Source organism: Eumetopias jubatus, unplaced genomic scaffold (assembly GCF_037043125.1).
Source record: "Eumetopias jubatus isolate StellerSeaLion01/CBP00866 unplaced genomic scaffold, mEumJub1_p1.0 scaffold_10, whole genome shotgun sequence".
NCBI classification, from domain to species: domain Eukaryota; kingdom Metazoa; phylum Chordata; class Mammalia; order Carnivora; family Otariidae; genus Eumetopias; species Eumetopias jubatus.
This window is the reverse complement of record NW_028274816.1, coordinates 63,787,526-63,846,955: the sequence shown is the minus strand read 5'-3', so window position 1 is coordinate 63,846,955 and position 59,430 is coordinate 63,787,526. Positions and strand designations below refer to the sequence as shown.

The following is a 59,430-nucleotide window of genomic DNA, read 5'->3' as shown; positions in this document are numbered from 1 at the left end:
ATCCCTGTCCTCGGAAGGAGTGCACTTTAGATCCTTCAGCCGAGGACCCCCGGCGGGCGAGTCTGGGGCCAGCAGCCGCGGGGACGGCGGCTCCGGTGACGGGCGCTGTCGAGGAGGACCAGCTCCGTAGTTGGAGCGCTGGGGTCGGTTGGCCGGAGGCAGCAGCTGCTGTCCCCACCCCGTGCCTCTGGGCGTCCCCCAGCTTAGTGTCCTTGCTGGGCCCTGAGGGGTCGTTACGTAGGAACTCGTTCCAGGCCGGCCCTGGATCCCACAGCCGGGTACCCGTGGCTGCGGGACCGTGGTTTTCTGTGGGTGGTTTCCTGGACCTGAGGCGCTGGTTGACCAGGGGTGGCGGGGGCTTTCGTCTCCTGCCGCCAGAGGCGTGGGCTTCTTGGACGTGCTCGAGGACGGGCTGGAGCCTAGAGCGTTTGCCTTAGGTTTCGGGAGGACGGAAGTTGGCGGTTGGAAGAGGAAGAGCCGTCATAGCTGTGTCCTAAATGATGCCCTGCGACAAGGCGGTGGGGGCCTCCCATGACCCACTGAGGCGGCTGCTGGGAAAAGGAAGTCTGCGCTTGGGGCGTGCATGGCTGTGAAGCTGGAACCGAGCCGGATCCGCCTCAGGAGTGGAGCCGTGAACCTCCGGGTCATTAGTGGCGGCGGCGGCGGCGGCGAGCCAGCGCTGGGTGGCGCCCAAGGCCTCCCCCGGGCGGTGCGGGCCCGCGGGTCCTCGAGGCTCGCCGCAGGGGTGCGTCATCGCCCTCCGCGCCTCCCTGCAGCCATCTCCCACGGGGCGTGTCGAGGGTCCCACGTTCGTCTTCTGTGCTCCTGCCACCAGGTTGTCCCCACCCCAGGCGCGTCGTGGCGCCTCGGCTGGCGGGGGCTCCCTTCGCCCCCGTGGTCGTCAGTCTTCGGCTACCTGCCCGGTTCCCGCCCCCGGAGGCTCTCCCCGTTCTCCACGCCTTGGGGCCCTGGCCGGCTCTTCCCAACCCTGAGCCTGCCTGCTTGCGGCCCCCTTCCCACCCTGGTCCCAGGCTCCTCCGTGTGGACCTCCACCCTCTTAGCGGCAGACGTTCTTCCGAGAGAGCGGGGCGGGGGGCGCCACTTGGCCCTCGTCTCCGTTAAGTTGCAGACACTGGAGCCCCCGCCCGCTCCACAAGCTCACTTGCTTTGGAAAGTAAACGATTTCCGTCTGTTTGTCGGCAGGAGTCTAGAGACGGGAAGGCGCTGGGAAGCCAACCAACCGAATAGTCTAGGCAAATACGGAAGCTGAAAGCCAGAACCGAGAAAGTTGCTTAGGGGGCGCCTGGGTGGCTCGGTTGGCTTTATCCCACTCTTGGTTTTGCCTCCGGTCATGATCTCGGTGTCCTGAGGTCGAGCCCCAAGTCCGGCTCTTCACTCAGCTCCTCCCCCCCCCTCCTCCCCGGCGGGGTTTAATTTTAGGCATCTTGGGTCCAAGTTGTAACGTGCCTGTTTCAGACCTAGGAAAAATTCTATTCCTTTGGATGAAGGTGACTCATCCTGAGAACACGCCTGTATGTTAATAGGCTTCTGCAGGTGCTTAGGCTGTGTTCTTAAATGAGCTTGCTTTTCTGCCATGATGATCCTCTAGTGTATATTGTGCTCTAGTGCTGTATTTGTAATTAAAGTGGTTTTCTGTTTTGAGTTTCTGATAGTGTGGGGACACCCCCCCACACACACAATGGTCTTAGCACTCTAAACACTTACTCAATGGAGTTGCTGCAAGAAGCAGAATTTAGAGTGTGGAAATTAAGAGGTTCAACGACCCTAGTTAACTTCAAATGAGAAGAAAGAATAGCAAAGCCCTTTTTGATAGGTGATGTGGAACCTCTTTTTTCTGCATCCTGATTTTTTTGGAATGAGTCAGTTTTTAAAAGCTTGTTTAGAACAACTGAGGAAAGCTAAAAACCCAATGGTGTGGCAGTTTCGTTGCCCCTGAAGATGTGTATCCTCATTCCTTGACCACCTTATGAGTATTGGTTGACCTTAAGGAGCAAGCCTTTGCAAAGGTGGCTCGCGGCCTTTAGCGCCATCTTCTTGGAAACACCTCTGTGCTATGAGAACCGAGCAGGGAAAGAAATGTTGCAGGATTTTAGCCATAAAAGAAAGAGGAGGCAGAGCCAAGGTAAACTGCTCGCTGGTGCTGCCCGTGGAGCCACAAGACCATGAGACAAGGAAAGCCAGAAGCCTGGGATGCTGATACCAATTGTTGGACTGCAGGCCTACTTTTTAGAGCCTGGATTCAATGGAATCTACAACATCCATGGGCATCGCGTTGCAATGAGACCTGTCTTCTTGCTCTGGATGCCAAGACCTTTTGGTCCTTTGCCCTGGGCCCCTCAGACTTTTGGGACTAATTCTGTTTTCATTTGTGGTTGAATTGGCGATCCATGTACAACAAATCCTCTCCTGTCCTTTGGTGAAGGAAAAAAGACAAAGACTTAGCAAATGTGAGTTTGAGGAGAGACCGATCTTGATTTTTAGCTGTTTTGCCCCAGGTGCTGTAGTCACAGGCGTCCTTATAAATCGCAGGAAGACAGAGACTGCTACTCTACAAAGAAGTTTAACGTTGGTGACTGGAAACTTAAGGTGCTCAGCTTTGACGAACATGAGGGGAAAGTGATCTTGAGCCAAGGAACGAACATAAGGATGGAAACGGTGGGAGAGGTGTGTCAGACAGACCTTCCTTCCCCTTTCCAGCATGTACCCTAGGAAAAGCCACCTCTGAAGGGAGAATTTGGGTTTATGGGTTGCAAGGATTTTTAAGGCATGAGAAAATTTTGGTTTCAGAAGTGTAAGTGCCTGTGCCAAAACTTTACCTGCATTTCAGGGGTAGTTGCTGTTTAATTTTAGTGGAACGCTTTTAAGAAAGTAATTATGTTCGAATCCCCCAAGACCACTCCTCAGTTTAGTGATTCACTAGAAAGGACTGCCAAGAACCCAAGGGAGCGTTTTTTGGTTCATTTTTTAGTTAAATTATTTGCATAAGGACAACTTAGCACAGGGAAAGAAGGGTGCAGAGGCCGGGAGACACTGGCCTGGTCTTTCTCACATGGTCATTAGGGAACTGTGTCTACAGTACCTGCTAAGTTCGGCTTGCATGTAACTCGGGGCGGTTTTTGTGTGAGCTCTGTCTTGTGGGCAAGGGGAGCTCTTTTGGCCTGGCCTTTAGGCTCCCCCAGCTAGCTGCTCCAGAGGTCAAGTTGACAGAGGGGTCTAAGCTACACACCACCCAGAAATCACAGGATGAGCACAAGTGTGTGCTCATGGATATGGATGACCCAAGGCCCCAAGTAGTGTTATGCAAGGGCATTTGTTTATCATGGCAGAATGCTCCCAAGGGCTCAGAGGTTAGGTCCCAGGATTTAATGGCAAGTAAATGCTTAAACCTTTCTTTGGAATGTGGAGAGAGATCAAGAGAACTTAATTTGAAGTTTAAATTGATTTAATCCTTTATTTGCATAGTAATATCTTTAAAACTCATCCCTTTGATACATGAGTGCATTTTACTATTTGCTATGTTTGTGTAGCAGTAGTTGCTGAAAACAGACCATTTACTGCCCTTTTTTTTTTTCTGGAAACAACAAACTTTATAGGAAACTGAAAAGGACCAGTGGGAGTTATGAAAAATAAAAAGAACATATACAATTGTATCTTCAAGAAGTTCCATGGAACATTATGACCCATCAAATTAAGGTATCCACATTCTCTAACAAAAATGAACTGATTTGAGTAAGGACAGCATGAAAATATTCTAATGCACTGCTGCCCAACAGAACTTTCTGTGATGATGGAAATGTTCCATTATCTCTGTTATTGAATACAGAAGCTACTAGCCACATGAATACTCACAATGTGGCTAATGCAACTGACAAACTGAGTTTTTTATTTATACAGTCACCTTTGGCTAGTGATTACCAACTGAACAGCACAGTTCTAATGCGTCATGGGTCAAAATCAGTGGTTTCTTCAGGGGATTTCTCTAATCACTGCTGAGGGGTGTAGACAGTTGGGGGGGTGGAAAGAGAGGAAAGCTCTTAGCAGCTCTATTTAACTACTTAAACAAGTTCTGAAACTCTCCACAGCTTTCAGAGGCAAGGGCTGAGGAAAGGACTCTGGGGCAGACCTGAGTATGCCCTTGAACTCCTGGGTAATGCCAACGTACTGCCCGTTTCTTCTAAAGGCACATTTTGGTGGGCAACTTTCATGCTCACAGCTGGAAATTGGGAAAGATTTAAAAACATTTTTATACGCAGAACTAACCTTAAAGTGTATGTGGCCATCACACTGTCAACAGCACAAACAACTGAAAGTTAATTGGTTTCCTTTTTAATTTTTATTGCACTAGCACAGTTCCAACACTTTTTTTTGTCTTCATCAGCACTCAGAGCAACTGGAATTGGCAAATATTTACGCAAGGGAGAGGTACAGGTGGCAAACTGTGAATTTGTTAGGGGAAATGCGTAATTCAACCATGGTGACATACCACTACACACCTTTTAAACACACCTTTTAAAACCATTAATGACAAAAAGACTGGAACAAAGGTGACCACGTTTCAATTGGTGAGGACAGAAAAACCAGAGTAACCACGAGCACTTTAGAGACTCAGGCATTGCACTGCTAGCTGTATCAAAACCCATTTTGAGAGGATTTGTATGTTCACAGTAAGCTTACCTGTGACAGCCCCAGGACACAAACCAGAAAACCCATTTGTTAGGTGAATGGATGAACAAATAACAGTGTATTATGTACCCTTAAGAAGCCAACTTTAAGAGTAGTACCCACATTGGGCGCCTGGGTGGCTCAGTTGGTTAAGCAACTGCCTTCGGCTCAGGTCATGATCCTGGAGTCCCGGGATCGAGTCCCACATAGAGCTCCCTGCTCAGCAGGAAGTCTGCTTCTCCCTCTGACCCTCTTCCCTCTCGTGCTCTCTCTCATTCTCTGTCAAATAAAATCTTAAAAAAAAAAAGATTGGTACCCACATTAAGATTCCAATGATGTCAAATTCTAGAGAACACAAAATAGTATTTGCCTGGGAGGCCAGACAGAAAAAGGTTTAAAAGATGAAAATACTTATGGTTAAAATTTTACTAGTGTACCAGGTGTTGCATTTTTGTTTTGTGCACACCCATTATTAAGTGACCTTACAAAGTACATTTTAATAAGTATATTGCATGCCAAGCAGAAATGGTTTCACATAAAAATCCGAACCTCTCTTCGGGAAAAGTAGGAATTTGGCAACCCTAGGTTCGATAGCTGCACCTCTAGCATGAGGGGGAGCTCTGCTGTGTACTAGCGGGCAAGCAATTCCACTGGAGCTCACCTGGATAGGTCCAAAGAAACAGGGAGCCCAAGTCTCCGTTAGTCATAAAAATCACATACCTACTGCCTTTGGGGGTCTGGGCTTCTAGTTCTGTTTTCAACTCTCCCTTCCCCCCACCTTTCTTTAACTTGGAGAGCAAGAGGAGCAGTTAGCTTTTAAGGGCCTCAGAATTTCTGCAAGAACCTTACTGTAAACCAGCCATGATCCCTGGAACGTGTAAACATCACAGTCCCTCCAGTTTGCTGGTTTTTTTCCTCACTGCCTACTGCCCCCAGTGTTTTTGTACTGAATGCGGTTCCTACCTGATGCCTGGAGTCAGGGAGACCAGCCTTCCAAACATGGCTCTCTCTTGGGACCCGAGAGACCTGGGGACATCATGTGACCTCCAAGGTGAAAAAGAGAAGCTGAATCAAAAAACACATGATTCTTACAACTGTCCTCTCAGGGAGACCTCTAGACCCACAGAAAACCCCAACATCTGGATTACAAGATTAGTCACACAAAAAGCACTGCCCTGTAGTCTATCCTAGGCGGCTTTGGGGTTGCAATGTAAATCAGGCCAAAACCAGAGTGACCGCTAGCCCGTGCCATGATACAATCTATCCCCACTGAAGCATACAAAGTTGGGACACCCACCAAAGAAACTTGCAGTGACAAATGTGGCAAGGGTCCTGGACAGGTTAGAAAGAACAACATGGCTCCCTATGACCGGCGTGTTCAGACATGTGGTGGTGGTAGGCTTCTGTGGTATGTTCCTGTGTTAAACACCGGGCTCATTCCCTGCTATCTCCACCTCCACTGAAAGGCCTTTCTCCGGTGTGCACTTTCTGGTGTCGAATAAGGTTAGACCTCCGGCTGAAGGCTTTCCCACATTCGGTGCACTTGTAAGGTCTAGCTGGGCTGTGAAGTTTCTGGTGGTCAATCAGAGCAGACCTTTGGCTGAAGACTTTGCCACAGTTGCTGCACTCATGAGGGCTTTCTGGGGTGTGAACTTTTCGGTGTTGAGTAAGTTGCGTGCTCTGGCTAAAGAATTCTCCACATTCACTGCACTCATAGGGTTTTTCTCCAGTATGAACTCTCTGGTGTTGAGTGAGGCCAAAGCTTTGGCTAAAAAGTTTCCCACATTCGTTGCACTTATAAGGCCTTACTCCAGTGTGAACTCTCTGGTGCTTGATGAGGGTGGAGCTTTGGCTAAAGAGTTTCCCACATTCACTACATTCATAAGGCTTTTCACCAGTGTGAATTCTCTGGTGTTTAATGAGGCTGGGACTTTGGTTAAAGAATTTCCCACATTCACTGCATTCATAAGGCCTTGTTCCTGTGTGCACTCTCCGATGTTTAATCAGGTTGGAGTTGGAGGTGAAGAATTTTTCACACTCACTACATTTATAAGGCCGTGCCCCAGTGTGAATTCTCTGATGTTCACTAAGGCTGGAGCTTTGGCTAAAGAATTTCCCACAGTGGCTGCATTCATAAGGCCTTTCTCCAGTGTGAATTCGCTGGTGCCGAACAAGTGTGGGTTTGTTACTGAAGGCTTTACTACATTCGCTGCATTCATAAGGCCTCTCTCCAGTATGGACTCTCCGGTGCTGAACAAGTATGTGTTTGTAGCTGAAGGTTTTCCCACACTCATTGCACTCATAAGGCCTTTCTCCAGTGTGGACTCTCTGATGCTGAGCAAGTCTGTATCTGCGACAGAAGGCTTTCCCACATTCACTGCACTTATAGTGCTTTTGTCCGTTGCGAAAAAGCTCTGCACAGCTGGTGTCCTTAGGTGGTGGCCCTTGGCTGTGAATGAGCTGGTGCTGGAGAAGGCCTGAGCTCTCAGGGAAGGGCTTCCTTGGCATGTGCGTTACACAGCTCTTCGCGTTTCTTCCGAGGGGTTTCTCTCCACTGTGCTGCTTCTGATGCTGGTGAACTTTCCTCTGTGTCCCACACAGTTTCTGGCCAGGGTTTGTTCCCAGGCACTCAGAAGGTGATGGTGAATGCAAATCACTTTCTGAGTCCAGGCCATGTTCCTGGGTGCAGGCCTTCTGGGTAGAATTTATCTGTGACCCTCCTACAGAAACGTTCTGCTCAGAAGGTGTTGCCTCATCCTCTGTTCCACGCCCACAACCTGAAAGCAGAGAACAGTGACGAGCTTGGGTAGGGGGCTGCCAACCCTCCCCCTGCCTGACACCAGGGGATCAAGACAAAAGGAGCTGGGAGGAGGGGTAGTTTGAAGGTGAGGGCTGCATCACAGAACAGGGAGGACTCACCATGCAAAAGACACATGGATGGGGTGTACCATGGGAGGAGGGGCTGGGTCCACAACTCACATCTTCGGAAATGTGTTCTTGCCAGTGCCTTGGTTATACCAGTGTTCAAGTATTATTTTAAGGGTATGGGTACATACAGACTGTATAACACATTAAGTGTAGCCCAATGTTGGAGAGCACAGCAGAAGGAGCAATGATCAGTAGAGACCCCAATGAAGGGTAGAAGACAAGGGAGGGATATACTCCTAGGTCTCTTTTGAGAGGAAAAATGACAAGTGGGCAAAATGTCAAAACAGGGGAGGAGCCTCTGACCTTGGCACCAAACAGTGTGGAGCCCAGGACATGACATGTCCTGACAGGATTCCCAGCTATGTATCACATCCTCCCCCATTTGGAGTCATGTCTACTTTGTCATGTATGTGGTGTTCTCCCAGTTCCAGTTGGACAACATGGGATCTAGAAGATGCAAGCCTTTAAGGGAAAGACAGGACAGCTAAGCAGGCCGCACTGGTCCAGGGCAGCCAATCCCAAAGCCACCTCAGGAAACAAAAATATCATGGAAATTGTTACTGAAAGAGCTTCAGAACAGGGGGTGTTGAGCTCTTTGTGAAAGCAGGTGTAGCATATATGCCCCAGCCTCAGCACCCAGAAAGAAGAAGAAAGACAGATGAGCCCAGGACACCGGGGTTGGTGTGAGGGGCCTTACCCAGTGATGCAACAAGTGCAAAGACCTCCAGCATCACATCACGGTACAGGTGTCTCTGAGCCTCGTTAAGAAGCCTCCATTCCTCCTGGGAAAAGTACACAGCCACTTCTTCAAAGGTCACAGAGCCCTGGGATGAGGGGGGCACTTATGTCCATAAGCAGCCTCTCTCTGCAGGACCCCCAAACTACCCCAAACCCCAGCCCACATTCACTCCCATCCCTGCTCATTATCTCCCCTAGCTCTCCAGCTTAAGCAGTGGTACCCAGTTTCAACAAAGAGGCAAGTGGTCAGAGCGATGCCTTCTGAGCTCTGGGCCTCATATGCAGGACCCCCAACCTTTTCCTGCAAGACATATGCGAGTCCCCAGGATCATGCCTCCCAGACATAACCATGTTGGGCCTAACATTCTCTCAAATTCCTACTCACTGGACCATACCTCCATCATACATCTGATCCCCACCACTACTTAGCCCATAAAACTGACTTCTGTCTGTGTGTAGCATCTAGGAAGTGCTTGCCAAGTGTTGTAATAAATCCCAACCTCCAATGGTCTCAGCCCTGTGTAGAAGGGGCTTCTCCACCTGACCTTGTTCCTGGCTTAGACCACATGCAGATCTAAATACCCTTGGTCACATTCTGCCTCTACATCGCACATTTTGTGTCTTGCCACTTTACCAGGTGTAATCTAGGTCCCAGTAACACACTTTATGTAAGCTATCTTATGACCTCCTGACAGAACCACCACAAAAGCCTGGTTGGGTGAGTGCACAGAAGGGTGATGAAGCACCAGTATGACCATTATTGCTCTGGTCTCATGTTCGCGCCTCTGAAAATCTGGCTACCTGCTGGACTTTCCCCTCCCTACACCTCCCTCTGCATCCCCATTACTGCTACTCTGTCTTGTCCGTCTTTGTGCCATCTAATCCTCCACAGCTCTCCTGCCTTGTCCCCCAGTGGCAACGCCACTGTAACCTGAACATGCCTCCTCCTATATGAGATCCAGAGTTCTAGCTTGGGATACACAACAGATGCCGCAGTGTGGACATCTTGAGAAATGCATGACCAGCTGTCCATTTGTCACCTATACTTGGGAGTCTCTGAAACATTTGAGACTCAACATGGCCAAAACCTAATTCCTTGATATTCTCACCAAAAACCATGGAGCCATCTGTGACCTGGTCAGCCCTACTTTAAAAACAAATTCAGGGGCACCTGGGTGACTCAGCAGGTTAGGCATCTGCCTTGAGCTCAGGTCATGATCCAAGAATCCCAGGATCAAGCTCGGCATCAGGCTCCCTGCTCACTGGGGAGTCTGCTTCTCCCTTTGACCCTCCCCCCTCTTGTGCTCTCTCTCAAATAAATCCTTAAACCAACAAATCCAGGGCACCTGGGTGGCTTAGTTGGTTAAGTGTCAGCCTTCAGCTTGGGTCATGAGCTCAGGGTCCTGGCATTGGGCTCCCTGTTGAGCAGGGGAGTCTGCTTCTCCCCCTCCCTCTGCTTGTGTGTTCCCTTGCTCACTCTCTCAAATAAAGAAATCTTAAAAACAAAAAAACCCAAAGACAAATCCAGAAGCCAAACAGTTCTCCTACCTCCACATCTACCACTTTAGCCCAGCTACCAATCCTGATCTAGCCTCGTTAATGATCCCCAGCCTGTGGTGTACTCTATCACCAAGGGCAGCTTCTCAAGACCTGAGCCAGATTCAGTTTTCTCCTCTTCTCCAGAACTGTTTGACCGCTACCATCACTCTCAGAACAGAACCCTGACTCGGCTCCCGGCCCTCTGTTCTCAACAGACATAACAGAGACCTATGAGACCTAGAACACTCCCCTGAACGCTCTCATCTCAGTCTCACCTCCAAGCCCAAGGCTTTCTACATACTGATACCTAAGACACCTTTCACATCTCACCCCGTTGCTTGCCAAAAGTGGGCATCTCTCTCCATATAACCTCTGACCTGGGCTTAGGGGCTTATCTAGAGTCTTGAGACACCAAGGGCAGGAAGAGTGGCAGCAAAAGGGTTCCAGGACACCTGACACTCACCGGTGCAGGGTCCATAAGTGCTTCTGCTGAAAGCAGAACCTGCAGGAAGAGCAGGGCCATGTTAGTTTAATTCCCATGAGGGATACAGACAAAGTGAAACACTTCATGTTATTTCACGTAGATGAAAGCTGAAGGGGATAAAGAAAGCATTTATACAAGAAAGTAGAAAGTGTTACGGAGTCATGCCAAAAGCATGTGTGCATCTTCAGAAATGTCTGTCTTGGGTTGTGTTGTGTTTGAGGAACATCCCTTATGCAAATGAGCAACAAGAATAAGAGCGAAATTATGTCCAGGTTTATGTGTGGGTGTGCTTCTGAACCTTCCATTTTATTCCTTATTATTCTGATTCTTCCTGTGCCAAAAATACGTTCTTCTCTTCCTATACCTTGTAGTTGGCTCTAATAGCTGGTTAGGTATGTGACTCCTTATACTTCTTTTTCAAGTTTGTCAATAAATGTTCAGAAAGATATTGCAAATATATTTTCTCCTTTGGTACAGAACTAAACCAAACTCCTAGTTACTTGATTACGCCCTCGAAATAAATCTCTGCTAAAGAGGTTGTCGCTGGGGCTCCAGTAAAGGTGCTTAGGGCAACTGCATTTCTGACTGTTTCAACTTAAGAGAAAGGGAAGGAAACAAGCTAGGACTACCTAACCTCTGTTCCATCCTCATTATATAAAATTCTTTGCTTTGAGGTATTACTTTCTATCCTTACAATGATTGAATTTCTGTCTATCTTAGCAAACTACCTTAACTGAAATATCCCATCATCATGTTCTCTTGGAGTAATACCAAAGGCAGATGATGAAAGAGTATAACCACTTAAAAAGCAAAAATCTGTGAGTGTTGAGTATAAAAGTTTATGGTAATGTTAAGTGTGTGTTTAAAAAGATAACATTAGTAACGTAGCACAAAGATTGATCAGAAAGTGAAAGTTAGTTTAAGCACAATAATTTTAATAAATCTAAATCACAATTTAGGAAAACTGCATCATCAGACAAAAAGAATCTCAAAAACAACAAAAACCCAGCCAAACAAAGAACATATCCATAAAGGGTAAGATTAATGAGAAAGGAAGAACAAATCTTGACACTATTCCGAAGAGTAACCAAAACAATGTGGAGAAAAGTACACACACCTAGATTTCATAACAAACTGGAGCCACAAAACCCGAACCCAACACTACTAAAAGATTCAAAGCAACCAAAGCCAAAACCTTTACCTTATACATGTTATTAAAGGATGCCAAGGGGCACGTGGGTGGCTCAGGTCATGATCTCAGGGTTGTGAGATCAAGCCCCACATGAGGCTGCTTGGGATCCTTCCCCCCCTCCCGCTCTCTCCTTCCTCCCCTCCCCCTGCTTCATGCTCTCTTACTAAAATAAATGCATCTTTAAAAAAAAAAAAAAGGATGCCAGGATTGGAGGAAATATTCAAATAGGAAAAGCCATTAAGGTCCTGGAAAGTAAGAGGGAACAAAGCAGAAACAATGTGTGTTTCACCATAAAAATGCATGCTTGGTGTGACTGCAAATACAAAGAGTAATTGTTCCCAAAGAGGTGATAACATTATAAAGCTGTTCCGGTAAGAAAAGTATTGGCACAGAAATTAGGTTGAAAAAACTAGATCTCATAAAGTGGGGCACCCATGGGTCTTGATGCTTCAGTGGCAGTATGGAGCATTAAAATAGCTTATAAATTACTCTGTGTGGCAAAACAAATTTAGACCTCCACTTTAAATGATGCACACACAAAAAAGTAATTCCAGCTGGAGAGGCTTAGATGGGAAGACAAAAGTTACATCTGAGTTAATAAATGAACAGATTTCTCAAACCAAAGCATCGTAGTAAAGAATCCCACTACATTATAATAAAACGGCTCCTGATTGGGCACCTGGGTGGCTCAGTTGTTAAGTGTCTGCCTTCAGCTCAGGTCATGATCCCAGGGTCCTGGGATCGAGCCCCGCATTGGGCTCCCTGCTCCGTGGGAAGCCTGCTTCTCCCTCTCCCACTCCCCCTGCTTGTGTTCCCTCTCTCGCTGTGTCTCTCTCTAAATCTTAAAAAAAAAAAAAAGGGCTCCTGTTGTCATAAAAACTGAAATGACAAGCCACACAAGGTGAGCAAAAATTACACAAATTCTTGAACCCTCCATAATTGTTAAAAAAAAATCTAAAATTTTAGTATCTAATGAACTGAAATCTTGGGTATGTAAACAAGAATTCCAGCAAGCACTTTTTAAAAATACAAACGTAATGGTAATCATTAAAGCAAAGCTCAGTAAGGCTGACCTCGCAAGCCTGACACTGGCCCAGTGCTAGTAACACTATAGAAATTAGTAAATACTGTAAGCTGCTACGGGTATATAGATTGGTAACATTCTGAAAACCAATTTGGCATTATAAAGTAAATTTAAACCTTTGACTACTTGTAGAAATCTATCCTTAATACATAGATGCTAGACAACTGTGTGCTTTGCCCCAGAACATGTGGCTATAGTAGCAATGTTTATAAATGCAGAAAACCATGGGCAACACCTATAAAGACATTTTATTCATATATTCAAACCATAGAATACTGCACAGAAAATGGACGGATGTGAAAAGTTAGTCACAACATACTATTGTGATGCCCGTCCTTTCACAGAGGGTTTCAAAACACATGGAAACCAATAACCTATCAAGACAATAAAAGATGCTTACTGGAAACATCAGACAACAGCTTAACTCTGGAGACTGGGATAACTGTTGTGGAAAGACCTGCACAGCTGGCTCCTGGGGTCCCATCTACAGCCCACCTCTTCACGTGGGCAGCGTGAGCGTGAATTAGAATGCAGCGATCAGGCCGGCAGGGGGAGCTCTCAACCAACCCCACCACGCGCTTTCATCGGCAAACTCCACGGAAGACAGGGGGGCTCTACTAGGAGCTACTACTTCGCCAGCCCTGCAACAGCCCAGCCAATGAGAAGCCACCATACTTCCAACGCCCACTTTGCCCCCACGAGCGTTCAGAACAGCCCTTTCTAAGCTTGCCTGGACTGCAATGCGCCTGCTATTCCAGAACTGAACCCAAATAAACCCATTTGTGGTGGGGAAATAGCCGTTTCACTGTTTAAGGTTAACAGGAACAATTACAAGTACTAATTTTACAGCTGGTTACTTAACTGCACATGTCACTTCAGGCATGTCTTACTTCAAAATTTGGAAGACCACGGTGAGTGGGACCGCCCCAAGAACAAAAATACGAAATTTTAACGCAGAGTCGGGCGAGGGCCCAGATGCAGAGAAACACAGCACTGACCCGAACTGGAATCGCCACGGCAGCCGCGGGGAGGAGCGTGGCACCGCAGTCTTCAGCCCCGGCGACAGCTATGCTGAATCTCAGAGCAGCCGGCGCAGCCCGTCGCTCCTCCCGTTACCTCAGGGAGGCCCAGCATCCAAAGCTTCCGACCGCTGGAGAGAACCAACTTTACAAGATGTCGCTGAAGGCCAACGCCGGAAGGCCCGCCCAGATGCGGTGCTTAGGACGGAAGTGCCTCTCCTGAGCCCTCATTGGCCCAGTAAAGGGGACGCACGGCGCACTGCCTTCCGGGTAATGTAGTTCTGACGGAGCCAGAGGGTCCACGAGGGTCTCCATTCCTGACCTCAGGAACTGCCCAGCCACACCAAGAAAGGCGCTTGTTAGGGATGGCTGCAGGTTTTGAGGAAGGGGCGGGGCTCCAGCTTGTTGGGTCACACCCAGATTTCCATGGAACGTCGTCTGTGCTGACCACACAAATGTACTGAGACATACGTATGATTTCAGATGTTCCCCCAAACTACAAATGGTTACTCAGACACAAAGTGCATCCACCCACAGCTGAGATCTAAAACACTGTCTTACTGCTTTTCAGGTACACGTTAGACTGAAACTTCAGAATCAACTGGAGTTTTTCTATTAGAAACAAGGTAGAGGGGCTCAGTCTGTTAAGCATCTGACTTTGGCTCAGGTCATGATGACCTCAGGGTCCTGGGATCAGCTTGCCTCCAGCTCCCAGCTCCCAAGGAAGTCTGCTTGACCCTCTCTCCCTCCTCCCACTTGTGCTCACTCTCAAATAAATCTTAAAAAAAAAAAAAAGCTAATAATTATATCCAACCCTTACATTCTTTCTTGGATCCTAAGACCGATAAAAGAGTGGGGCACCTGGGTGGCTCAGTCGTTAAGCGTCCGCCTTCGGCCCGGGTCATGATCCCGGGGTCCTGGGATCGAGCCCCACATCAGGCTCTCTGCTCAGCAGGGAGTCTGCTTCTCCCTCTCCCTCTGCCTGCCACTCCCCCTGCTTGTGCTCTGTCAAAAATAAATAAAATTAAAAAAAAAAGTGACTTACCACATGGGGAAAGGGGGCTTATGAACACTGAGACACAGAAAAAGATGAGGAGAAACTGGACACCTCACACACAGCAGTAATGTAAAATGGTACCAGCATTATGGAAAACTTCCTCAAAAAAAATGACCATATTACCATATGGTCCAGCAATTCTACTTTTGGGGGATATATGCAAAAATAGTTGGAAAGCAAGATGCTGAAGAAATGAAAGTAAGGTCTGAAAGAAATATTTGTATAAGCGTGCCCATAGTAGTATTCATAATACCCAAAAGAGGTAGAAACAACTCATGGTCCATGGACAGATGAATGGATAAAGAAAACGTGCCACACACATACAATGAGATACTATTCAACCTTAAAGAGAAGGAAATTCAGACAGATTAACACACAACATACAGCATGGATGAACCTTGACGAGGATAGTATGCTATATGAAATAGAACAGTGGGTTTCAAGGGACTGAGGGAAGGGGAAAACGGCGAGTTGGGTAATGGATTTAAGTTTAACAAGATGAAAAGTTACAGATATCCATTGTAGGTGAATGTACTTAACATTCCTGAACCCGTACCCTTAAAAACAAGATGGCAAATTTCATGTGATGTGTATTTTACCACAACTTTTAAAACAAAACTATGTACTAGTTTTTTTTCCAATGCTAATTTAGAACACACTTTTGGCTGACATCTTTCCCCATCTGCTCTACTCACAGTTCATTCTTTCCCAGATGCTGAATGAGTTGGGAGTCTTGGCTAAAGAATTTCCCACATTCCCTGCACACACGCCTTGCTTAATGAGATTTGTTTGTACCTAAATACTTCCCCGCTTTAGCTGCACTTGTAAAAGTTTCCTCCAGCCTGCATTTTCTGGTGACTGACGAAGCAAGACTTTCTAACAAAGGCCTTGCTATATACTGAACTCATAAAACCTCGGCCTGGTGTGTTCTTCGGTGTTAAATCAAGATTTTTGTGTAAAGAATTCCCCGCATTTTCTGATGCTGAAGGAGGTGGGACTTTCTTTCTTTTTTTTTAAAGATTTTATTTATTCGACAGAGAGACACAGCGAGAGAGGGAACATAAGCAGGGGGAGTGGGAGAGGGAGAAGCAGGCTTCCTGTGCAGCAGGGAGCCCGATGCAGGGCTTGATCCCAGGACCCTGGGACCATGACCTGAGCCGAAGGCAGACGCTTAACGACTGAGCCACCCAGGCGCCCCAGGAGGTGGGACTTTCTGATGAAGGCCTTCCCACATTCACGGCACAAACAAGGCCTTTCTCCAATGTGACTGCTCTGCTGTTTAAGGAGACTGGAGTTGTGTGTGAAACACTTCCTGCATTCACTGCACTCTTTCTACACTATGAACTTCCTGGTGGCTAGTTAAGTGTGGAGTTGTACCTAAAGATTTTCCCACATTGGCTGCATTTAAAAACCCTTTCTTTACTGTGATTGCTGAAATGTTTACTGAGGTTAGAGTTGTACCTAAAAAAATGTCCCACTTTCGCTACACTCTAAGGCCCTTCTGCAGTGTGGACTTTCTGGGACTCTACAAGCATGTCCTGTGGCTGAACGCTTTCCCATACCTGCTGCACTTACAACCATTTTGTCCACTTTCAAAGGCCTCTCCACTCCGTGTCCCTGTGTGGCTTCAACCCACTGAGAGTGGCTGGGCGGGGTGGGGAGAAAGACTGTGAAGTCCTCTCCACCCTCCCTCCATACCAAGGTCTTCTCTGCCATATAAGCTACGTGGTCCAAATGAAGGGCTCCCCTTTCCTTTAGGGAAAGTTTATCTCTATTCTGCTGCTTCTGATGCTGCTGCAGGTTTGCCCCACAAATGTGCAGACCTCGCTCAGGGTGTGTTCCATCATGCTCAGCCAAGCGCAAAAGGTCTTTCCAGAGCAGCCGCACATCTCCCAGGGCTGGGACTTCTGGATGGATGCGCCTGGCTTTGGAGTCCTGACCTGTGACCCTCCTACAGAAACCTCTTGCTCTGAAGGGGCCTCCTCATCCTGGGCTCCATGCCAGCAACCTGTAAGCAGAGAAATGCCGGTAAAGTGCCCGCTGACTTTGTTGGGAGGAGGCGGCCCCATCGGGAATGTGTGCCAGACACACTCACGGAGGAGGCCACGAGACTGCTGACGGGCGAGGGGGACTCGAGACAGTGAGAGGAAGGCCCGCTGTGCAGAGCTCAGCCCGGCAAGCTCCCGTGACGGGAGAGCCCTGACTCCGGGGAAGGACCCGAGGAATGGGGAAGTGCAGGGAGGAGAGACAGTCTCCCAACTCCCTCCTCTGCAAATGACTTTCAACAAGGCCAGAGCTGCTGGTGACCGGTAGCGCCGACGCAAGACTGGGTCCAGAGGCAGAAATGTGTGATTACAACACAGTAGCGGGTGTTCAGAGACTATTTAAAGATATGTGCAGCCCTCCAAGGAAGCAGTGGAAGGGAAAAGATGAGAGCCCAATGTCAGAGTGGAAATATTAGTGGGAAAGAAAAGGTAAAAATGAGGTGTGGCCACTGTCCTAGGCATCACACGATGGTGGACATGGGACAGATGCTCCGTGTGAGGGCCACATTCTTTTGAGCCTCTCTTGATGTTGCAGAAGTAATGTCCAACCTGCCAGGTACACGGGGCCCTCCTATTGCTCAATGTGAGCAACCACCTGGGCCTGAAGAGGCCAGTCCTTGGGGAAAGACAGGGAAAGGGAGTAGCCAAGACCCACCCAGAGTGACCTACCTCACCTCGACATCCCACATTCTAAATTTACAATGCCTTCAGAGAAGGTCTTTAAAAAAAACAGACCAAACAGTCTCTACAAGTGGTGACCAGATCAGTGCCTGAAGTTACTGGGACAGGCAGTCCTAAAAGTATATTAGCAAGAGGGATGGGAAGGCCTGGGGCACAGAGGTTCCAAGCATGGAGAGAGAGGCACCCGACCATGGAACGGCAAGGCAACGGCACCGAAACCCCCAGACCCACACAGGAGGCATTTCTTTGGCCTTCTAACGTGCCAGTCTGCACACAGAGCCCAGGGGGTACACTGCAAATGCAACCAGCATCCTCATCTGCCCCAGTCCTGCATCAGAACACCAAAGTCCCCTGGCATGAGAGAATGGCTCTCATTTTCAGGTAGCCCCAACTCTGTTTCTTGCTTTAGCTCAGCCACAGAGACCTGTGTGAGGATCTAGCTCATAAGCAAGCTTGACCTTCTCTCACCACCCGACCCTTGTTCAAAGCCCTACACTAGCAATGCTTCTGGCTGATCCCATTTCCCTCAACTACTCTACCAGCCTGAATGAAACAATCCCAGCAAGAGTCACCAGGAAACCTTGCTGCATCCACTGAGGGGTGATAGGCCCCGTCCTGCCCCAGTACCTGGCCTTCATTGGAGAGGCACCTCAGCATCCGGCTTATGTCCACTCAGAAGGCTTTACGACTTCCACATGCATCACATTCACATCATATGCACACACCCCCAACACGACTGTCCAGGTGCCCCCCTGAGACACAGACTTAGCCCCCTCCTTCCCTTGCCTTGTCCCTAATGGTGCTACCACCATAATATAAAGATGCCTCCTATGAAATCAGACCCACAGCTTTACTGGGGTCCACATGCCAAGTACCATACTGTGGTTGTCTCCAATCTGAAGGCCTCCACCATTGAACTCCAGATCTGTGGGTCTAACAGCCAACTGGACACATCCACTCAAAAGTCTCTGGAACATTTCTGACGTAGCCAAGAATGGATTATTCACATTGCCTCTGAAAATCCCTTCTACCACTGACTTCCCACATCCTAATTGATGGAATATCCATTCTTCCAAATAAGGCCCAAAACAACGGGCCTGTTCCTCACTCCCCGTTTCCATGTCATCTCCCAGCTCCCTCTCTCTCCACATCAGAAAATGTTCTGCACTGCAGAACACATCCAGAAGGCAACTCCCTCCTGTCTGGCCACTACCAGCAGTCACTTGCTGGAGTGTCTATCTATAGACCCCCAGTCTATCCACCACTCTGTAGCCACGGGAATCTGTTAAAATCTGGATCAGATCACCTCTCTCCTCAGCTCCAAACCTTCCCTAGGTCCCACTGTCCTCAGATTTGAGGCCTAGAACTTAAGGCTGTCATTCTAGGCCTGATTTCTGTGTGCCCTGACCTCTCACCCCACCACCTCGCCACCATGCTCCCTATCCCATCAGGTATAATAGGAATGGGAAGCTTCCTAAACAACCCCTGCAGGCATCTGAACACTCTGGATCTGTGCCCAGGATGCATGTTACAGCTTACCCAGTCGGTTGTCAGCAATGCAACTGACCCACGGAACCCAGACTGAGTTCAGGACCCTGGGCTTTGAGGAAGCACAGGATTGTCAGTCCTGAAAGAGAGAGAAGAACAGATGAAGATTCTCAGAACATCACCATTCCCTATATTGGGTCGCCTTAACCACAGGGTGAAAATTAGGGTGGGTGAGAGCCTGGGACACCCTCTATTCATTGTTGCAGGGTCCAGAAGCATTTCTGCCACCACCATGGGACCCTGTGGAAGGAGGGAAGCCATGAGAAATGGGAACCATGGTAGGATCCTATAAAGTGAGCTGAACCACGGTCCAAACTGAGCTCCTCAGGCCTTAGTGCTGCTTCTTACTAGCTGTGTGACTCTGGAAAGACTGAACCTTCCTGAGCGTCAGTGCCCTTATTCCATAAAATGGGAAGAAGACGGTTTTCCACCTCAGAGGGCTGATCCTGATACTGCACCTACGAAGTAGACACTACGTCTCAGCTATCACTGTCCACATCATCAATGGTTTTGTCTATGTTTTCAGTGCAAGTGAAGTGGTAGGGCTTTAAAAATTTGATTGTGGGGTGTTATACGCAAACAATGAATCATAGAACACTACATCAAAACTAATGGTGTAATGTATGGTGATTAACGTAACAATAAAAAATTTAAAAAATTTTTGATTGTGTATTCCTCTGACTTTTCAAAGGTTTAAGAGGATGTAATACACAAAACTTTTATCATAACCCAATACTTAAAGGTAAGTTAACATTTAAACCATTCATTAAGTATTTGGATAGATTTAAGTAATTCAGTGCGTTCATTTCTAATTGCCTGCCTATGTGTCCGTATTTGGAGGGTGGTTGCTTCATTAGTGTTCAAAGGGAGGCACTGAGCCCTACTAGTCTTGTACTATAATCATCTGAAGACAGCATGCAGGGAGCCCTTGACTGGACAGTGGGTGGGAGGTGAGGCAGCGGTGCCCTGGTCGGGGACCCAGCTGCTCCACTAACCCAGCTGACCTTTGCCTTGTTCCATAGGGAATGGTCTTGAAAGTCTGCTTAGTCTACAAGGCAGAGAAGCTACACCAACTCACACCTCAGTTTCCATGCCAGGCCAGTGCCTTACCTTACCTGGACCTCCCTTTCTACATACACAGGCCAGAATTCATCCTACACCAGGACTGCTCCTTTCTGAAAAAGCATCAGGGATACATGCCCACCTGTGCCCTGCCCTCTGGTCTCAGCCCCCACCCCCCGAACCTCACTGCAGAGCCCATCTGAAAGAACAATCTTTTTCTTTTTTTTAAGATTTTATGTATTTATTTGACAGAGAGAGACACAGCGAGAGAGGGAACACAAGCAGGGGGAGCGGGAAAGGGAGAAGCAGGCTTCCTGCCGAGGAGGGAGCCTGATGCGGGGCTCGATCCCAGGACCCTGGGATCATGACCTGAGCCAAAGGCAGTCGTTTAACCAACTGAGCCACCCAGGTGCCCCCTGAAAGAACAATCTTAAGAGTCTCCTTCTTGGGATGCCTGGGTGGCTCAACAGGCAACCTGCTTCTCCCCTGCCTGCTGCTCCCCCTGCTTGTGCTTACTCTCTCTCTCTCTCTGGCAAATAAATAATATCTTAAAAACAAAAACAAAAAAAACCTTCAAATCTGGATATGCCCCTAAATTAGGTCCCTGGAACCAATTCCAAGAAGTGTGTGTGTGTGTGTGTGTGTAGACAGAGGGAGACAGAGAGAGTCTTAAACAGACTCTGTGCTGAGCTCACAGCCTGAGGTGGGACTCGATCTCATGACCCTGAGATGACAACCTGAGCTGAAACCGAGAGTCGGAGGCTTAACCGACTGTGCCACCCGGGTGCCCCAACACAAGGCAATTCTTAAAAACCAGCAAGATGTCCAAGCATTCAATTCAATTCTGACACTATCAGGAAGCAGCATCAGATTCACAGGTTAACGTCAGTCCTAAAAGAGTGCACTCCCACCTTCAACACCCTGCCATTTCAGATGCCATCTGCAAGCCAGGCTGTTACTTGTGCTTCTCACTGGTTAAAAATCAGAGGTTCTTAAGACCGTCTCCTCATGTTTAAGTGATCTGCTGGAATGGCTCACAAAACTCAGAAAAACATTTTTCTTGCTTAATTACCAGTTCATTATAAGAGGATATAACCTGGGAATAGCCAGACGGAAGAGATGCATATGGCCAGGTATGAAGACAGGGCGCAGAGTGTCCAAGCTCCCCCCAGGTGCACCACTCTCCTCAAATCTCCGTGTTCACCAACCTGAAAGCTCTCTGAACCCTGTCCTTTAGGGTATTTACGGAGACTGCACTATTACACAGCATGGTAGATTAAATCATTGGCTGCTGGCTATTGGTTCAACCTCCAGCCCATCTCCCTTACCCCAACGTGGGGGAAATGGGAAATGGGAGGGGAGGAACGAAAATTTCCAACGGTCTAATCACATGGTTGGTCCCCCCCGCCCCACAACCGCCGCCGGCAATCAGCTTAGGTGCTTCCAAAGTCACCTCATTCAGTTGCAAAAGACAACTTTTTTTTTAAGGTTTTCCTTTTTTTTTTTTTTAAAGATTTTATTTATTTATTTGAGACAGAGAATGAGAGAGAGAGAGCACATGAGAGGGGGGAGGGTCAGAGGGAGAAGCAGACCCCCCGCTGAGCGGGGAGCCCGATGCGGGACTCGATCCCGGGACTCCAGGATCATGACCTGAGCCGAAGGCAGTCGCTCAACCAACTGAGCCACCCAGGCGCCCGCAAAAGACAACTTTAACACTTAGGAAATTCCAAAGTTTTTGGAAGCTGTGAGTCAAGAACTACGGACTAAGACCCCATATATACGACAAATATATTTTGGTCATCTGAATAACTAATATGAGTTTCTATACGTCACCATCGCGGCCCTCCCATCCCCGCCCCCTGGCGACCTTCCGCGGACCCGGGGGCCCACGCCGCACTGCGGGCGACACCCCGCCCCGCCCTCCCTTCCCCGCACACACAAGGGTCCCGGTCCCCCCCACCCCTGCTCTCGACTCGGGAGCCCCTGCCGGGATCGCCCCCCGCCACGCCCCACCGCACGGACGGAGCCGGGACCCCACGCCGGGGCGCCCTCTGCTCCCGCCCCGCGGGCCCGGCTGTGGGGAGCTGAGCGGGGCGCCCCTCCATCGGGGCTGCAGCGCTCGGGGCGGGGAGAAGGCGGCTGAGGGCCCGGGGGTCGCAGCGCTCACCTGAGCCGGCTTCATGGGCGCGGCCTCCGCCTCCGAGCGGTGGGAAGAGCGGGGCGGGGAGCGGCCGGCCACCGGGCGGGGACGACGCCTCTTCTGAAACTTTCCATCCACTTTCAACCAACCCGCAGATCCCCAGACCCTACGCCAGCCAAGCAGACCGAGAACGCATAGACGCCCAACACCACGAGGACGCCGCCGGAAGTCCCGCCTCACAGGCGCAGCCGCAGGAAAAGGGCTCCATGCCGCGCTTTCATTGGCTCAGCGCCCCACCATGGCTTGCCGCAGAGCCTTCTGGGTAATGTGTATTTCCCTGGCTGCTACCCGCCCCTATCTGGGAGCCAGGTCCTTCCTGACTTCGGCGGTGGAGGCCGGGGGCAACATGGGGGTGCACCGGGAAATGGAGTTCCTGGGCTCCTATGCTGTAGCGTGGGGCCGCTGGCCATTAAAGCGGTATGCCCAGATGGCCTCTGAGTGCAATTTTGGTCAAGTGCCAGAAATAGAAATCTGTTACTACAGACTCTAAGGAGCACAGTTTCAAACCTTTCTTCTGTTCCTTTCTCTCTTTCATTTTCTTCTGGTATTGCCATTATTCATGTTACACTTTTTCAGTGGTTCCATAGTCCTTGGATATTCTATTATTATCATTTCTTAGTATATTTTCTGTATGTTTGCTTTTAAGTTTTGACTATTTTTTTGAAACACCCTTAAGCTCAAGATTCGTTTTTCAGCCATGTCTAGTCTACCAATAAGCCCATCAAAAGCATTTTTCATTTTTATTAGTGTTTTTGATCTGTTACTTTTTTTTCCCTCAGAATTTCAATCTCTTTGCTTACATTACCAATCTGTTCTTGCATGCTGTATGCTTTATCCATCAGAGCCCTTATCATCTTAATGACAGTTTTTTAAAAATCCTGGTCTGCCTCTTCCAACATCCCTGCCTTGTGTGAGTCTGGTTCTGATGCTTGCTCTGTTTCTTCAAATTTTGTTTTCAGCCTTTTAGTATGTGTTGTAATTTTTTCTTAATACTTGGACATGAGGCACTGGTAAAATAAACTACTATAAATAGACTTTTCACAATGTGGTGGTAAATTATGAGAGGAAGCATACTATAGGACTACAATTAGGTCTTTCAGTAAACCTTTGCTTCTGGGCTATGAATTTCATACATTTTTCCCAGTTCCAGCACCCCCACAGAAGTGGGGCAAGATGGCTAGAGTGGCCTGCATTGGGGTATTTCCCAGGTTCTGAAAAGTCCCCAGCTGATTCTTCTGAGAGCAGTCCTTGTTAAGAACAGAATGTTCTGATGTATTTCAAATTCCCAAAAGTATGATTTATGTTCTCCTACCATAGCACTGGGGTTTGTGGAGGAGGGTCAGCTCCTGGGTTTCCTTCATTCTCTGTTCCCCTGTTTGACTAATTTGGGGAACAGCGGTTTGTCCTGCCACCTCACTTGTCTTAAGAAGAGTTGATTTTCCATTATTTTCAGCTTACTTGTCAGGATGGAATGGCAACTTCCAGCTTCTTACATGCTAGAACAGAAAACAAAAGTCCCTGTCTTCTCATAGTTTGTTCATCTTTGACTTGTTTCTTACTAGGAATTTAGAATGTGCATGTCTATAATTATCTAAAACTAGGCTTATTTAGATATTTTAAGTATCTTCTCACTCAAATCTTAAAAATTTGATGAAAGTTTTATTTCAATTTATTTAAATTCTAGTTAACATATATGGTAAAATTGCTTTCAGGTGTAGAATTTAGTGATTCATGAAACAAAGTGTTAAATGTAAATATAAATTTAGATAATTTTTTCATTAAATATTTTGTGCATGTTGAGATTTGAAAAATGCAATCAGAGAGTGGAGTCGGTAATTGTTTCCCATGTCTCACTCTCAGACTGTTTTCTTTCCATTTCCTATTCTATAATGCTTGTTGCTTCCCTTTCTCAATTTCAAATTTCTCAATAAGCCACCTGGTTTGAAGATTACATGATGAAAAGATGACCTCAAGCAAGAAGAAATCCTACCAGCAGACTGCCATTGGGCCTGAACTACAACACTTCCTTGATTCCCCAGCCTGTTGGCCTACTCTGCAGATTTTCAACTTGCCCGCAATCACAAATTTAGCTAATTCTTTAAAACACATATCCCCCCCGCCCCACACACCCTGATGGTTGCTTCTCTGGAGAACCTAATATACCACGGAACCGAACATTTAAAAATAACAAGATGGTACACTTTGTGTGAATTTTACATAATAACACATATTTTTTTAAATGTCCTAAGAATTTTTATGACACAAAGACATAGCCTAAAAACACTACTAGGAAAAAAAAAGTCAAACAAGAATTTTCTAGAAAGGTGGTCCAGATAGTTCAAAAACTTTTATTGATAATGAATTCATATGAAACTGAACTTATATTTACTTTATTTAAACTTCACTTTCCCATTCTAAACAACTCTTTCGCTCATTGATTAGCACCTTTGTTGTTTATAGACAATGCAGCTCTAATACGTAACACAGAGCCTTGTTATTTGATGCCATGCTTTTGCACACACTACATGGATAATACTAAAAATACATTTATGCATTCAGTGAAAACAGCTATACAAGAGTAACTGTAGGATTCCCTTTATATGAAATTCTAGAAAATGCAAACTAGAGTGTCCACCTGGGGATGGCAAGTTAGGAAGGGCTGGGAGAGAGAGATGGAAACTACAGGGCCTATGGATTATTCATTATCAAGACTCTGGTGATGCTCCCATTGTGCACACATATATGAAAATATATTTTACACTTTTAATAAATGCAGTTTATGTCAATACCTCAATAAAGCTGTTAAGAAATAAAGATTCCATATAAAAATCTGGATCTCCTCTTCCTCTAGAAATAATATAACATCTGGCAAAGCTGAATTGACTCCATCACCACCGGCAAAGCTGAATTGACTCCATCAACACCCTTCCCTCTCTCTTAGGTATGTCAACTCTGATTCCTTCTCAAAACAGAAGGAAATGCTCGGAGAAGAAAATGCTGACAAATGGAGAAATCATGCTAAGCAAAACAATCCAGTCACAAAAAAGACAAATACTGTATGATTCCACTCATGTATAGACCCAGAGTAGTCAAATTCATAGAGATGGGGTATAAAACCATAGTTGCCAGGTGTGGTAGGGAAGGGGTAGGAGGAGCTGTTTCATGGGTATAGTTTCAGTTTTGCCAGATGAAAGGAATTCTGGGAATTAGTTCCATAAATATGTGAATTTTTTAAACTATTAAACTACAATTCAAAGACAGGGTAAACTGTGCTACATGTACTTTGCCACAACATAAATGTAAAATAAAGTAGTTCCCAGTGACAAATAAGAGCAGATATTTGGCTGAAGTCTTTCCCCCTCTACAATACTCTCTGGCGTGGTGTGAACTTTTTGGTACTGAACAAGGTTAGAGTTTTAGACGAACAAATGCCCGTATTTGTTGCACAAATAAGGTCTTTTACCATCGTGAATTCTCTGATGTGTAATGGGGCTGGAGTTGCACCTAAGACCTCACATGGACTGCACTCAGAAGGCCTTCCTCCGGTGACCTCTTCATGTCTAATGAATGGCGAGCCGTCCCAGAACAATTTTGCACATTTCCTGTTCTCATAAGGTGCTTCTCCAGTGTAATGAGCTTAGAGTGGTACCTGAAGGCTTCACCATATTCTCTGCACTCATAAGTTTCTTTGCCAGTGTAATTCTCTTGTCAATGGCTTGGAGTTGTATCTCAAGATTTCCCCACATTTATGGTGCTCATAGACCTGTTTTCATTGTGGATTTTCTGGTGATGAACGAGGTGGGACTTTCTAATGAAGGCCTTCTGACATTTGCTGCACTCATAGGGCCTTTCTCCAGTGTGGATTTTCTGATGTTCAACAAGTATATGTTTGTGGCTAAAGGCTTTCCCACATTCGCTGCACTCATAAGGCCTCTCTCCAGTGTGATTTCTCCAATGTTTAATAAGGTTGGAATTATACCGAAAGAACTTCCCACAGACACTGCACTCATAAGGCCTTTCTCCAGTGTGAACTCTCTTATGTCTAATGAGTCTGCAGTGGTACCTAAAGGATTTCCCACATTCGCTGCACTCATAAGGCCTCTCTCCAGTGTGATTCTGCCAATGTTTAATGAGCTTCGACTTGTACCTAAAGAATTCCCCACATAAGCTGCACTCATAAGGTCTTTCTCCAGTGTGAACTCTTTGATGTCTAATAAGTGTAGAGGTGTACCTAAAGAATTTCCCACATTCACTGCACTCATAAGGCCTTTCTCCGGTGTGAACTCTCTGATGTTTAATGAGTGTGGAATTGTACCTAAAAAATTTTCCACATTCATTGCACTCATAAGGCTTTTCTGCAGTGTGAACTCTCTGATGTCTAATGAATGTGGAGCTGTACCTGAAAAATTTCCCACATTCGCTGCATTCATAAGGCCTTTCTCCAGTATGAACTCTCTCGTGTCGTATCAGACGATAGTTGTACCTAAAGAATTTTCCACATTCTCTGCATTCATAAGGCCTTTCTCCATTGTGGATTCTCTGATGTTTCATGAAGTTGGCATTGTACTTAAAGAACTCCCCACATTTGCTACACTCATAAGGGCTTAATCCAGTGTGAACTCTCTGGTGACTAGTGAGTGTGGAATTGTACCTAAAGAATTTCCCACATTCATTGCACTTAAAAGGCCTTTCTCCAGTGTGAATTTTCTGGTGCTGAACAAGGTGAAACTTTTTAATGAAGGCCATCCTACATTTGCTGCATTCGTAAGGTCTTACTCCAGCGTGGATTTTCTGGTGCTCAACAAGTACCTGTTTTTGGCTGAAGGCTTTCCCACACTGAGTGCACTTGTAATCCTTTCGTCCAGTTTCAAAGGCCTCCCCACACTCAGTGTCCCTGTGTGACTTCAAAGCACCATGAGGGGCCAGGTGCTCGAGAAAGCCTGCACTGGCTGGGAAGTCCTTCCCACCTCTGCTGCATGTGAAGCTACTCTCTGCCATGTGAACACTGTCATTCACAGCAAAGGAAGGACTCCCCTCATCCCTTCTGGAAAAGCTGTCTCCAATCTGCTCCTTTTGGTGCTGGTGCAGGTTTGCCCCACAAATGGATAGCTCTTGATCAGGGTACATTCCATCATGCTCAGCCGAGCGCAAAATGTCTTTCCAGACTGGGACGCACATCTCCCAGGGCTGGGACTTCTGGATGGATGGGCCTGGTTTTGGAGTCCTGACCTGTGACCCTCCTACAGAAACATCTTGCTCTGAAGGGGCCTCCTCATCCTGGGCTCCATGCCAGCAACCTGTAAGCAGAGAAATGCTGGTAAAGTGCCTGCTGACTTCGCTGGGAGGCGGTGGCCCCATCGGGAATGTGTGCCAGACACACTCATGGACGAGGTCACGTAACTGCTGATGGGCGAGGGGGACTCGAGACAGTGAGAGGAAGGCCTGCTGTGCAGAGCTCAGCCTGGCAAGCTCCCGTGACGGGAGAGTCCTGACTCCGGGGAAGGACATAAGGGAGGGGTCCTATCTTAGTCCATCTGGGTTGCCACAACAAAATACCACAGACTGGGTGGCTTATAAATGACAGAAATTTATTTCTCGCGGTCGTGGGCTGGAATTCCGAGATCAGGGTGCCAGCATGGTCGGGTGAGGGCCCCTCCCAGGCTGCCAACTTCTCACTGTGTCCTCACACAGCGGAAGGGGCTAGGGGGCTCTGTGGCTCTCCTTTACAACAGCACTAATCCCATTCATGGGAGCTCTGCCCTCATGACCTAAGCACCCTGCAAAGGCGCCATCTCCTAATACCACCACACTGGGCATGAAGTTGGCAACAAAGAATTGGTGGTGGGGTGGTGGGGCACAAACACTTAAAACAAAGCAGGTGCTATGCAGGGAGAAGAGACAGGGTTTTCAAGTCACTCCTGTGCAAACGGCTATGGCTGCTGGTGACTCGTGAACATGGTGCAGAAAACCGTAAACAGACCTAGAAATACCTAACCACACGGAGATACTGCAGCTCAAGAACTGGGATACACGCAGACCTCACAATATCCTAACTATAGCTCAGATGCTGGCGAGCCTGGCAAAGGGAGCAATGAAACAGAATCACGGTGAAGGCCAACAGGCGTTGGATTCTGGTGGAAAGGGGATTCGATTTAGCGTAGACACGAAAATGGAGAAGAAAAGGTAGAAATGAGGTGTGGCCCCTGGCCCTGGCATCACACAATGGTGGACAAAGGACAGGTTCCCAGCTCCAACACACACCCTTCCCCTGCTCCTTCCCACCAGGGCTGTGTACTTTTGAGTGTCTCTTGCCACTGACACAGTAATGTCCACCTATTAGGTACCCGGGGTCCTCCCCACTGCTCGAGATGAGCACTGATGTGGCACCTGAGACAGGCCAGTCCTAGAAGAAAGAAAGAAAGAGGCATGGCCAGCGTGCACCCAGAGTAACCCAACACAGGATATCCAACATCTTAAAACTACAAGAACTTCATAGGAGAGACCGTAGAAACAACCCAGGGTTCCCCCAAATTAGTAATTAGGTTGGTGCCTGAAATTCCTGGCACAGGCAGGACCCAAGAAATGTCAGCAAGAGGAAGGGGGAAAGCCTGGGGCACCATGGTTCCACGCACCTAGACTAAGTGACCCAACCAGGGACAAGACAGGTCTGAGGGATCTCTCAGACAAACTTCAACATCTCTGACCTCTGAGCCCGATCTTGCAAGTGCTCGGAGTAGCAGGGATGGGACCGCGTGGGGAGAGTGGGTGCAGTGCGAACGGCCCAGTCCTGGCACCAGTAATGTATATGCCGGGAAACTTGGGAAGGAAGTAGTACCCACGGTCTTGTTGTGGAAAGGACAGAGCTGCCCCTGGACCAAAGAGGAAGAACAGAGCCCAGCCCAGGACATGGGGTGGGGGGTGTACGGGCCTTACCTAGGGAGGACAGAAGCGCAAAGTTCTCCAGCATCACAGCATGGTACAGAAATCGCTGAGCTTCATCAAGGAGGCCCCACTCTTCCTGGGAGAAATATATGGCCACGTCCTCAAAGACCACATGGCTCTGCCAAAGTTGGAACATTTGGTTCATGAGTAGCTTCTTGTGTTAACTGTGTCTCGTGGATTCTCTAATTATCTATTTGCCATCCATTAATTACAGGGCTAAACGAACAGCCAAATGTGTTTCTATATCTCCCTTGCAATCTGGGGCCCAAACTGAAATCACCTCCTTCACTAACTCACACACCAAGTCAACACTTCCCCTGCCCTATATCAACCAGGGCCAGGTACCAGACAACCAGGGACACCCCTTCTACCCCGAAAATTATAGAAAAGGTACAGAAAATTTATAGAAAATAGCCATCAGTAAGCTTTTCACCCTACCCTTCTGGCCTTTCTCCCAGAAAGTTCCAGAAAGGCTCTGACCTAAGGAGTCCCTTTGCTGGCGTTTATGCCTCCTGACCAAAACTGGTGCTTCCCGTGTGGCCCTGTGTTACACGGTGTGCTCCTGCCCCTCAAGAAACAGAATAAAAACCTTCTTTTAGTGTCATTGGTCTCTCCACGTCATCACTCACCCACCTCCATAAATTAGAATCCTGTGGGTGCCAGTACCTGATGCACTGCTCTCGCCAGGCCGTGGTCCTTCCCCGCACACGTCCGTCCCTGCTCGTCCTCCTCCCTAACTTCCCAGTGGGGAAGAGTCCCCAGCTGCTGGTGGCACTGGTGCCCGCTCTCGCCTCATTCCCACTGATCACTGTGTCCGGAACCCAGCTAAGACATGAGTAGTGAAGGACATCATCTAGGCTGTGGGCCTGGCAATGCAGGGATCCCCTCCCTCCAGCCAGCCAGTTTCCCCGGGGTCCCGCGGGTCTTGTCTGAGAGGTAAGACTCAGACCCTCAAGTCAAACTCAGACTTGTCCCTCGCCCTAAAGCACCCAGAGCCAACCATTCACACTCCACCTCACCTGCATATTGGTCGTCGGACTCACGCCCCTCACAACTCTGACTCCTCCACAGTGACAACTCCACAGACACCCCCGGCCCATACCACTGGCATTTCCTTCACGTCCAAACAGGCAAATACATCGAGGATCCAATTCAGCCCTGGCCCTGCCCCTGGACACCAGAAGTCCCAAAGGCCCCTAGCGCCAGGTCCAGCCCCAAGCCCTGCTTTGAAAGCCCGGCTTCTTGCTTCATCCTCAGCCACCTGCCTATGTGAGGACGTCACACACTCTCAGCCCTTTCTCCCTTCCATATTGCACCAACTGTCCCATCAGCAGTCAGAACCCTCCTTTCTCCTCATATGAAGCCCAGGTACACTTACCTCTCCACCCATATGCCCACTCCACATGAGGTCTAGCAATGCTTCAGGCTGACCAGTTTCCCCCTCAACATCTATCTCATGTGCACTCCAGTCTCAGAAGACTTCCTCACTCCTAAAGCCCCCGTCTCTCTTTCTCTCTCCCCGTGTTTCTCTCCCTCTCTCTCTCACACACACACGCACACAAACACAGAGACACTCAGCTTCCTCAGCTTTGTGAGGCCCCCCATCACCGCCCAGGTGCCCAATGAAGAAACCCAGTACTCAGGGCACCTGGGTGGCTTCAGTCAGTTAAGCATCTGACTCGTGGTTTCACCTCAGGTCATGATCTCATGGATCGTGGGATTGATCCCCACGTTGGGCTCTGCACTCAGCAGGGAGCCTGTTTGGGATTCTCTCTCTCCCTCTGCCCCTCCCCCGACTCACGTGCGCGCGCGCTCTCTCTCTCTCTCTCTAAAATAAATAAATCTTTTAAAAAACAAACAAATAAACAAACCCAATACTCAGGCCCTTCATTCCCATTCCTGCTCCTCTAATGGCATCGCCACCATAACCTAGAAATGCTCCCTCCCAGATCTGATCCTTGGCTTCATCCTAGCCACACCCCAGCCACCACGCTGTGGCTGTCTCCAGCTTCAATCTACCCCCGGAACTCCGGTGTTCAAGTGCCTACTGGAGGGGCACCTGGGTGGCTCAGTCGGTTAAGCATCTGCCTTCAGCTCAGGTCATGATCCCAGCGTCCTAGGATGGAGCCCCGCGTTGGGCTCCCTGCTCAGTGGGGAGTCTGCTTCCCCCTCTCCCTCTGCACCCCCCGCCCCCAGCTCGTGCTCGCTCTCTCTCAAATAAATAAAAAAAAAAGAAAAAAAAAGTGCCTACTTGACACCTCTCCTGGGAATCTCTGGGGCATTTGTGACATAGACAAAAACTGACTTCATATTCCACCTGCAAATTCCTCATACCACTGACTTCCTCCATTTTAGTTCAAGCATCCATCCTTCCTAACAAGGCCAAAACCTGGGGGCATCCCCAACTTTTCCCTCTATCCCACCTCCTCATCTCTCTGAGTCTCCACATCCTAAAATATGAGCAGCTCTAGTTGAAAACACATCCAGAAACCAATGCCTCCTCTACCTTCACGACCACCACTCCTGTGTAGCCACCGCTTCAACACTCCCCTGGACTGTGGCAAGCATTTCACTTACATCCCCATCTGTCTTCCACTCCGCAGCCAAAGGGAACCTGTTAAAATCTGTCATAGCACCTTCCTCTTCTGTTTCAAACCTTCCCTACCTCCCTACCAACCTCAGAGTAGAGGTCCAGAGCCCCGGGCTGTCACTCAAGGTCTGATACCTGTGCACCCCTACCCAACCCCAAGCTGGCCTCCCCATTCTCACCAGCTATAAAAGAGACCCGCGGTTTCCTGAACATCCAGCTAAGTCTCATCTCTAAGCATGTGAACATCCTGAATCCTGTGGCCAGGACTCCCTGCCACATCTTGCATCAGTAGTTAGAAATGGGAACTGCTCTACATATAATCTAAATGTAGGATCCTGGGCCTGGGGAAAGCCCATGGTCTTCAGACTTAAGAGAGTGAGGAGGATAAGAGAAGTTTCAGGACACTACCACTCCCTGAGGGTATATATATAGATACTGGGGTGCCAAAAAACACCCTGATGGCAACCAGCATGGTTGAAAAGTGGGACACCCTCCACTCACCTGCACCGGGGCCATAAGCAGTTCTGCCACCTCCGTGGGACCCTATGGTAAGAAGGAGACCATGAGAAATGGGTACCATGGAAGGACCTTATGAACTGAGCTGGACCACCACCCCTGCCTTGCCCTGGAGCAAAGTGATCTCAGCCTGGTGGTCTAAGTTCAGCTCCTCCAGAAAACAGTGCTACCTCTTATCAACTGGGTGACAACTGTTACTGTCCACAGGATCAACAGTTTTGTATATATTTTCAGTGCAAATGAAATAGTAGGGTTTTGAAATTTGAGGTCTTTATTTTTACCACTTTCTAAGATTTCATAAGATACTGTACATAAAACTTCACACTGTAAACAAACAGGTAAATTAATGTCATATCAATTATAAAATGTTTGCATAAATTTAACTTGTTGAATAGGTTCATTTCTAATTGTCTACCTCTGTGTACATATTTAAAAGGATACTGATTGAGTACTTAAGTCAGTAACTTTTTTATACATTCTTAAGTTAACGAGTTGTAGGAAAAGGTTGAACAGGCAGACAAGCTACTAGTCCATACAGCAACAAGATCTGCCTGTTACATAACCCCCAAAAGAGAGCTTGTTGGAGGCCCTCAACTGGACAGCAGCTCGCCCCTCTCGCCCTGAGGGGTGGGGGAGAGGAAGCAGTCCCCTGTCTGGGACCCTGAGGCTCCATCAGCCTGGCTGACCTTTCCCTTGTTCCACTGGGAGTGGCCCTGAGCTGAGCTGCAAGTGGAGAGTCCACACCAGCACATAACACCGGCTGCACCGAAGAGAAACTCATCCCACCAACACCTCCCTTCCTAAAGACACAGGCAAAAGATCTCTCCTACAGCAAATCTCTTTTTTGAAGGAAGCATCAGGGATGCCAACACTGCTTCCCATACCCTGCCCACCAGTGACTCTTCAGCCCTTGCCTCCCTGACCATCTAAGAGCATCTGAAGACTCCCTCCTTGATCTGGCCCCGAGGCCGTGCTCTGGAGCAGTCCACACCCTCCACACCTGTGACCGCCCAGCCCCTTCCCCGTCCTCCAGACCTTCACCTCCACATGCTCAGGTCACGTCTCCCCACTGAGGTATCTCAGCATCAACACGTCCAAAACCAAACTCATCATCTCCCCGATACCCGCTCCCTGGGCTCGCCTGCCCCACCGGCCTCCTTCCAGACGTCCAGGCAAGAAGCCTTAACACGGCCCTTCACTCCCTGCTTTTGCTCACACGCGGATGTGATGCAGCAGGCGGTCCTGTCGGCTGTCGTGGAACCCTACGCAGAACCCCCTCGCATCTCGCTCTGCCGCCACCGCCCTGGCCCAGCCTCCACCAGAACTCCCGCGCGGGGGCTGCCGTGTCTCCTCAGCAGGCTCCCCGCCTGCATTCCCCGTCCCGCTCTCCCCTACCTTCAACCTCGGACTCCGGGCGTGCCCCTCCCATCCCCGCCCCCTGGCGACCTTCCGCGGACCCGGGGGCCCACGCCGCACTGCGGGCGACACCCCGCCCCGCCCTCCCTTCCCCGCACACACAAGGGTCCCGGTCCCCCCCACCCCTGCTCTCGACTCGGGAGCCCCTGCCGGGATCGCCCCCCGCCACGCCCCACCGCACGGACGGAGCCGGGACCCCACGCCGGGGCGCCCTCTGCTCCCGCCCCGCGGGCCCGGCTGTGGGGAGCTGAGCGGGCGCCCCTCCATCGGGGCTGCAGCGCTCGGGGCGGGGAGAAGGCGGCTGAGGGCCCGGGGGTCGCACCACCGACCTGAGCCGGCTTCATGGGCGCGGCCTCCGCCTCCGAGCGGTGGGAAGAGCCGGGCGGGGAGCGGCCGGCCACCGGGCGGGGACGAAGGCGCCTCGCAGCCGCCTCTGCGGCGGAGACTACGCCTCTCCCCGCGTTCTCCCGCCCTGTCACCTCCGCACCCGCCAGACGCCTTGTAAGCCTTGAAAGCCCGAAGCCGAGAGCAAGCAAACCGACGAGAAGGAACGGCGGATGTCCCGCCCCCTCACGATGCGCACGCATGCAGGCGTCACTCTCTTAAGGCTTCATTGGCTCAGTTGCCGCCGCCGCCGCGCCCCGCAGACTTATGGGTATCGTAGTTGCCGCTTCCGCCACCACCTTCCGCCTCTCGGACGGAGGCCCTCCTCCTTCTGTGGTGGACGAAAGACTGGACGCCTCGTCGGGGGCTCTGGGAAATGGAGTTCCGCGGCTCCAAAGGTGGGGCGGGGTCCCGCCTGCTCTTAAAGGGGATCTCTCCAGATTTCTTGGAGCGCAGTCTGGGAAGTCACAGAATGGTGAGGGACCTGTAACTTCCTATGCGAAGGAGCTCGGAAGTTCCCAAAGGCTACACAGCCAAAGGGACGCAGCCTGTCACGACACCACGTCCACTCGTAGCTGTCTACGACCTTGTCGCCTTTCAGAATACGGACTGAATCTCGAGTCCGTTTTAACGAGCTGCGTATTTGGCTCAGGACAGGAAAGGGAAGGCTTCAGACAGAGCCGTGGAGGGGAAGATGGGGGAGCAAAGATGGGGCACCGAAGTAGGGAGAAAGGGTGAAGCTGTGCCTCTGATTCCCAGAAAAACATCTTTCCTGCCTGATCAGTGATTGTGTCTGAACCCAGTGAGTAGTCATACCTGAGGTGTTTGTCAATTCCTTTAAGAATCTGATATCGAGGGGCGCCTGGGGGGCTCAGACGGCTAAGCGTCTGCCTTCGGCTCAGGTCATGGTCCCAGGGTCCTGGGATCGAGCCCCGCATCGGGCTCCCTGCTCGGCGGGGAGCCTGCTTCTCCCTCTGCCTCTGCCTCTCTCTCTCCCTCTCCGACTCTCATGAATAAATAAATAAAACGTTAAAAAAAATCTGATATCTACCTGAAAAGAATAGTGGCTTAACACATCCATCTCCTGCCAGGATGGTGTGTGCTCCTTTCATAGTTGGGGCACCGGTAGAAAGGGAGCATCCTGTTCTTCAGACAAACGGGAGGAACCCACTATCTCGTCTCCTTGCTGGGAAGAGATTTATCAGTTCACTGAAATTCTAGCAACAGTGTCATCACAGGGAGTAGAAATTATCTGAGAAAAACACTTGTGAAATGGAAATTACTGAAGTGATCAGTTATTTATATTTTTGTATTTTAAAGATGTATTTATTTATTTATTTTAGCGAGAGAGAGAGAGAGAGAGAGAGCAGGGGGAGGAGCAGAGAGGGACAAGCCGACTCCGTGCTGAGTATGGAGCCTGATGTGGGGCTTGATTGCAGGACCCTGACATCAAGACCCGAGCCAAAATTAAGAGTCAGGTCCGTTATTTAGACAGATTAGCAGAAATACTTCTAGGGAAACATACCTGTAATACGTTAAACACACACACACAAACCACAAAACTAAACACACAGGGTGCCTGGGTGGCTCAGTCAGTTAGGCGTCTGCCTTCAGCTCAGGTCATGATCCTGGGATTGAGGCCCACATCAGGCTCCCTGCTCGGCCAGGAGTCCACTTCTCCCTCTGCCCCTCCCCCTGCTCATGTTCTCCTTCCAACGAATACGTAAAAACTTAAAAAAAAAAACATTAAGAAAAGTTAAGATCTCAGTGAAGTTTGAGAGACAGTGAAATCTGAAAAGCAAGAGGATAAAGCCAAGCCTATGGCTGTGCATGAATCTTGGCCATAATCAGGTTTTTTACTCCAAAATAAGATTCTTTTTTTATACTTGACAATGTGGCTATTAACTACTTGGAGGGATAGAGACGATATTTTTAAAGAGTTACCTCAAAGGTGAAAATGAACAACCATTTGTGCTGTGGTATTTACTGATCTAAGAAATGTACGGTGCATACCTACTGGATTTCAGGCACAACAGTGGGTGCACAGGACACACTGGGGATAGGGTTGCCGGCTGCTCTCAGTATACAGGAGTGTTCTGTGTTTTCTGTAGTTGTTTATTTAGCATTCGTTTATCTGAAGGCCAAACTAATGGTCAAAGATGTATACTTCTCTCTTGGCAAGTCAGCTTCACAGACTTGCAAAACTGCTATTATAAACACAAGAACGAACCCTAATCTGTGTTTTTACTTCCTGCCCAATAAGGCATTTTAGTCTGAAAGGCATACTCTCAGTTTCTCCTCCTGCCCCCTCCTTCCTGAATGTCACATGGTTTCATGTGGCCCTCCATGGTGTGCTGTGTCTCTTATTTCCAGGGTGTTGAGGATTTAGCTATGTTACTTCATGGTGTCACTGTCTCAGCATCCATTTTGTTTGGCCAAGCCGCCTGCAGGGGACCTTACACTGACATTCACCCCCTCATGGAAGCACATGCCCTGCATGACAGCCCAAAGAGCCATAAGCAAATAAAAGTTCCTGATAGGACTTCCAAAGACCCTTGTAATTAACCATCCCTAGCCTCCCAGCACCTGTATGCCTTATGTTCACCATTAGATAAGACCTCCTTGGAGCTTACCAAAACCCAGCTCTTTTTGGTTTTAACTGAACAGTTAGGGCCGCCTGGGTGACTCAGTCAGTTAAGCCTCTACCTCCTGATTTCAGCTCAGGTCTTGATCTCAGGGTCATGAGTTCAAACTCCGTGTTGAGCTCCACGCCCACCATGAAGCCTACGTTAAAAAAAAGAAAAGAAAAGAAAAGAATTGACCAATCTGGGCTTAACTGGGAAACCTGGAAGCCCTAAACCCATGGACCCTAGTAAAGGCATGTGCCCCAGGTCATGCCTTTCTTTCTGCCTGCACTCTTCCTTGATGTCCCTGTTTGGCCCCTGGAAGTGTGCCATGTAGTTCCTCCAGGACCTGTGAGTATAAACCTCTCTTTTTCAATTTCTCTTATGGTCTGTCATTGAACCACAACTTGGCCCACCATCCAGCACCCCGTGCTGTACTTAGCAAATGTTAATTTACCAGTCATAACACAGGAAACTGTTGAGTAGCACAACTTCCCTTTCAATGGCATTGACCCCTCCATGTTGCACTCAGTCACCTTTATAAATCAAGACTCTGTCACAATTGAAGGACATGTCCTGTGTTTAATGATTTGGTCCTGATTCCTACATTGACTTTGTCAGGACACCATAAATATCCTGTATCACAGCTTTTTACAATGTGTTACAGAAAAGTCATGCAGATGACATGGTACTCTATGTGGAAAACCCAAGAGACTACACCCCAAAATTGTTAGAACTCATACCGGAATTCAGCAAAGTGGCAGGATAGAAAATCAATGCACAGAAATCAGTTGCATTCCTATATGCTAACAATGAGACAGAAGAAAGAAAAATTAAGGAGTCGATCCCATTTACAATTGCACCCAAAACCATAAGATACCTAAGGAATAAACCTAACCAAAGAGGCAAAAGATCTGTACTCAGAAAACTATACAATACTCATGAAGGAAATTGAGAAAGACACAAAGAAATGGAAAAAGGTTCCATGCTCATGGATTGGAAGAACAAATATTGTTAAGATGTCTATGCTACCTAGAGCAATCTATATATTCAATGCAATCCCTATCAAAATACCATCAACTTTTTTCACAGAGATAGAATAAATCATCCTAAAATTTGTATGGAACCAGAAAAGACCCCAAATAGCCAAAGGAATGTTGAAAAGGAAAACCGAAGCTGATGGCATCACAATTCCGGACTTTAAGCTCTATTACAAAGCTGTCATCATCGAGATAGTATGGTACTGGCACAAAAACAGACACATAGATCAATCGAACAGAATAGAGAACCCAGAAATGGACCCTCAACTCTACGGTTAACTAATCTTTGACAAAGCAGGAAAGAATATCCAATGGAAAAAAGACAGTCTCTTCAACAAATGATGTTGGGAAAATTGGACAGCCACATGCAGAAGAATGAAACTGGACCATATCCTTACACCATACCCCCAAAATAGACTCAAAATATATGAAAGACCTAAATGTGAGACAGGAATCCATCAAAATCCTAGAGAACACAGGCAGCAACCTCTTTGACCTTGGTCGCAGCAACCTCTTGCTAGACACGTCTCCAAAGGCAAGGGAAACAAAGGCAAAAATGAACTACTGGGACTTAATCAAGATAAAAAGCTTTTGCACAGCAAAGGAAACAGTCGATAAAACCAAAGACAACTGACAGAATGGGAGAAGATATTTGCAAATGACATATCAGATGAAGGGCTAATATCCAGAATCTATAAAGAACTTATCAAACTTGGGATGCCTGGGTGGCTCAGTCAGTTAAATGCCTTTGGCTCAGGTCATGATTCCAGGGTCCTGGGATTGAGTGATGCATTGGGCTCCTTGCTCAGCAGGGAGCCTGCTTCTCCCTCTGCCTGCCACGCCCCCGCCTGTGTGCTCTCTGACAAATAAATAAATAAATAAAATCTTAAAAAAAAAAAGAACTTATCAAACTCAACATCCAAAGAACAAAAATTTCTCCAAAGACATACAAATGGCCAACAGGTATATAAGAAAATGCTCATCATCCCTAATCATCAGGGGAATGCAAATCAAAACCACAACGAGATATCACCTCACAACTGACAGGACAACTATTATCAAAAAAGCAAAATACAGCAAGTCTTGCCAATGATGTGAGAAACTGGAACACTTTTACACCGTTGGTGGGAATGCAAAATGGTAGAGCTGCTATGGAGCACAACACGGACAGTCCTCAAAAAAAAAAAAAAAAAAAAACTAAAAATAGAACTACCATATGATCCAGTAATCCCATTTACAGGTATACACCCAAAAGGACCTGGAAGAGATATTAGCAGTTCCATGTTCACTGCAGCACTATTCATGATAGCTAAGATGTGGAAACAAACTAAGTACCCATCAACAGATGAATGGATGATGAAAACATGATATATACAAATAACAAAATATTATTCAATCTTTAAAAAGGACATTTTAGGGGTGCCTGGGTGGCTTAGGCGTTAAGCGTCTGCCTTCAGCTCAGGTCATGATCCCAGGGTTCTGGGATCGAGCCCCACATCAGGCTCCCTGCTCAGTGGGAAGCCTCCTTCTCCTCCCACTCCCTCTGCTTGTGTTCCCTCTCTCGCTATGTCTCTGTCAAATAAATCAATAAAATCTTTTTTTAAAGGTAGATTTTATTTATTTATTTTAGATTTTATTTATTTATTTGAGAGGGAGAGAATGAGAGATAGAGAGCACGAGAGGGAAGAGGGTCAGAGGGAGAAGCAGACTCCCTGCTGAGCAGGGAGCCCGATGCGGGACTCGATCCCGGGACTCCAGGATCATGACCTGAGCTGAAGGCAGTCGCTTAACCAACTGAGCCACCCAGGAGCCCAATCAACAAAATCTTTAAAAAATAATAAAATAAAAAGGAAATTTTACAATACATGACAACGCGATAGACCCTGAGGAGATTATGCCAAGTGAAATAAGCCAGACACAGTATAAAGACAAGTACTGCATGATTCCACTTAGATGATGAGGAATCTAAAATAGTTAAATTCATAAAATCAGACTGGAATGGTGATCAGGAGCTGGAGGGAGGGGGAAATGAGAAGTTACTAATCAACAGACATAAAGTTTCAGTTAGGTAACATAAAATGTTATTTTAATCATTTTCTTTGCTATTAAAGGAAATCCTACATTCCTCAAGTTTAACTGTTAGTATATACTGGTTTATATCTGTTGGAAAACATCACCAAAAAGATGTGACTGCCAGTTGACCTGTGAGCTAGACCCCAGGCACTCCGAGGCTCCTCACCCCCTCCCCTGTCCTTGGAATGTGGGTCCTGCTTGTCTTTCTCACTCCCAAAGACTGCTCCAAGGACAAAGCCTTGAGATCATGATGTGGTGTTGAGAACACCTGCACAGTGTATGTGACTGAACCCAAGTAAAGCCTCTTTATAAACTTCTAAAATTTGACAAGTGGTGCAGGGATCCATTCGTCTTGCAGCTACCCAAGACAAGCCTCATATGTAAGTTCCCTCTGCTTATTAAAACAGCCACCTACCAATCTGGACTGGCCTCTCTCTTTGCTCTCTCCCCACCCTCTGTATACAGGTGCTGGTTTTAGACTACACCTGGGAAAACTCGAGAGAATTGTGAACTTGACTACTCATCATTTTCGATATTGAGTGAACAATTGCATACCACACAAATACATTTGAAAGGAAGTTTTATCATCTAATGCCAACTCTTCAGAAAACTCACCACAAATTGACATATGCATTTTGGTATTTGCTATTCGATACACACGAAAAGTAGATAGCATAACCTCCTTGCCTTTTCATTTTGTTGTTTCCTTTGCCGTGCGGAAACTTTTTAGTTTGATGTAGTCCCATTTGTTTGTTTCCTGTGCTTTGGTATTAATTAAAAATTATTTCCAATACCAATGTCAGGGAGCTTTCCCTTTATGTTTTCTTCTAGCTTTACTGTTTCAGGTCTTTATGTTTAGGTCTTTAATTCATCTTTAGTTGATTTCGTGTATGGTGTAAGATATGGGTCCAATTTAATTCTTTTCCATGTGGATATCCAGTTTTTCCAACACCATTTATTAAAGGGACTATCCTTTCCTCTATTGTATATTCCTGATTCCTTTGTCAAAAATTAGTTGACTTTGTATGTGTGGGTTTATTTCTGGGCTCTCTCTTCTCTTCCACTGGTCTATGTGTCTGTTTTGATGCCAGTACTGTATCGGTTTCATTAGTGTAACTTTGTAGTATAGTTTGAAGACAGGAAGTTTGATGCCTCCAGCTTTGTTCTCCTTGCTCCAGATTGAGCTATTCAGTGTCTCTTGTAGTTCCATATAAATTTTAGATTTTTTTCCTATTTCTGTGAAAAGTGTCATTGTAATTTTGATAGGGATTGCATTCAATCTGTAGATTACCTACCTTGGGTAGAATGGCCATTTTAACATTATTAATTCTTCCAATCAATGAACATGGGATATCTTCCCATTTAGTTGTCTTTGATTGCTTTCATCAATGTTTTATAGCTTTCAGTGTTCAGATCTCTCACCTCCTTGGTTACATTTATTCTTAAGTATTTTATTCTTTTTGTTGCTATTGTCAAGCAGATTGTTTTATTAATGTCTTTTCCAGATCATTTGTTAGTGTGTAGAAATGCAAAACTGATTTTTGTATGTTGATTTTGTATTCTTAAACTTTACTGAATTCACTTACTAGTTTTACAGTTTGTTTTGGTACAGCCTTTCAAGTTTTTTTTTTTTAAGATTTTATTTATTTATTTGACAGAGAGAGACACAGCGAGAGAGGGAACACAAGCAGGGGGAGTGGGAGAGGGAGAAGCAGGTTTCCCGCGAAGCGGAGAGCCCGATGTGGGGCTCGATCCCAGGACCCTGAGATCATGACCTGAGCCGAAGGCAGACGCTTAATGACTGAGCCACCCAGGCGCCCCTTTTTCTTTTTCTTTTTTTTTTTTTTTAAAGATTTTATTTGACAGAGAGAGATAGTGAGAGCAGGAACACAAGCAGGGGGAGTGGGAGAGGGAGAAGCAGGCCTCCCGCGGAGGAGGGAGCTGATGCAGGGCTCGATCCCAGGGCCCTGGGATCATGACCTGAGCCGAAGGCAGACATTTAATGACTGAGCCACTGAGGCACCCCAGCCTTTCAAGTTTTCTACATATAAGATCAGTTCATCTGCAGACAGAGACAGTATTTCTTCCTTTCCATTTTGGATACCTTTCAATTATTTTTCTCACCTAATTGCTCTGGCTAGGACTTCCAGTACTATGCTGAATAAAAGTGGAGAGAATGGGCACCCTTGTTTATAATCTTAAAGGAAAAGATTTTGGCTTTTCAACGTTGACTATGATGTTAGCTATGTGCTTTTCGTATATGCCTTTTATTATGTTAAGGTATACTCTACTCAATTTGTTACAAACTTTTTATCATAAAAGGATGTTGAAGTTTGTAAAATGCTTTCTGCATTTATTGAGATGATATGATTTTTATCCTTTGTTAATGTGGAGTATTACATTTTGCATAAATTGAGTCATCCTTGTATCCCAGGGATAAATCCAATTTAATCATAGCGTAAAACTTTTAAGGTGCTGCTGAATGTGGTTTGCTAGCATTTCTTTGAGGATTTTTGCATCTATTTTTATCAGTCTCCAAATATTTAGAGAAAGTTCTGCCTCAATTGTTGAAATGCTATATTGTACACCCAAAACTAGTAAAACACTGTATGTTAACTACACTGGAATTAAAATTTTCAAATGAGAAAAAAGAGAAAGTTCTATCAGGAAGTGGAAGACAGAAGTGGGTGTGTTACCAGCAGTGTTGGATTGGGAGGGGTTTATTCTTGCCAGCTTCAACCGTACTCAAGGGGCAAAAACTAAGGCCTGACCTCAATTGTGGAGTTAACTTTAGAAAATATGATTTGAGGGGCACCTGGGTGGCTCAGTCATTGAGCATCTGCCTTCAGCTTGGATCATGATCCCGAAGTCCTGGGATTGGGTCCGCATTGGGCTCCCTGCTCCGCGGGAAGCCTACTTCTCCCTCTTCCACGCCCCCTGCTTGTGTTCCCTCTCTCGCTGTGTCTCTCTCTGTCAAATAAATAAATAAAATCTTAAAAAAAAAAAAAGAAAGAAAATATGATTTGACTTCTGGGCATGAGTCCAAGGTATTTGCTGAAACCTCAGCATCAGCTTTGCCTCAACCCGTCTCACGCGATGGCATTTGAGACAAAGCTCTCATGACCCTAACAAGGCTCAGGAGGGCAGGGGTAATTATAACCAATCTTTTTTTTCTATACGTACTTTCTGAATAATGGCACATATCCTATGGAGGAGTTAGTAGTTAATGTTTAAAAGTAATAGCTCTCCTTTGTTCTAAGCCTTCCCTGCTTTGAAGCTCTTTGATGAATTTGTCTGATAAGATTCTCAGTAAAAACCATGTTTAAGCCTGTGCAGCTGCTTTTCTCCTCTGGAGGCAGTCCTGCATGTCTGCTCAGTATTAAGTCTGAGTGTTTTATTTTCAGTGCGTGGCGACACTCAATCCCATCCTCAGCATGTGGCTGAACAGATACCCCCTAGTGGGCCATGACCTCATAGGAAGTATTTTAGGTACCTGAAAAGTAAAAGCATTATAAAGTTTATTGTATAAATTTAAAATAGTTTGATTAAAAGTTATAAAGCATGCATATAAATTTTATTAAAAACTGGAAAGGACAACAGCAGAGTCATATAAGTAATGAGGATTTCAACTCAAAATAACTATAAAATACAAAATATGTGAAAAATAGAGTAGGTAGGATGAATAACATAATGGATACAACCAGCTATGAATTAAAATGCTGTTAAGTTCAGATCAGAGGATGCTTAAAGAATCTAAAAACATTTAAAAAAATAAGGGACATGAACATAGAATCTATGAATAAGGAAAATTTAGTGAGACAAATACTTATAAAAGAATAACCCATAACTACTGTACTTTCAGGGATCATTTCTATAGTTTGTCACATTAAAATAAAGTATCACAGAATAAAGAAAGTCTTGCAAGCTGACAATAAGAAAAAAATAGATCACTTTAGAACAACAATGGGACTGAGCCATGAATTTTGATCAAAACCAGTGGATGCAAGTCTAGAAAATTAGCTCTTAAAAATGAAGTGATAAACTTTAATTCAAGATCTTTTTTCTATGCGATGTATTCATAATAAAAATGTCAAAAATGAAACTATTATGCTAAATGAAATGTCACAAAAGGACAAATGTATGATTTCTCCTATACGAGGTTCCTAGAGTAGTCAAATTCATAGACAATAGAGATACAAAGTAGAATGATGGTTTCTGGGGGTTGGGGGGGGAGTGAAGTTGGGAAGAACGTGTTTAATGATACAAAAATACGTTCAGTTGGGAAGATGAAAAAGTTCTGAAGATGGATGGTGATGTACTTAATAATACATGTGATGGTTGATTTTGTGGGTCTACTAGGCTAGACCATGGCATCCAGATATTTGGTCAGACATTATTCTGGGTGTTTCTTTCAAGTGCTTTTTGAATTAACATTTAAATCAGTAGACTTTGAGTAAAGCAGATTACCCTCTGTAATGAGGGTAGGCTTCATCCACTCAAAAGCATTAATAGAAAAGCAGTAACCTGCATAAACTAGAGGGAATTTTGTCTGCTGACTGCTTTGGACTTGCCCTGAAATTCTTACCTGAGTCTCCAGTCTGCCAGGTTACCCTGAAGATTTTGGACTTGCTAAGCCAACATAATCGTGTCACCCAATACTTTAAAATAAATCTCTCTAGGGGCGCCTGGGTGGCTTGTTGTTAAGCGTCTGCCTCCGGCTCAGGTCATGATCCCAGGGTCCTGGGATTGAGCCCCGCATTGGGCTCCATGGGAGGTGTGTTCTCCCTCTCCCACTCCCCCTGCTTGTGTTCCCTCTCGCTGTGTCTTTCTCTGTCAAAAAATGAATGGAATCTTAAAAAAAACCTCTCTATATACATACATATACGGACAGACATACACTAGTTTGGTTCTGTTTTTCTGGATAATTCTAATATGCAACAGAACCAAATACTTAGAAGTGATTAAAATAGCAAATTTTGTATTATTTATATCACTGTAAAAATGATTAACTATTTAAAACTTTTTTTTTATTTTAAAGATTTTATTTATTTGAGAGAAAGAAGGAGAGAGAGAGAGAGCACATGAGAGGGGGGAGGGTCAGAGGAAGAAGCAGACTCCCCGCTGAGCAGGGAGCCCGACGCGGGACTCGATCCCGGGACTCCAGGATCATGACCTGAGCCGAAGGCAGCCGCCGAACCAACTGAGCCACCCAGGCGCCCCTAAAACATTTCTAAGAAATTTTATGTCGCAAAAACATACCTTGAAGGCACTAAAAAAAAAAAAAAGTAATCAAGTAAAAAGAGAAAATTCTAGAACAATGCCTTGCTGGACATTTGTGTAGAAGGCAGATGGTTCATCAAGTTTTTTGACAATCACTTCATACGCAGCTGAACTTAAATTTGAGTGACTTAGCTTAAACTTCACTTTCTTTACTCTTTGCTCAGTCACTGTCTACACTTAAAAGTCTTTTTGTTGTTTATACATAATACAGCTCTAACACATAATGCAGTCTTGCTTAGCACATAAAAAATACTCAATATCACTAGTTATTACAGAAATGCAGATTAAAATAAGACTATGACACACTTATTTTAACTTAAAAAAGACAGACTATACCTATTATTGACAAAGATGTGTTCCAAAGTGGAACTCTTATATGCAGCTGGTAGGAGTATAAAATGGCACATTCACATTGGAAATCAATTTGGTCAATTCTTAAAAAGTTAAACATTCATCTATGAGCAACACTCTATTCTCAGGTATTTACTTATAACAGTGGTTGTTCTGGTAATAGGTCAACACTAGAAACAACCTACGTGTCCATTAATAGATAAACACATTGTGTTTTATACACCCAATGGAATACCACTCAGCAATAAAAAGGAATGAACACAATAGGGATAAATCTCAAAATAGCTATGCAAGGATATACTTTAGGATTCCATTTATGTAAAAACAGAATAAAAAGCAGCCATGCAAAAGTAGACTGTAGGATTCCAAATATATATAAATACTAAAAACATGCAAATTAGTGTAAAATGACATAAATCAACAGACTCTCCCACATTCACTGCACTCATAAGGCATTTCTCTATTGTTGCAAATTTGACAGTGTTTAACGAGGCCAGAGTTTTAAGTAAAGATGTCCCCACACTTGCTGTTCTCATAAGGACTCTCCCATCAGTGTGAACTCTCTGTTGTGTAATGAGACTGGAGTTGTACCACAAAAACTTCCCACATTTGCTGCAGTAATAAGCCTGTTCTCTACTGTGATTTGTCCGACGTCTAATGAGTGTGGAGTTGCAACTAAAGGATTTCCTACATTGCTGCATTCATCAGGCCTTTCTCCAGTGTGAGTTCTCTGGTGTCTAATGAGTGTGAAGCGGTACCTAAAGAATTTCCCACATTTATCACACTCATAAGGCCTTTCTCCAGTGTGAACTCTCTGATGAATAATGAGTGAGGAGCTGTCCATAAAGAATTTCCCACATTCTCTGCACTCATAAGCCCTTACTCCAGTGTGGATTTTCTGGTGCTCAGCAAGTTTATGTTTGTGACTGAAAGCTTTTCCACATTCACTGCACTTATAAGGCCTCTCTCCAGTGTGGATTTTCTGGTGTTCCACAACTTTGTCTTTGCGGCTGAAGGCTTTCCCACATTCACTGCACTCATAAGGCTTTTCACCACTGTGGATTTTCTGATGCTCAACAAGTTTATGTTTGCGGGTGAAAGCTTTTCCACATTCACTGCACTCATACGGCCTCTCGCCAGTGTGAACTCTCTGATGTCTAATGAGTGTAGAGCGATTCCTAAAAAAACTTCCACATTCACTACAGCCATAAGGTCTTTCTCCTGTGTGGATTTTCTGGTGCCCAACAAGTTGGGAGAGTCGAAGGAAACCCTTCCCACATTGGTTGCACTCAAAAGGCCTCAGCCTGGTGTGAATACCCTGGTGGTCACTGAGGCCAGGTATCTGTGTAAAGAATCCTCCACGTTCTGGGTTCTCATAAAGCTGATCTTCATCATGGCCCTTCCGGTGCTGATGGAGGTGGGACTTTCTAAGGAAGGCCTTCCCACATTCCCTGTACTCATAAAGCTTTTCTCCGGTGTGGATTTTCTCATGGTCGACAAGTATATGTTTATGATTGCAGGTTTTCCCACACTGGGTGCACTTATAATAATTCTGTTCATTTTGAAAGGCCTCTCCACCTGCCGTGTCCCAGTGTGGCTTTCCTACAACATGAGGAGCCTGTGGTTGGAGAAGGCCTAAGCTGGCTGGGAAGTTCTTCCTACCTTCCCTGCATGTAAAGGTCGTCTCTGTCACGTGACCTCTGCAGCTCTTCACAAATGAAGGCCTCCCCTCATCACTTCTGGAAAGTTTCTCTCTAATTTGATGCTTTTGGTGCTGGAAATGCTTTCCCCCACAAGTGTGCAAGCCTCGCTCAGGGTGTGTTCCATCATGCTCAGCCAAATGCAAAAGGTCTTTCAAGAGTAAGCTACACGTCTCACAGGGCTGGGACTTCTGGATGGATGGGCCTGGCTTTGGAGTCCTGACCTGTGACCCTCCTACAGAAACCTCTTGCTCTGAAGGGGCCTCCTCATCCTGGGCTCCATGCCAGCAACCTGTAAGCAGAGAAATGCCGGTAAAGTGCCCGCTGACTTTGTTGGGAGGAGGCGGCCCCATCGGGAATGTGTGCCAGACACACTCACGGAGGAGGCCACGAGACTGCTGACGGGCGAGGGGGACTCGAGACAGTGAGAGGAAGGCCCGCTGTGCAGAGCTCAGCCTGGCAAGCTCCCGTGACGGGAGAGCCCTGACTCCGGGGAAGGACCCGAGGAATGGGGAAGTGCAGGGAGGAGAGACAGTCTCCCAACTCCTTCCTCCGCAAATGACTTTCTTTTTCTTTTCTTTTTTTTTTTTTAAGATTTTATTTATTTATCTGACATAGACACAGCGAGAGAGGGAAGACAAGCAGGGGGAGTGGGAGAGGGAGAAGCAGGCCTCTTGCTGAGCAGGGAGCCCGATGTAGGGCCGATCCCAGGACCTCCGGACCATGACCTGAGCCGAAGGCAGACGCTCAACGACTGAGCCACCCAGGTGCCCCATGCAAATGACTTTCAACAAGGCAAGAGCTGCTGGTGACCAGTGAGCACTGATGCAAGACTGGGTCCAGATGCAGAAATGTGTGATCGCCACAAAGTAGCTGGTGTTCAGAGATTATTTAAAAATACGCCATCAGACTACCTTGGTGGCTGAAATTTCTGGCACAGGCATGCCCCAAGAAATGTCAGCAAGGAGGAAGAAGGCATGGAGCACAGGGGCTGAAGAGAATAACCTGACCAATGGCAAGCAAGACCACTGGGATTTCTCAGACAAACTTGGAGAAGTGCACTGGGCCCAGACCTGGCTCCCATAAATGTGTGCTAGGAAACCAGAAGGGAAGTAGTGACCGTGATGTGGGTGTGGGAATGACAGCACTACCCCCGGGAAAGGGGAAAACCAGCGCCCAGCCCCAGACACTGCAGTAGGTGGGAGGGCCTTACCTAGTGATGACAAAAGTGCAAAGTTCTCGAGCATCACGCTGTGGTACAGGCTTCTCTGAGCCTCATCAAGGAGGCCCCATTCCTCCTGGGAGAAATGTATGGCCACGTCTGTAAAAACCAAAAGCCCCTGCCAAAATGGGGACAGTTCAATCAATGTGCAGCTTCTCTCTCCAGGATCTTCAGTGCGGCCCCCCCAGCCCCACTTCCATCTGCTCCTTGCCCTCCACTCCAACTTCCCCATGTGGAAGAGATACAAGGTCTTGTGGCACTGGTGCCTCTCTCTCGTCACTGCCACTGATCACTGTGTCCAGGACTCGGGAAAACAAGTGGGGGAGGGTGCAGAAAAGCCCCACCTAGGCTCTGGGGCTGCAATGGGGCTCTCTCTCTTTTATCAGTAAATTATGCTGAGGTCCCCCAGATCTTGCCTCCCAGACAACACAACTTGAACTTATCTCTCCCATAAGCACCCCATCCCAGGACTTGGGGTCAAACATTCACACTCCTCCTCGCCTGCACATCGTTCTTGATCTGAACCTCTACAGATCTGGTCCTTCCACTTCTGCAACTCAGTTACTGAGACCCACCAGCCCGCTCTATAGGTAATTCCATGGCTTCCCAGCACACCACTGTGCACGTGGAACCCGGGTAGTATTTTGCAAATGGAATCAACAGCCTATTTGGCCCCATCCTGCCCCAGAAACCCAAGTTTCCTAGCACCACAGACCACCAGGGTTCCTTTGTGGTTCTCCCTACCTGGCCCTGCCACCTGTGTCACACTCACCCTCCCAAACCTAACGTCAGTACCTCACGGACCCTTGGTCCTCTGCTACATCTCCGCTACACACGGTGTCCTACAAGCAGTCACAAACAGTCTGTGTTTACCTCACCCACATTCAAAGCCCAGCTACACTGAACTCCCCACCCCAGGCCTAGCAATGTTCCAGGCTGATCCATTTTAACCTCAACTGATCTACCAGCCTGAAGGAACAATACGGGTCTGACCAAGGGTCACCACAAAACACTGATGAGTCCAAAGAAAGATAATGTGCCCTGCTCTGAGCTCACTGACATCTGACTTCCTTCATGGAGATGCTTCAACACCTATCTCATATCCTTGACCCCTTGGAAGCCTTTCGGACTCCTCACCTTTATTCCTCATAAGCACAACCCCCCACCCCCCAAGAGCGACTCTGCTTTCTCATCTGCCTTTGTGACATCCACTACCACTGTCCAGGCTCCCAAAAAAGATTCAAATCTCAGCCTCCTTCCCGTTCCCACGTCCACAACCTAATGATGCCCCCTCTGAAAACTGAGGCACGGCGACACTTCAGTCCACATACTGGCCACTATGTTGTGGCTGTCTGCAACCTGAATGCCTCCCCTAAACTCCAGATCTGTGTGTACACCTGCCGACTGGGTACCTCTACTTGGGAGTCTCTGGAACATCTGGACATCAGTGACAGAATCTGACTTCCTATTCCCTCCGAAAAGCCCTCGGACTACTGACTTCCCCATCTCAATTGACAGAACATCCAAACTTCCAGAGAAAGCCAAAAGCCTCGGGGCTGTCCCTGACCCCCTTTCCCTTCACACCTCCTGGCGCCCTCACTCACCACATCACTAAACGTGGGCAACTCTGTGCAGGACGCATCCAGAAAGCACCAGTCCTCTACCTCCACAGCCACCACCCCCTGGCCAGCCATCAGCAGGGCTCACCTGCACTGTCACAGGAGCTCCCTCCCAGGTCACTATTCCCACCTTCACTCCCGCGGCTCCTCCACACTGCACCTAGACATAGCCTGTTAAAACCTGGATGTGATCACCTGGCTCCTCTGCTCCAAAACTTCTCCATAGCTCCTACTTCCTTCAGATCAGAGGCCCACAACCTCAGGTTGTAATTGTGGATCTGATAACTGTGTGCCCCTCCCCCTCAACCTCCCCCCCCCCCCCCCCCCCGCCATATTCCCACCATATGTAAGAGCCTTGCAGTTCCCTGAACATTCCAACTCACTCTCACCCCCATCACTTGAACATTCTGGAACCTGTGCCCAGGATACCCTTCCACATCTTACCCCATCAGTTGCCAGAAATGGGAAACGCTCCATAGAATCCAGGCCTCAGTTCAAAACCCTGGGCTTTGGTGAAACCACAAGGACTTTAGACCCAAGGGAGGGAGAAGACCAGGTGAACAATCTCAGGACACCATCATTCTTTACAAGGGAGTGGCAAAACCATCAGGGTGATAACTGGGGTGGATGAAGATCTGTCACACCCTCCATTCACCTGAACAGGGTCCATAAGCATTTCTGCAAATGCCACGGGAACCTGTGGGAAGAGGGAGGCCATGAGAAAGGGGCAACCACGGTAGGAGCCTACAGACTGAACTGGACCACCACCGCCCCTGCCCTGCCCTGGAGCACTGAGATCTCAGCCCGATAACCTAAGCTCTCAGCTCCTCTGACTTCAATGCTGCTCTTACCTGCCACGTGACTTTGCAGAAGGACTGAACCTCCTGAGCCTCAATTCCTTTCCTGTAAAATGGGGTTAACAATGGCCCCCACCTCAAAGAGCTGATAACAGTATTAAACACAATTAATACGCACCACCTGGCAGCCGTAACTATCCACGGGATTAACAATTCTATATGTTGTCAGTGCAAATAAAGGGATAGAGTTTTAAAAATGCGGGTCTGCATTGTTTCTGCTTTTTAAGATTTTCAGAAGATCTGACATATAACATTCTACTGTTAGCAAATACCACAGATAAATTAATTTTGCAATTTTATAAAGTACTGCCATGCTTAATTTATTGAATGAATTAATTTCTAGTTGCCTCCCTATATGTACATATTTAGAGGACTATCGGTTACCCGACGTCTTAATCAATAAATGTTTCATACATCCTGAATTTAATGAATTGTAGGGACAGTCTGAGCAGGCAGCTCAGCTACTCTCCCTTTCGGCAAACAAGCCTACCTGCTACATGATCCCCTGAAGGACGCTTGCAGGACCCCTTTACTGTAGCACTCCTTCCTTCCTCTTGTCCTCAAGGTGGAGGAGGAGAAGACAATGCCCCTGTCTGGGACCCATCTGCTCCCCAAATCTGGCTACTCCTTTGTCTCACAGGAATTGTCTCTAAGGATCAGCTGACCTGCTGGGCTGAGAGTCTATACATCCATCTCCACCCAGGCCAGCAAACTTACAAATCCAGGCATTCTCTTCTAGACACAGGCCAGAATACCTTCTATGCCAGGTATGCTCCTTTATGGAGGGAGCATTCAGGATGCTGAATCGCCTACACACTCAAAGCCTCAGCCCTCCTGACACCACAGAGCCCATCAGCAATAACGACCTTAAGACTCCCTCCTTGATCTGGCCCCGAGGCCGTGCTCTGGAGCAGTCCACACCCTCCACACCTGTGACCGCCCAGCCCCTTCCCCGTCCTCCAGACCTTCACCTCCACATGCTCAGGTCACGTCTCCCCACTGAGGTATCTCAGCATCAACACGTCCAAAACCAAACTCATCATCTCCCCGATACCCGCTCCCTGGGCTCGCCTGCCCCACCGGCCTCCTTCCAGACGTCCAGGCAAAGAAGCCTTAACACGGCCCTTCACTCCCTGCTTTTGCTCACACGCGGACGTGATGCAGCAGGCAGTCCTGTCGGCTGTCGTGGAACCCTACGCAGAACCCCCTCGCATCTCGCTCTGCCGCCACCGCCCTGGCCCAGCCTCCACCAGAACTCCCGCGCGGGGGCTGCCGTGTCTCCTCAGCAGGCTCCCCGCCTGCATTCCCCGTCCCGCTCTCCCCTACCTTCAACCTCGGACTCCGGGCGTGCCCCTCCCATCCCCGCCCCCTGGCGACCTTCCGCGGACCCGGGGGCCCACGCCGCACTGCGGGCGACACCCCGCCCCGCCCTCCCTTCCCCGCACACACAAGGGTCCCGGTCCCCCCCACCCCTGCTCTCGACTCGGGAGCCCCTGCCGGGATCGCCCCCCGCCACGCCCCACCGCACGGACGGAGCCGGGACCCCACGCCGGGGCGCCCTCTGCTCCCGCCCCGCGGGCCCGGCTGTGGGGAGCTGAGCGGGCGCCCCTCCATCGGGGCTGCAGCGCTCGGGGCGAGGGGCGGGCTGCAGAGGGCCCGGGGGTCGCACCACCGACCTGAGCCGGCTTCATGGGCGCGGCCTCCGCCTCCGAGCGGTGGGAAGAGCGGGGCGGGGAGCGGCCGGCCACCGGGCGGGGACGAAGGCGCCTCGCAGCCGCCTCTGCGGCGGAGACTACGCCTCTCCCCGCGCTTTCCATGTACTTCAGTCGGGACTTCGGTTCGCATTAAAGGAGAGAACAGTCCCGAGAACGACAGGGGAACCAGACGCTATGGGGATGCTGCCGGAAGTTCCGCCCCCGTGCGACACGCACGCACGAAGACGCTCTCGGGTAAGCCTGGCAGGCTGGGCTGTCCCCGCCGCTGCGGCCGCACGGCCTTCTGGGTAATGTAGTTTCCGCGCCATCACTGCGCAGACCCAGGACGTAGGTCGTTCCTGACAGGGGATAAAGGCCAGATTGTGAGGAGCTCTGGGAAATGGAGTTCCGGGTTCTAAAGGGGCGGGGCCTTGCTGGTCCTTAAAGGGGCGATAGGTAGCTTTCCTCCTAGCGCGGCGTAGAACAAGTCACAGGAACGGTCAAAGACCTGTTGTTTCAGATTCCGTGAATCGCAGCACACTTCCAAAAGCCTGCACGGAGCCAGGGACACCGCATACAGTAATGTTACTCGCCGTCCCCTCATCGTTCTCAGCTATCTGTTGCTTGCCAAAGATGAGTACACGGACCCTTTGGAGTCCCTTTTATGGGCTTCAGTAGTTTCAGTAAGAAGCCTCCAGGGGTGCCTGGGTGGCTCAGTTGGTTCAGTGTGGGGCTCTTAATTTCAGTTCAGGTCTTGATCTCAGGGTCGTGAGATCCAGCCTTGCCTCGGGATCCATGCTCAGCGCGCAGAGTCAGCTTGAGATTCTCTCCCTCTACCCCCAAATAGATAAATAAAATAAAATAAGATAAAATAAAAAGGGGGGAGGGGGAGGAAGGAAGGAAGGAAGGAATGGAAGGGCCTCCAGACAGGGCTGTGATGGGGAACTTGAAGGAGGGGTGTAAGGAGGCCCTGAAGGGGTTAGAAAGGGTGAGGATGCGCCTCTGATTCCCACAGAAAACATTTTTCCCACCTGTATGGTCAGTAATGGTGTTCCAACCTAGAGAACAATACTTTTATTCAGATAATATTTATTACTGTATATCTGAGATATGTTCCATTTCTTTTAAGAATCTGAAACCTATCTGAAAAAAAGGACTTATCACGTGCCATCTTCTACCTGAACAGTGTATGCCTTCCACACGGTTTGGCCGTGTGTGCAAAGGGACATCTTATCCCTGAGATAAAGAACCGAGTATCCATAATCTCATCTCTTTGCTGGTTAGTGATTACCATTTCATCTGTAATTGCAGCAACAGTGAATGCACAGAGAGTTGAGATTATCTCTGGAAAAACACTTGTGAGATTGATATTACTGAATGCTATTAACGTTTTTCAAGGAAAGTGGCAAAAATAGTTCTAGAGAAATATATGTGTGGTAAGTGGGGGGAAAAGTTAAGATCTCAGTGAAGTCTGAGTGAGACACCGAGTCTGAGAAGTCAGAGAATGAAGCTGAGACTGCAGCTTGCTGAAACCTTGGCTTCATTCACGGTTGGTCCCAAAATGTGATTATTTTTAATACCTAAAAACATTGTGCAGTAACAGCCTGTAGGGAGAGGAAAACACAATATTTAGAGTTGCCAGAAAGATAAAAAGGAGTACGGAAGTTGTACTATTGTGTCTACTGATCTGTGAATGTTCAATGAGCACTTACAGAAATTAGAATAATAGTCTCTTTAGCTGAACTACAGCACATGGCAGTACATTTTGAAAGGGCTTCAGAATAAAAACAAGACAGGACCCAATGTAAATTGTGTCCCTGCAGGTCTAACAGATAATAGCCCATTTCCCAATCAATTTCCCACTTATTGACAAAGACACTTGTAGATACTGTACATAGAAGGAACACTGGAAAAAGGATTGTCCCATCTTATGAAACAAAAACTAAGACAAAGAAAACACCTCAAGTCAGATCCATGAGGGTGCTCTGAGGAAGGAAAAAGTGCCTAATAACCAAGATGAATTAACCGATGGTCATCCTCATCAATTCCTGACAGAGTGGGTTACTCTTCCTACGTTAAAAACTGACAGCTTTGTTCAGTCTCTTCCTCCGAATGTAACATATTTAAAATAACAAATAGATTTTCTCCATTTCAAGCTTTAATTGTAACACTTGGGCCCTTGACTGAAAGATTAAAAGCATTCCTCCTGCTCTGTGATGCCAGCCCTGCAAATTTAATAGGGATTTATTAAGCTACATACTACCAAATATCCTATGCGTAAATGGAGAAACTAGAAGGGAAATTTTTAAAGTGTAAGTATTTTGAGCTTGATAAAAGTAAAAATGCTACATATAAAAATCAATGTGACACAAGTAAACTAAATGATTAGAGGTAAATGTATAAACAGCTTATTACAAAAGAAGATGTAAATAACCTAAACTTTTATGTTAAAAAAAAAATGAAAATGAGACCAAACTAATCCCAAACTAAGGATAAGAAAGAAAATAATAAAGATTAGGAAAAAAAAAGCTTACTGAAATTAGAAGACAGAAACACACACGCACACACAAAACTCTGATACAACTAAACCACACAAAAACCCTATTAAGAAAAACAATTACAGGCCAATATTCCTGATGATCACACATGCAAAAGACCTCAAAAGAATATTAGGAAACTGAATTCAACAATACATTAAAAGGATCATACACCATGATCAAATGGGATTTATTCCAGGGATGCAAGGACGGTTCAACATCAGCAAATCAATCAACATGATACACCACATTAACAAAATGAGGGATAAAAATCATATGATCATCTCACTAGGTGCAGAAAAAGCATTGACAAAATTCAACATCAATTTATGACAAAAACTCTCAACAAAGTGGATATAGAAGAAATGTACCTCAATAGAATAAAGGCCATATATGACAAACCCAGAGCTAACATCGTACTTAAGAGTGAAAAGTTGAAAGCTTTTGCTCTAAGATCAGGCACAAGGCAAGGGTGCCACTCTTGCCACTTTTATTAGATTAGTACTGGAAGTCCTAGCCACAGCAAATGGACAAGAAAAAGAAATGAGAGACATGCAAATTGCTAAGAAAGTAAAACTGTCACTATTCACAGATGACAAACCACATAGAGAAAACCTTAAAACCTCCACTCAAAAACTATTGCAACTAATAAATGAATTCAGCAAATTTGCATGATACATAATCAATATACAGAAATCTGTTGCATTTGTATACACTAATAACAAACTATCAGAAAGAAAAATTAAGGGGCACCTGAGTGGCTCAGTTGTTAAAGTGTCTGCCTTCGGCTAAGGTCATGATCCCGGGGTTCTGGGAGCGAGCCCCACATTGGGCTCTGTGCTCAACGGGAAGCCTGCTTCTCCCCCTGCTTATGTTCCCTCTCTCGCTAGGTCTCTCTCTGTCAAATAAATAAATAAAATCTTAAAAAAAAGAAAGAAAAATTAAGAAAACGATCCCATTTACAACTGCATCAAAAAGAATAAAATACCAAGTAATAAATTTAACCAAGGAGGTGAAAAGCCTGTACTCTAAAAGCTATCAAGACAATGATGAAAGAAATTAAAGACAACACAAATAAATGGAAAGATAATTCACACTCATGGATTAGAAAAATTAACACTGTTAAAATGTCCATACTATCCAAAGCAATCTACAGATTCAATGCAATCCCTATCAAAATACCAATGGTATTTTTCACAGAATAGTCCTAAAATTTGCATGGAACCACAAAGGACCTAAGAGCCAAAACAATCTTGAAGAAGAACAAAGCTGGAGATACCATGCTCCCAGATTTTAAGCTAGACTATGAAGCTATAGTAGTCAAAATAGTACGGTACTGGCACAACAAAAGACACATAGATCAACAAAACAGAACAGAAATCCAATAAATAAACCCACACTTATATGGTCAATTAATCTATGACAAAAAGACAAGAATACAGAATGAAGAAAAGACACACTATTTAATAAATGGTGTTGGGAAAACTGGACAGCTACATGAAAAAGAATGAAATTGGATCATTTTATTATACCATATACAAAACTAAACTCAAAATGGGCTAAAGACTTAAATATAAGACCTGAAAGCATAAAATTCCCAGAAGAAAACATAGGCAGTAAGTTCTTTGACATTGGTCTTAGCAATATGTTTTTGGATGTTCCTCAGGTAAGGACAACAAAAACGAAAATAAACAAATGGGACACCAACTAAAAAGCTTCGCACAGCAAAGGAAACTATCAACAACAAAAAGGCAACCTACTGAATGGGAGAAGCTATTCACCAATTACATATCTGATTAGGGGTTAACATCAAAAATATATGAAGAACTCATAAATTCAATATAAAAATTGATTTAAAAATAGGCAGAGGACCTGAAGACCTTTTTCCAAAGATGACTTACAGATGAATAACAGGCACACAAAAAGATGTTCAACATCAGCACCAGGGAAATGCAAATCCAAACCACAATGAGGTATCACCTCACACCTGTCAGAATAGCTTTTATCAAAAAGACAAGAAATAGGGTGCCTGGGTGGCTCAGTTGGTTAGGCAGCTGCCTTCGGCTCAGGTCACGGTCCTGGAGTCCCGGGATCGAGTCCCACATCGGGCTCCCTGCTCAGCGGGGAGTCTGCTTCTCCCTCTGACCCTCTTCCCTCTCATGCTCTCTCTCTTTCTCTCTCTAATAAATTCTTAAGAAAAAAAAAAAGGACAAGAAATAAGTATTGGCAAGGATGTGGAGAAAAGGGAACAGTTGTACACTGTTGGTGGGAATGTAAATTGGTGCAGCCACAATGGAAAACAGTATGAAACTTCCCTCAAAAATTATAAATAGAAATACCATATGATCCTGCAAATTCCACTTCTAGGTATTTATCTGAAGAAAGTGAAAGCACTAATTCAAAAAGACATATGTACCCCTATGTCATCACATTATTTACAATAGCCAAGATATGGAGGCAACCAGGATGTCCAATGATAGGCAAATGCATAAAGATGTGTGTAGAGTTACACATCTCTCTCTCTCTCTCTCTAGTTATCTCTATAAATATCTATCTTTCTATCTACCTAGCTATATATAGATACAGTGGAATATTAGCCATAAAAAAGAACAAAATCTTGCCATTTGTGACATGGATGGACCTAGACAGTATTATGCTAAGTGAAATAAATCACCCAAAGACAAATACCATATGACTTCACTTATATGTGGAATCTAAAATGCAAAACAAATGAACAAATGAAACAGAAACAGCCTCACAGACATAGAGAATGATGGTTGCTAAAGAGAAGGGGGATGGGGACAGATGAGAGAGCCAAAGAGGGTTAAGAGGTTCAACCTTCCCACTGTAAGTAAGGCACAGGGATACAAAGTACAGACCAGGGAATATAGTCAGTAATATTTTAAAAACATTGTATCATGACATATGGCAACTAGACTTGTGGTGACCATTTTGTAAAGTGTATAAATACTCAATCAGTATGTTGTACACCTGAAACTTACACGATATAGTAGGTCAATTATTCTTCAACTAAAAAAATCAATGAAATTAAAAATTGGTTCTTTCAAAAGATCAACAAAATTGATAAAACTTGAGGTAGACAAAGAAAACAAATTAACAAAAGCAGGAATGAAGACACTACTCACCCTAAAAAAATTAGAAGTATCATAAAGGAATATTATTAAAATCTTTGTCCCCCCAAATTAGACAATTCCATTGAAATGGAAAAATTCCTTAAAGGACATCAATTATCCAAAACTGACACAAGTAGAAAAACTACATAGTACTGTATTAAGCAAATTTTGACTGAAAATTGATCGAAAGTCTTCCCACAAGAAAATTCTAGGGTCAAGTGCCTTCACTAAGGAATTCTAGCAAACATTTTAAAGAAATATCACTAAACTGCAAAACTCAAAAACTCTTCCATCCTACCAGAAAATAAAGGAGGAAACACTCCCAACTTTTTCTGTGAGGTCAGGATTCCTTTGATAGCAAAGTCACACAGAGATAGCACAAGAAATCTACAAAACTGTTCTCTCTCATCAATATAGATGCAAAATACACTAATAAAGTATCAGAAAACTGACTTGGCAACATATACAAAGGACCATACATCATGACCAAGTGGGATTTGTCCCAGGAAATGCAAGGTTAGTTTGACATCTGAATATAAATTAATGGATTATACCATATAAATAACCCCCCCCCGCCAAAGCCCACCCAACAGGATTATCTCAATAAATGGAAAAAAATTGGAACAGCATCTAAAAATAGATCAGCAGAAATAGTCAGCTGATTGTTGAAAGAGGAGCAAAGGCAATTCAGTAGATAGTCTTTTCACCAAATGGTGCTTGAACTATTGAGCATCCTCATGTTAAAAAAAAAAAAAAAAAAAGATCTAGGGGCACCTGGACGGCTCAGTTAAGGGTTAAGGGTTAAGGTTAAGGGTTAAGGGTTAAGTGTCTGCCTTCGGCTAGGTTCATGATCTCGGGGTCCTGGGATTGAGCCCCACATTAGGCTCCTCTGCTCACTGGGGAGTCCGCTTCCCCCTCTTCCTCTGCTCCTCCCCTGGCTTGTGAATTCTCTCTCAAATAAAATCTTTTTTTAAATGATTTAGATATAGAATTTACACTTGCACAAATATTTTCTCAAAATGGGTAATAGACCTAAACACAAAACACAAAACTACAGAACACCTAGACAATAACATTGAACAAAACGCAGGTGACCTTGGATTTGGCAATGCTTTATACACAACACCAAAAATACAATCCTTGAGAAAAACTGGGTAATTTCAACTTGATTAAACTTAAAATTCTGGGTGC

General features: G+C 46.5%; 3 protein-coding genes and 1 long non-coding RNA gene across 5 annotated transcripts; all 4 read right to left on the bottom strand.

Annotated features, from left to right (window-relative positions):
- Positions 1–4,331: 4,331 nt before the first annotated feature.
- LOC114200924 (uncharacterized) lies at positions 4,332–13,828 on the bottom strand. Of its 2 annotated transcripts, XM_028093300.2 has the most exons (4): positions 13,647–13,828; positions 10,352–10,390; positions 8,309–8,435; positions 4,332–7,460 (listed from the first exon to the last, which is right to left on the bottom strand). In XM_028093300.2, the coding sequence occupies exons 2-4, from the start codon at positions 10,364–10,366 to the stop codon at positions 6,118–6,120; spliced, it is 1,485 nt and encodes a 494-aa protein (XP_027949101.1). In that variant the 5' UTR covers positions 10,367–10,390; positions 13,647–13,828; the 3' UTR covers positions 4,332–6,117. The 2 variants fall into 2 exon arrangements, with proteins under 2 accessions (XP_027949101.1, XP_087883098.1); XM_088026972.1 differs by lacking the exon at positions 10,352–10,390 and having other exon boundaries at positions 8,309–8,393.
- Positions 13,829–15,781: 1,953 nt separating this feature from the next.
- On the bottom strand, positions 15,782–22,321 carry LOC114200960 (uncharacterized). The gene is made up of 3 exons (XR_015769080.1): positions 22,228–22,321; positions 18,990–19,077; positions 15,782–16,732 (listed from the first exon to the last, which is right to left on the bottom strand). It is a non-coding gene; the product is annotated as an uncharacterized LOC114200960 (long non-coding RNA).
- A 2,318-nt stretch (positions 22,322–24,639) lies between these two features.
- LOC114203828 (uncharacterized) lies at positions 24,640–34,266 on the bottom strand. Its single transcript, XM_028097118.2, has 4 exons — positions 34,054–34,266; positions 32,294–32,335; positions 29,194–29,320; positions 24,640–27,557 (listed from the first exon to the last, which is right to left on the bottom strand). The coding sequence occupies exons 1-4, from the start codon at positions 34,066–34,068 to the stop codon at positions 25,990–25,992; spliced, it is 1,752 nt and encodes a 583-aa protein (XP_027952919.2). The 5' UTR covers positions 34,069–34,266; the 3' UTR covers positions 24,640–25,989.
- Positions 34,267–45,847: 11,581 nt separating this feature from the next.
- Positions 45,848–52,767, bottom strand: LOC148163305 (uncharacterized). Its single transcript, XM_088026970.1, is given in 6 exon segments — positions 45,848–46,022; positions 46,025–46,170; positions 46,173–47,468; positions 48,390–48,516; positions 50,462–50,714; positions 52,551–52,767. Coding segments are annotated over 5 exon segments (1,647 nt in total). The 5' UTR covers positions 50,495–50,714; positions 52,551–52,767; the 3' UTR covers positions 45,848–45,977.
- Between the last annotated feature and the right edge of the window lie 6,663 nt (positions 52,768–59,430).

Excerpts from the sequence above, each read along its gene's own strand:
- LOC114203828 (XM_028097118.2), bottom strand. Across the intron at positions 29,321-32,293 it reads TGCTTATGGCCCCGGTGCAG|AGCCATGTGGTCTTTGAGGA; the intron begins GTGAGTGGAGGG and ends CAACTTTGGCAG. Across the intron at positions 27,558-29,193 it reads TGCGCTTCTGTCCTCCCTAG|GTTGCTGGCATGGAGCCCAG; the intron begins GTAAGGCCCGTA and ends CTCTGCTTACAG.
- LOC114200924 (XM_028093300.2), bottom strand. Across the intron at positions 7,461-8,308 it reads TGCACTTGTTGCATCACTGG|GTTGTGGGCGTGGAACAGAG; the intron begins GTAAGGCCCCTC and ends CTCTGCTTTCAG.